General features: G+C 38.0%; 4 protein-coding genes across 11 annotated transcripts in view; 2 read left to right on the top strand and 2 right to left on the bottom strand.

The window, feature by feature from the left end:
- The first annotated feature begins 5418 nt into the window (after positions 1–5418).
- LOC141430083 (choline-phosphate cytidylyltransferase A-like) lies at positions 5419–46500 on the top strand. Of its 5 annotated transcripts, none has more exons than XM_074090636.1 (10): positions 5419–5505; positions 6105–6270; positions 8373–8513; positions 33095–33317; positions 35067–35164; positions 37966–38128; positions 40678–40847; positions 41958–42220; positions 42609–42673; positions 45337–46500. In XM_074090636.1, the coding sequence occupies exons 2-10, from the start codon at positions 6139–6141 to the stop codon at positions 45450–45452; spliced, it is 1371 nt and encodes a 456-aa protein (XP_073946737.1). In that variant the 5' UTR covers positions 5419–5505; positions 6105–6138; the 3' UTR covers positions 45453–46500. The 5 variants fall into 5 exon arrangements, with proteins under 5 accessions (XP_073946737.1, XP_073946729.1, XP_073946742.1 ...); XM_074090628.1 differs by having other exon boundaries at positions 5449–5614; XM_074090641.1 differs by having other exon boundaries at positions 5449–5614; positions 42609–42681.
- Positions 46501–50552: 4052 nt separating this feature from the next.
- LOC141430271 (uncharacterized) overlaps positions 50553–65331 on the top strand; it is a 26315-nt gene continuing 11536 nt past the window's right edge. The window contains exon 1 of the mRNA XM_074090902.1: positions 50553–50766. The gene's annotated coding sequence lies outside the window, so the exon portion shown is untranslated. The remainder of the gene's footprint in view (positions 50767–65331) is intronic.
- On the bottom strand, positions 51124–52646 carry CNPYb (FGF signaling regulator protein canopy b). Its single transcript, XM_074090914.1, has one exon. It carries the CDS (start codon positions 52500–52502, stop codon positions 51843–51845), a length of 660 nt encoding a protein of 219 aa, XP_073947015.1. The 5' UTR covers positions 52503–52646; the 3' UTR covers positions 51124–51842.
- Mnat9 (microtubule-associated Nat9) overlaps positions 61966–65331 on the bottom strand; it is an 8468-nt gene continuing 5102 nt past the window's right edge. For all 4 annotated transcript variants that reach the window (XM_074090946.1, XM_074090925.1, XM_074090930.1 and 1 more), the window contains exons 2-4: positions 63622–63731; positions 63487–63543; positions 61966–62313 (exon numbers count right to left, since the gene is read on the bottom strand). In XM_074090946.1, coding sequence (XP_073947047.1) covers positions 61973–62313; positions 63487–63543; positions 63622–63718 — 495 coding nt within the window. In that variant the 5' untranslated portion in view covers positions 63719–63731 and the 3' untranslated portion in view covers positions 61966–61972. The remainder of the gene's footprint in view (positions 62314–63486; positions 63544–63621; positions 63732–65331) is intronic.

Below are 65331 nucleotides of genomic sequence, written 5' to 3'. Positions count from 1 at the left end.
TTTTGTCAATCCCTGAAAATATTATTTTATGATATTCATTCACAACACGCTTCTAAATTGCGTAATATATCTTTGGCAGCCGTTTAAATTCACTTGAACGCTAATTTCAGTAAACTACTGAGAAATTCGAAAACTTTCCATAATTTCTATGAAACAGAAGTACATAGGTCGAACATTTTTTGATATTTTGTAGATTTTGAGTGTTGAAAGCTAATGTAATCGTAAACATTGCTAAATATTCATGCATTATTGTGTATGACCAGAATTAGGATGTGGGTTGACATTATCCCATGGCCTTATTAGGTTTAACTGTGTGGGAGCTATTTTTCCCATGGCCGGTAAATTGTCTTGTCATGTCATAAAAACTCACGTAAGTAATAAAACAGTTTTTGTGTTCAACCTAGAACGAATTCTGTACCAAAGAGACCCAAAATCTAATCGGGCCATGGGAAGAATAGTTCCCACACAGGAAAATTCTAGCCAGGCAATGTGATAGTCATCCCACATCCTAATTCTAGTCCTATCACAAGGATGCAGGAGTATTTAGCAAAATATATGATTATATTACCTTACACTCATTAAAATCATGAAATAACAAAAAATGGTTCGATATATCTGCTTGTGTTTTTCTTAAATTCAGTAAAGTGTTCGAATTTGTAAACAACCACTAACATCACTGGTCAAGTGGATTTAAACGGCTGCTAAAGATATATTATTGGATTTTAAGCGTGTCATGAATGAGATCATAAAATAATGTTTCCAGTGATTGATATAATGTTTCGTAGGAGATTTGGAGTTAAACCTTGACTATTATAACCGATATAGATGTGGGTGAATATATCCCTTGGCCTGATTCAAGAATATAATAAGACAAAATCTAGTATGACAGTTCATTACTTAGACAGGCGATGGGATAACCGTAACCCACATATTTATTTCTGGTTTAAAGGAAGATCTCCGACTTTCATAAATACATTTTTTACAAGGCATTCAATACGGTTGCAACAGCATATAAAGTACGTATTAAGACACGCTGGTTCTTCGGGCCTGGTAAAGGGTTAAGTGGTATTCCAGATGTCCAGCTATCTACATACCAAATTGAATAACTCTAAGCCCAGCGGTTATTAGTTCCAGATTTTATCCCTATCCTGTGGGAATATTTTAATGAAAAGTATCCTATGTCTTAATCCAGGTTATAAACTAACTTTTTGCCGAATTTCATCCAAATCCGCCCAGCCGTTTTAGCGTGAAGAAGTAACAAACATACTCACTCAAACTTTCACATTTATAATATAAGTAGGATTAGTAGGATGGGATTCGCAGTAGTTCCTTTGGCAGCACAGATTACTAATGTACGAAAAATCGGTCAAGTGCGAGCGACTCGCGCATGATGGGTTCCGCACCTCCGCACCTCCTGTTTCAGTAATAGTTTTTTGTAAAAATTCTTATACAAACATTTTTGCTGGCGGTACTTTTTGCCCCTGGTTACCAAAGTACGTAGTCGTCAAGACGAATCAAATGAGACCAAAATCGATGCAGTCGTTTCGTTTTATTACAGAGTTCCTATGGCCAAGGCCAACATCTAACTTCATCATCAGATCAGCTCTACGTCATAATAATATTGCATTGTCATCGGATTTATACATGCATGCAAAATTTCAGCTCAATCGGTTGAAGATAGCCACTCTTTAAAGTAAAAAATATTAATTCCACCCTAACCAACATAACTAGTTACATTACATTACAAGTTAATGAAAACATATCACCAAAATGTAAGCACTAGGTGCAAGTATTTCGAATAAAAAACAATTTTCCTTCTCGGAGGCTGAATACCGCTTCACTCTTGCCATGCGCAGCAGCAGAAAAAAAAAATTCTTAGCTGTCAGTTTGGTTCATTCGCGGGAAATTCAGTGGACTTCGTATGTTGTGTAATTAATAAAAAAGCTCGAATGGTGTGAATAAATTTTAAACTGTATTATAATCCTTGTAAATAGTGTTACATACTTAGTATGATTTTTTTAGTGTAAAAAACAATAGGTAAACATAGTGATTATACGGTGTGGATTTGGCGAGCGCTTTATCAGTTGCTGGCTTCTTTGAGGTTTGTGATTCATAAATTGCTTTATTAATTTTGCACAAAAACGAATAAACCACACAATCAGACAGTCACTATATTATATTATCGAAGCTTTTATAAAACATCATTAAAATCGCAAACTTAAAAGGTAAATATTCAACCGAAATAGCTAGTCTAAAATCTAAAAGCGTCGTAAAGCTAGGTAGGCTAAAAACGTCTATCATAGCAACAGTTTAATACATCAGATGTCTAGCAACCAAAAAACGGTGAAAAAAAACACGTTTCTTGTATGACGATTGACAACCCCTTTAATTTGTAACTTTACTATTGGACAAGGATTATTGGGACTGGACAACGGAATGTCCTACTAATATTACAAATGCGAAAGTTTGTTTGTTACTTCTTCACGCTAACGGCCTTTCTCACATCTGCGATTTCCGGGCGAGTTGAAAGCGAGGCGAGCGCGTAACGTCCATCGCAAGTGCGCAACGATATCGCTGCGAGAGTGCAGAGAATTAGCTGCGTATAGCGCCAAAAACGTCATATTGTAGTCGCTCGTAATAGTAGATTGTTGCACCAAGCAGAAAGTTATTTATTATTGCACCGAGTGCTGATTTGGAGCCCGACCGCCAGCGAAGGCTCTAAAAAGCACTAGGGCAATATAAATTACTTCATGCTAGGTGCATAATCTGCTTTTTTTTCAACTGTTACAGGAATAGTAGACGAAAAAAAAAACTCACGCTAAACACTTAATAGGAAAGAAATGTCACTAGCACTCGATGATTCTGGTTACACTATTTACCGGACGTACAACACCGACATGATATTTTGTGACACGCCCAAGACACGCCCATAGAAACTCTTGTCAGCTTTTGTCTTGGCTTGTCAGTTTGTACGGGCGTGTGCACGAAATACAGCAACCTAACACTAGATTTTTTTTACACTATGCAGGCTAATTTTTAAATTATAATACTTGTGTGACCTCTTTTGGTGGTGCAATTAAAAAAATCTAAAAACAATGCAATAAAGGATTTTCATACATTTTTTCTGCTCTAGAGCAGAAAAGTCCCGCTTTGTGCTGGGTTTTTAGTGCGGTTATGATGAAATTAAAGCATAGTTGGAAGAAAAGTACATTGTGAAACGTTTCACAATGAAATGTCAAATTTGCGATCACACAACACACAATGCACCTCATTGGATTACCGATACGGTATCGTTATCGTTAGCAGCACATTGTAGTACGCGAGTAGAAAATATACTCAGCGGCACTAATTTTCGCCCACCCTTTATACAAAATTACCGATTCTGCATACATTTGAAGGCCAGATTTTTTGCCGCTCAGTATTAGTACATTGTGTCTTAAGGGCGGTAAATAAGGAATTACGAACGAGAGTCTCGACTTCGGGCTTTAATGAGTCGATGTTCGTAAATCTAGTACCGCCCGTGCGACATACAATGTTTTTCATCACATTTGCAAGTAAAATTTTATATTTGTAAAAGAAAAATATAATTCTTCCAAATATTGGCGATACCTTAGGCGTGCTCTTGGCAACGTCGCCCTCTACCTCCCCCTCCCGCAGCATGCGCCGCAACGTGCGTGTGCATGTGGTCCATGTAGTCTTGCAGCAAGAGCGCGCGCAGCGCCATCAGTACGGGCACAGACTCATTTACCGACCTTGGGCTTCATGGCAAGAAAATGTGTACGCGCAATGACTCATTTACCGACCACGGGTTTCATGACAAGCACATTAAGGTCGAGGGTTTTATTTGGGGGGTTGCAACCAAGGTAGCCTGCATGTTACGACACTGTTTACGAGCAAGTGTGATGAAATAGTATATTGTGTCTTAAGGGCGGTAAATAAGTAATTACGAACGAGAGTCTACTAGAAGCCCGAAGTCGAAGACTGAGAGCTTTAATGAGTCGATGTTCGTAATTCTAGTACCGCCCGTACGACGTACAATGTTTTTCATAACATTTGCAAGTAAAATTTTATATTTGTTGAAGAAAAAATATAATTCTTCCAAATATTGGCGATACCTTAGGCTGTGCTCTTGGCAGCGTCGCCCTCAACCTCCCCTCCCTCGGCATGCGCCGCAACGTGCGTGTGCATGTGGTCCATGTAGTCCTGCAGCAGCGCGCGCCAGCGCCATCAGTACGGGCACTGACTCATTTACCGACCTTGGGCTTCATGACAAGAAAATTTGTACGCGCAATGACTCATTTACCGACCACGGGTTTCATGAGGAGCACATTAAGGTCGAGGGTTTTATTTGGGGGGTTGCAATCAAGGTAGCCTGCATGTTACGACACTGTTTACGAGCAAGTGTGATGAAAAGTATTTTATGCAACAGTTGTATAACAGGGTTAAAAAAGGTGAGCGTGAGTTACGATGTGTTTTAGCGAACATCGTAAGAAAAAGACGCCCCGTGCTTTTTTGACTTAATACGTCAACGTTGCATACAATACTCTTTCTTCGACTGGGTACTTATTAATTACAATAAAATTAATTAGAGAAATAGTAAACTTTAAACGTGTTCATACTTTAGTAAAAACGCAATGAGAAGGTAAACAATAATAAACAAGTGAGAAATATGAAAATGCCAAAATTGATGTTTAATAAAGATTTAAACGTTTAATTGATGGACATTCTTTCTAAATAAGCGTTTATTTTATTCTGAATGAATATTTACATAGCGTTTTGGGTTTTAACTTGTGACGATGCTAAAAATATGCCTTACTTATGTTGGCAGGCTATGATTATGTTCGGACAGACTTTTATTTGTATAAAAACCATATAAAATATGTAACTGGTTGCACCTTAGCCTGTCGGAACGTACGAATCTCGTAAAAAAGTAAGTGGTTGCTGATATATAAACCTCCTTACTAGTGCTGCCCTAGATTATTGTCGATGCCTTTTTATGTCTACTGTCAAGTTGTCATATGTATGTATCTTTCTCAATATCGTATGTCGGATTCAAGCTAATTAAAACCAAATATCTATGGGTTTGTCTTTTACTATGCTACAATTGCAGTATCGTTTTAGTCACCCCTGCCAGAGATCAAATACTTTTCTTATCTGTATTCAATTAAACTCCTCGGATGACACCAAGGTGACACTCTTTTTTTCTTTCTTTTTTTTTGGAATTTTATGGCCTGGTTACTAGACCTTTAATTTAAAGGTGACACTCTTTCCCGGCCCGGATAATACCAGGTTGGAAATACCGATCCTGTTTTTCGTGAACACACCCATAGAAGCTCCTGTCGAGTTTTTATGGGCAACCCTAGCTAGCTACATATTAGTAATCTGTGGCAACCCACAAAAAACAGGGTTCGTATTTCCATGACGGTGTTATCAGGGCCGGGAAAGAGTGTCACCCAACCAACTCCTCAAGACTCAAGTCAGTTGACAGTCACTAGTCACCAGACAGTACGTACAGTTGACGTTTCGACATTTTATTTCAATTGCAAGCAGCTCCATTCAATTCAATTCTTCAAATTCCGACCAGTATCCCTTGATTCCCTTGTTTTGTAACATGGTACGTTCGTTCTAGTTTTTGGTTATTGTAACATGATTGAATTTATATGATTTAATTCCAGAACTCGATTCGTCAATTTACGAAAGTATAAAATTTGATAGCTTTTTCGATTCTTATTTCTATCGAGCATAACCAGCGGTTAAATACCGAATCTATTTTCCTGCTGTTGCTTTGAAATTGGTGTTACCCTGGTTTGTTCATTGTGTTGGATTGGATATGTCATCTTCTTCGACAGGACCGCATGATATTATGGTTGTTCTTTTTTCTCATCTATCAATCCAAGTCCTGTGAATCATACATGAACTTAATAAACTTTGATCTTGCCAGGCCATAAAATGTTAACCAATGCAGGGTAACATATTGTTCTTTATATTGTAAAGGTTTGTTTAGGTCTTTCTTAGATTTACTAAGACATTCTAAGCAATAGTAATAGTTTATCAAACAAAATAGAAAAATAATTTCAATTTCTATAATAAATATTTTGGTTTAGGTGAATATTGACATTCCATGTGCATAAGAATATAATGTCGAGAAAACGGTGTAGAGCCGGTCAGGAGGAATTAAATACAAAGATGGCTGAGACAACAGGTACTGGAGATGGGTACAACGGCAATGAGACCAGCTGCAGCAGCAAGGCTTTACTTGACTTGCCACAGGTCAGTATATCTTCACCTTAATATTAGGTAGTAAAGCTTTCAACCAAGAAGTAAGCTTTGGTAACCTACAATTTTTGGATGATTATTTTTCCATGTTTAAATGTGAAATCTTCAATTTTAAATTAGTGATTAATGTAACCATGTAAGCAGTCTACAGAATCCCCTTTTATTTTACTAATTAGATATGTCAATCCATAGTAAATGTTTACCTTTAGTACTGGTATCCAGTACAAAATATATAGGTATAAGAAGAGGAGGGAAGTCAAAATACTTTCTTGTGTTCCCGAGGACTAGGCTTTTAGCCTTTTTATGGTGGTTAGCTCGTAATTAAGGGGCTTGAAAGGCTAAAAGCCCATAAATACTTTTAGTCCTTTAGGCTAGACCTATTCAAGACTACTTGTTGGAGGTCTAAAGGTCTTAAAGGCCTAAGCTATTTTAAGGCTAGTCTGACAACAGCAACGCCTAACCCTCTGAAATGGCTATGAAGGCTATGAAACAGTCCTCAAGGCTAAGCTTTTATTCAAGATTATCAAGTTTAGAAAATTGGTTAACTCTAGTGATTAATTAATTAATCACGTTAAATTTTAAGACATTCATTAATTACGGAATAGATAAGATATACCTACCTACACAAAATACGAATTACGAAATAATAATTACTTTTTTATTTGCATGAATTTTTAAATTTGCCTTTTCGTCATGGCTGAATTGTTTTGGCAATACTTAAGTAAAACATTTATTTTATTTTTCTTAAATTACATGTTGTTTATTTCATAATTTATTTGATGATGGCTTTCTTAGCCTGAGTTGAGTCTCAAAAATAGCGTTAGCCTTAACATAAGAAAAGACTCCATCAGAAAAAAGAACTGAAGACTTTTATAGGCTCATAGGCTTTTTAAAATGACGAGATTTAAAGCCCTGCTTTATTAGCATAGCCCTAAAATAGAACCAATAGGCTTAAATTTAGGGCTAATTGACTATAGTCCTTGAGAACACTACTACTTTCTATTATAATCAGCCAAGCACAAGCTGGAAACTGAAATGTAATTAACATTTAAGTAAATAAAAATATTTATTTAATGGGGACTTCTTCTAATATTAACTTTATCTAATATTTATTATTTGTTGATATAACAAGCATAGGAATATAGTCAATATGGTTCAAAAGATACTGTCCTTTGACAGATGGATGGATAAACTACTGGTTTACTACCTTAGGAATAGGTTTTCAGTTCAGATCTAACTTACATTTATTCTTATAGAATAGAACAATAATAAAAATATAAGTAAGGTATGTTGATTGACCTGAGTTGCAAGTTTGACATGAGTGACATGACTGACTTAGGTATTATCCCTACTAATATTGTAAATGCGAAAGTAACTGTCTCTCAGTTACTTCTTCATTCTTAAACTGCGGAACCAATTTAGTAAAGACGAAATTGACGGGAAAGACAGGATAGTTTTTATTCTGGATAGCAGTTTAAGAATGTGCATGTGCAGACAAAGTCTTGGGCAAAGGCTAATTAGATTGTACTTTCAGTAGGTAGGTGAAATAGTTTTCTTTGGAATTTGTCAAAGGTAAGGTAATTACTAAATGTAAAATTGGCAGGATTGTATGATTAAATGAATTGATAGCTTAAAGTTTGTTTATTTAAGAAATATAATCTTAAATAATTGATTAATTCAGGCATTAATTTTGAGAAGTCCATATCAAGGAACTAAAAATAGGTAATCAGAATCAGTTCTGCCCTGTAAAAAAATCAAAGTTGTAAAAAACTTATTTTTGATATCTCAGGTGGTAGGACCTTGTGAAAGGTCCGCCCGGATTGCTACCACCACCTTGCTCGCTAATCCTGCCGTGAAGCAGCAGTGCTTGCACTGTTGTGTTTCGGCGTGGAGAGTAAGACAGCCGGTGAAATTACTGGCACTTGAAGTATCCCATCTTAGGCCTCTAGTTTGGCAACGCATCTGCAATACCCCTGGTGTTGCAGATGTTTATGGGCGGTGGTGATATATTTATATCGCATCTTGAGAACCTCTACAGAAGAATATTGCTTAATCCAATTTGCTTTCCAAGCTTTAAGTTACAAAATTTACTACAGGAGGGTGGAGCTAATAACGAGGAAATCAAATCTAAAACGTTGGACGCAATGAGCACGAGCGCAGCGGAGAAGGTCAATGGCAGTGACACCAGCTTCAGCAGCGCCCGCAACTCTGTGCCGCCGGTGCCGCTCGTCTGTCAGGTTAGTACATCTCAATGGCGACATGAACATGGCAGAGGCCGCGTTTTCGCGGGTTTTTATTTTATTTTTAGGGTTCCGTACCCAAAAAGTGCCAACGGGACCCTATTACTGAGACTCCGCTGTCTGTTTGTCTGTCCGTCTGTCACAGGGTTCTATCTCTTAAGCCGTTAAAGTTAGACACTTGAAATTTTCACAGATTGTGTATTACTGTGGCCACTATAACAACAAATACTAAAAATAAAATTAAGTTACAAGGGGGTCGTCATACAAGAAACGTGTTTTTTTCAGCGTTTTTTGGTTACTAGGCGTTAGCTATTCCGTTTGGATATTTACTTTTTAAGTTTGCGATTTTAATGATGTTTTATAAAAGCTTCGATAATATAATATAGTGACTGTGTGATTGTGTGGTTTATTCGTTTTTGTGCAAAATTAATAAAGCAATTTATGAACCACAAACCTCAATGAAGCCAACTTTGATAAAGCGCTCGCCAAATCCACACCATATAATCACTATGTTTACCTATTACCTATATTGTTTTTTACACTAGAAAAATCATACTAAGTATGTAACACTATTTACAAGGTTTATAATACAGTTTAAAATTTATTCACACCAGTCGAGCTTCTTATTAATTACACAACATACGAAGTCCACTGAATTTCCCGCGAATGAACCAAACTGACAGCTAAGAATTTTTTTTTCTGCTGCTGCGCATGGCAAGAGTGAAGCGGTATTCAGCCTCCGAGAGGGAAAATTGTTTTTTATTCGAAATACTTGCACCTAGTGCTTACATTTTGGTGATATGTTCAATGAATCAATGCCGTCTTTACCGTTAGGGCTCACGAGGCCCTTAGACTTGAAATACTTACATAAATTAAAAATATTAATAATAAATAAAACTAAAACAAATTTCTTAAAGTACCTACCCCCCTTAGGCAAGGTCCCTAAGATGCTGGCAGCGTTTCCTCTTTGAATAGCCAAGCTAATTCTTTGTCCGAGGTAGCTGCTAGGTCTTCGGTCCCTATGACGTCTACTAACCTTTTGGAAATGTCTTTGAAAAGTTTTAACGCGCTAGGTTTAATTTAATTTATTTTTTTAATTATCATGCCAAGTGATACCTCGTATATTGATTGACACGGAATTAAATCACATGTTCACAAATATGTTCTTGCCCCTTAATATGAAAACGAAAGCCAAATAAATCAATATTTGGGCTCGCGTCCAAAAATGTGGCGTGATTAGATTTCTGACCATGGTTTTGCACAAACAATTCACTCAACCAGTGGATACAAGGATACACATATTTTGTTAATTTTTAACCGACTTCAAAAAGGGGAGGTTATCAATTCGGTTGTATTTTTTTTTTAGTTTGTTACCTCAGAATTCCGTCATTTATGAACCGATATGAAAAAAAAAAATTCGTTCTTCAAGGAATGCTTTCAATTAGGTCCCATAAGCACCAAATTAGGATCTGATGATTGAATCTTAGGGAAATCGAGGGAACTCTTCAAATATTGTAGGAACGCCTAGGGTAATTTTGATATATTTAGGAGTAACTCGTGCATTTGCTCCTGAAAATCATCGTTTGGTGAAGTGGAACTGATGATGAAGACCAAATAATGAACGTCTCTGCATCGGAAAAAATATTTTTTCGTAAAAGGTGACGAGCAGTTGACATTAAACTATTGTATCTTAGACCTTTTACAGTAAAAAGCGTGAAAAAAATTGTTTTAACAATAAATAGAACCTACTACAAAAAAACCATCAAAATATTTTTTTACCAGTCTGAAGCTGGTGCCTCAGCACGAGCCAACAAAAGTGATTGAAGCATTATACTCGTATAGTTGTAGGTGAGGTAGACGATTATAGCTCACTAGCTCGTGCTGAGGCACCGACTTCAGACTGGTAGAAAAATATTTTCATGGTTTTTTGTAGTCGGTTCTATTTTTTGTTATTTTTTTTTACTTATTATTATTTTTGCCGTTATTTTTTATTTTAGTTATATTTTTCCCGTTATTAGAATTGCGTTTTAAATACAGTAATGGGGTAATTTAGAAGTAATAAGTCGTACACTCTTTAATGGAATATTTATGTTAATTATATTTAATGAACGCAAACTAAAAGAAATACTTGGTGCATGAAGCTAGAGAGCGTCAAGTCCTCAGCAGCCCCCACTCGCCACGGTTAGCTCCTTGAATACGTATCTCTACGAGTAGTTGCGCCCATCGCCACCGGGTCGCCACGTCCGCAGGTATAATTCAACTCTCATATCGTAAAAAAACTTGTGCACAAGGATTTTCTACGAGTATACATAAATTCACAAAGCAAGTTTTTATTGTAATATACCGCTTAGTCGATGACCATGATCATAATTTTGTTAACATCGGATATGTTGCCCTGCTATAATAAGATCCTATTTATATGTGGCACCCATTTACGGAATAACAGTAATTTGATTATTATACCTAATGTTATTGGTTTACTAATGTATCGGCGAAAATTATTTAGCAAATTATTAACTCCCAAACTATTTATCCCATATTTTTATTTAGGTGAAATGTTATTTCCCAACTCAACGTTTCGCACTGATATCATTTCCCAACTAATGATTCGATAAATTATTATTATGCAAATTATGACCTGGTTTTTTTTTAAGATGTCATTTATGTTTTCGTCAAATGTATTGATTGGCATACCTTAATTTAGCAACTTATTGAATGGCATCCAACCTACTTTTCTAGTGTCATTTATCCTGGCTGCTATAAAAAAAACTAACATCGAAGGCTAAGGCGGGAGCTACGCTCCGCTTCGCTCCCGCCTTAGCCTTCTGAACCTAAAGGTAAAGTTCCGAGCCAAGCGACACTGACGCCACTAACGCCGCGTTATTATCGCCGCGACAGAGCGATAGTACAAGGTTCTATACGACGTGCGACGTGCGACGTGCGACGGCGTGTACGAGCACGGCGACGACTTGACGCCGTCATGTATTTATATAGAACCTTGTACTATCGCTCTGTCGCGGCGATAATAACGCGGCGTTAGTGGCGTCAGTGTCGCTTGGCTCGGAACTTTACCTTTAAGTATCCAAGTCGCTTCTGTTCCGAACCGTCTTGCTCGCTCGCTTCGCTCGCTCGCACAAATCAAATTGAAGTATAACTTTGCAATGTAAAAAATTGCCCAAATGTTATTTGACAATTTGTTATTTGCCTAAGCCAATCATTTGCTACATATTTATTTGCCACATAAATGTGTGATGAAGTAAAATTTTGTAATGCAAAAATGTTGCGAAATAAAAAAAATGTGAAGTAAAGTTATGCCAAATATTAGTTTGCCAAATGAAACTTTGGCGAAAGGTTGGTTGCTAAGTGAAATTTGGCGAAACATATTTCGCCGAAAAGGCAGTACACCAATGTTATTATTTGAACTCAAAGAGTTATGTTATGTATGATCTCGAAATGATGTCGGTTGTTTTGTTTCCCCGTGGCGCACACCAAATGCCATAGTATCATGTTACCATTGTGTGTGGTTAAAATCTGAAGGTTCAATATTTTAAATACTATTTTGAGCGTTTTAGATAAATGCCGGTTATAGAAATAATGACAGGTAACTGCGTATAATCGCATTATACAATTAAGCAGTTGCTGAATTCGGGTTTATTAATAAGTGTTCGTTAAAAAACATTCTAATTATAAGCTTTTTTGCTGACGTACCTACTTTTTGTTGACTGTAGTTTCATTGTCATCCAACCTAAATAATGAATACCAAAGTTCAAGTCTATCCGCCCACTAGAAGTGGATCGAAATTAAGTAGCAAGATATGAAACAAACAGTAGTAGATTGATAACCAAGGGTGGAAAGTGACCATTTCACCAGAGATATTTCTGGCGCTCGAACGAAGTGAGAGTGCCAATAGTTGGAGGGGAAATGGGTAATTTCACCCGAGTTAGACACTCTACTTTTCATTTCGACTGTGAGGAAAGTAAAATACTACAAAAAAAAATAGAATAATAATAAATTTTATTTACTTACATCCAACCTCCAACGGTACCTTTTCGATCTGGCCACTCGCCACGACCGACTATAAAAAAAAAACGAGTTGGTTACGACCAAGGACCTTATATACAAAACTGGAGGTTGAACGCCGAGCGAAGAAGTTTTACCTTTACTATTTATTAATATATTCCATCTCTTTCTTTCACATTTCACGAACTTCTAACCTAACTAAAGAAAGAGATGGAATATGTTCGAGACTTAATAAAGATCAAATTTCTTGTTTCAAACGGATGTTCGGCGTTCAACCTCTAGTGTTGTATATAAGCTCCTTGGTCACGACGTGTATCTAGATGGGCATGCCGAAACGTGAAAAAAAGTGTCATTGACGTAACTCAATTATGTTCGACTCCGTGGCTAATCGTAAAATTAAAAAAAAAATACTTTCCACCCTAGAGGAGAAAACGCAATTTTCTACCCGGCTATCTACCCATGAAAATTAAACATTCCGTACAGGAGAGATGAAAATTAATATACGAGGTGAATTTAAATAAAAGCTTGTAAAAATAGCATATTATGGGCACATGCACACGTTCAAGTTGAGTGGCAGTGGGCGTGAGTGCATCTTGGGAATGTGTAACTCTCAGGTGGTACGGCGAGTCATCTGAACGGTAATCTCTATTTGTTGTATCTTCTAAAGCCGTGTCAGTTGGCTGCAAAGTTGGTTTGGGTGAGTCGGCCGGCGCTAGTTTAGATTTGGCGTTCAAATCTCGGTCAGCGGGTCGGTCGTTGCCTCTTTCCTGTTATAGACATCTCGTTTAGCAGCAGATGCAGCTGAGACCGAATTCTGCTAAAGTAGACGATTACGGAAATAATTTGAAGTACATTTAGAGTTTTTTCGTAGATCGGTGATATTTATGTTGATATGTGTGTGATCAAACTGTGTACCAACACGCTAAAAAAATTGTAGTTAAATTACAATTTTACGTACCTAGGCCACCATAAATGCAATGCTTATCGAATGACGTAAAATTTCACAGTCAGATAGTTCGGTGATGGCCTAGCAATCAAATTGGGATGTCCCAATTTTTGGCAACATATAATAAATCGAAAACCATTTGGAGAAATAGGCTTTGTGAAGCGTTTTCAGAAATCAGATTCCATAAATGTGATAAACTGAATTAAATAAACAAAATTTAAGTGATGACCCTCATTCGACCCCTGCAGTGTACCGTCACAAAGGCAGTTATAAAGCATGTCTACACTCTTAAGCAAATTGACAGTTTGAAATGTTGCTGTCCTGCTTATAATAGCAAAGAGTGACAAAGATAGAAATTTAATCACATGATGCGCACCCGGCTTTAAACAATTGTCATTTATCGTAAAGTCCGTAATGTATAGGAGTATTCTCAATGTATTTTTACAAATTAAATTATTAAATTGCTACGTTACAAGTAAATAGAAAAGAATTTAAATATCAGATTTTAATAAAACATATCTATTTACTATCACACCATTAAACAAACATAGAAATAATCGGATCTAAAAGAAGATAAATAAATAAAACTATTTGTCATGGTTCATTTAGGACCCTAAGCCGTGCTTGAATTATTGTCAAATTGTAATGCCACAGATTATGTTATGTACGACCTGAATTTTTCTAGGCAATGGAACGTGGCTGTCTCACTGTGATGTCATCCAGCGTATTTCGGTTTTTTTTTTATAAAAAATTAAATACTCATCCAAATTCAAAATCGATGAAAATGGTATCTTAAAATATGCTATTCTTTCCAAAAATAAAATAAATACTATAGGTTATATTTTTTGGTGCATCCCAATTGGTTAACTACATACGTTTCATTCATACGTACTTATGCCTGTTTGTAAATTATGGCCGTTTGGCATTGTGATACAACGATGGAGCTTCATATACTCGTTCACACCAATGATCTATCATTGGTTTCGTACCTATTCGGCTTAGAAGTAAGATAAATCTTTGTACCTCAAAATTTGTTATTTAATATTTAAACATTATATCATTATAACTTGCTTAAAACAAATTCAAATTCGTGGACTTTCTAAACACCTCGAGTAAATTCTTCGCGCATTCTTCTTGGCAATGATGGTCTTTCCGAAAGCGCCGGTAGTTTAAAAAAAATACGTGTAAAAGTGCCCATTGCGGCCTATTGACTGAATAAATCATTTGAATTTTTTGAAAACTATTAATACATTGGGTTCTATGCTAAAACTATGGTCAAAACAAAGAAAACGGGTCCGATTCTTTAGACTCAAATATAGAAAAGACGACCTGTTTTCATTGCTTTCAAGTGTAGCATACGTACAACTACACTTACAGGGCCATATTCCTAATTAGACACTTTCCTAACTCTTCATATTCTTAACTCGTCATATTCCTGATTCGTCATATTCCTGATTCGTCATATTCCTAACTCGTCATTGTACAGTCAAATGACACCGCGAACACGGGCTTACAAGTGTTAGAACAGACTGTACTTGTATATACTTTGTAAAACAGTTATTAGAATAGTACATTGTGTCTTAGTGGCGGTAAATAAGGAATTACGAACGAGAGTCTATTAGAAGCCCGAAGTCGAAGACTGAGGGCTTTAATGAGTCGATGTTCGTAATTCTAGTGCCGCCCGTGCGACATACAATGTTTTTCATCACATTTGCAAGTAAAATTTATATTTGTAAAAGAAAAAATATAATTCTTCCAAATATTGGCGATACCTTAGGCTGTGCTCTTGGCAGCGTCGCCCCATACCTCCCTCAGCATGCGCCGCAACGTGCGTGTGCATGTGGTCCATGTAGTCCTGCAGCAGCACCGACTCATTTACCGACCTTGGGCTTCATGACAAGAAAATGTGTACGCGCAATGACTCATTTACCGACCACGGGTTTCATGACAAGCACATTAAGGTCGAGGGTTTTATTTGGGGGGGTTGCAACCAAGGTAGCCTGCATGTTACGACACTGTTTACGAGCAAGTGTGATGAAAAATAATTTACTGATAGGTATGACGAATCTGGAACAAATCCTTACAAGTCGATCTTCCTTTGCGTTGCATTTTATTAGCAACAAGGTAAGCTATGCAGTCTTTAAAAACTAATTAGAGCATGATAATGATAACCTATACACGACAGGCTGCTTTCGCACAGCACAGCTCTAGTGGAAACAGCTCAGCGCAGCGAGGATAGGTTTCAATTGGTTCATCAAAAAAAATAATCAAACGCAGCCTTTGACACGTCAAGTTCCTCTAAAATGTCATAGCCATCTAAATAATTTGATATGCCCGCCCCGAGTCTAGGCTCGCCCCTGTTTCAAAACTAAACATTTATTATATATAACACAAGTAATTATTATTTAACTTAACTGTTCCTAGTTCCTACGTAAATGGCTACGAGTATATGCGTCACTAACGAATGCGTCACCTTCAAACTTGCAATGGTTACGTAATGAAAATGTCGAGCGGAGATCATCCTTAAACCATATTGTTATGGTTGATATTATTATACGTCATGCTTCAAGTTTTAAATTGTTTTGGTTAATTTCAATTAATTTCTCCAAGACAATATGTCTAAACTCGATTTTTAACAGACTTCAAAAAAGGAGATTTTGTATTCGACTGTATTTTTTTTGTATTTAACTGATTTCCCGATCTCTGATTGATCTTTAAAGTTCCGTTTTGAAGAGTACACTTCTGAGATTGTCTCATTTTCACTATGTCAGGATTGTGGGAATAAATATGTCTGTATGTTTTTTTGTTACCTCGTTCACGTCTTAACCGGTCAACCAATTTAGATGAAATTCGATATACAGATAAGTAGTACAAGTCCCGTGAACATAGAATAGTTTTTATCCTGGAAAATTGCATAGTTCCCGTGGGTTAGCAATAAACGAATTCTTTGTAAACGGAGTCGCGGGCAACACCTAGCTAATGAATAAATGAAACTCATATTGATGTCTTCGATACTTATTATAATTAGAATTAAGATTGGACCGTACACTAAAAAACTGCAATTTATTAAATGACGTCCTAAAGCGTGTACTATAAAGAGCCTATTTTCCTTCTGTCCATTCCTGTCTATATTGAACAAACTGCAAAAGTTTCGAAGTCGGGACCCGTTCAAATCGTGACCAGCCCAAAAATTCCCAGTAATGAATCCTGGCTGTTGAACTTTTCGTTAATACTTGACAGATTTCTAGACTACTTACCTACTACTACGATTAGACTACTTGTTGTTTCATTTTTAGGGTTTCGTACCCAAAGGGTGCCAACGGAACCCTATTACTGAGACTCCGCTGTCTGTCTGTCTGTCTGTCTGTCTGTCCGTCTGTCACAGGGCTCTATCTCTTGAGCTGTAATAGCTAGGCACTTGTAATTTTCACAGATTATGTATTACAGTGGCCGCGACAACAACAAATACTAAATATAAAATATAGTTACAAACTAAAGGGAGTCGTCATACAAGAAACGTGTTTGATTCAGCGGTTTTTGGTTGCTAGGCTGCCAAGATGACGGCCGTCAGTTGCTAGAGGCAACGCCCGTGACCGTTTTTGATTCGCCCTTGTACGCTCGAAAATTAAAACCCTTCCTCGAGCAGTGGGAAAAAAATATAATTGGTTTGTGTTGCAGAGGCTACACCTTTAGTTAGCTAGCATAGATTAATATAATATCTCACACCCACATCATAACATAATAGTTATTTAATAGGAAAAACGCAAAATAGTTCTTTATGTGCACATTATGGTAATTGTGTATATTGATGGACATGAAGCGGTTTTAGATGTTCGAAATGTTCTTCCTCTATGATTTGTCATATTTCGTATATACATAATAATGAATTTATAAGTGTTAATGGTATTCGTATTAATTAATACCTGCAAAGGTACCTAATATCGTTAAGTCATAACTACATAATATTTATATTACATATTACAGTGAAAAAAAAAGATCCAGGATCCAGCGGGTAGCGCTAGCCATGTCGTGTTTTGTGTACGACTCAGAACTCTCGTTGCTTCTTAGAAATCAGTACACGAGGTAATTTCGAGGACTTCGCAATGTTTTATTTCTGCTATTGCTATAATTTCCTAGTATTGAACATATTTAATGTATTTTTAGAGTCTGTATGGAAGGGTCCAATTGGACTAAATTATTTGTTCTAATTGGTTCGTATATAAATTAGGTTAAAAATGTAAGTTACTTACTGAAACAGCGACTTTTCTGGGAACTCAAAAAAAAACTAACGTTGTCCAAGCTGTCCATGAAAAATTATTTGATCATTGGCTAGGTAACTACTGGGTAGATGCCATCAGCCAAATAAGTGGTCTATCAATTTTTAAACAAGTTCCTATTAAATGAATATGTCGCTAAAGTCGAACTTTCAAGTTGACAGACACGTCTATTGGTAAGGTCTGTTGACTCGCATAAAATCGATCTTCCGATTTTTTTCCTGCTACCGATTTGTAGCCAGAATTATCACTCTTCCGAATTTTTTACTTCATAATTTTATTTGTACTACTATCAACTGAGGTCATAATAGACAGTTATCAGAGAATATCATAATTCATAATGTTGTCACTAAGATATTTTTGTACTCATAATGCTGGTTTTCATATTTCTTTCACTCATAATCATCAATTTCAATAAACTCGTTAATCATAATTTTTACACATAGATACAGTTTTTCACGTTATTTTAACGTTAATGCGATGTTGGAACTGGACGGAAAGTTTTTATATATTATTATCAATATGGAGGAAAAATAAACTAATATAAATATGCTGAGACGATGATATTGATTAAATTATTTACTTAAGCTGTGATTATCCTACTTTAATGGTGGCAGTTTGGTTCTGTAGTGGTCGCAGTTCGGACCTATCCTAACCTACTTTACTGGCAGCCGTGTGGTTTTGGGGAGATCGCAGTTCTAACCTAACCTAACCTACATTACTGGCAGTAGTTTGGTTCTGCAAGGGTAGCAGTTCCAACCTAACCTAACCTACTTTACTGGTAGCCGTGTGGTTCTGGGGAGGTCGCAGTTCTAACCTAACCTAGCCTATATTAATGGCAGTAGTTTGGTTCTGTAGGGGTTGCAGTTCTAACCTAACCTAACCTACTTTACTGGTAGCAGTATGATTCTGAGGGGGTCGCAGTTTTAACTTAACCTAACCTACATTTCTGACATCTACTAAAACTTATAAGACGATTGAGGGTGAAAATTCATTTAAAAATTGATTTGCTGACGAATTGTTTTTTCTTTGTTACTCACATCTATTGTGGTTTAATAATGTCTGCAGTAATAACATCCAACAGATGGTGATTGCTTGGCCCATTGATGGCGTTGTCATCGAAATACTTATTTTATCACATTATTTTTCACCAAACGAAAGCAACGCAGGCCATAAGCTGTATGATAGTGAAGTTTATAGCTACAAATAAGTCTGCTTTAAAAATATATGATAATGGAGTATTATGAGTACAAAACAGTATACTTAAGAAATGTATGACAAAAAAGGAGTATAAGAGATATTTATGGCAATTATGCCATTATGGTTTTAAATGATTCGGAGTTATGATCGGTAGTAATAGTGACTAAGTATTAATAGTGAGTACTATGGCAGAAAATTGTATGACAAACATTTTCGGAGTTCCAATAATCGGGGTTGAAAAATTATATCAACTTTGGCACACCCCTATTGGTATTATTTTTTTATGTCATGCAAACCATTATCAACTTTAGGGTGGTAGACCCCATATTTGGCTGATGGTACGTAAAAACCATCACGGTTAATACTTTAAAGAGCCATATATATTTTTATTCGAAGGAAGTCTGCAGTTGGCCTTACCTATCACCACTGGACTAAACTATCTGTAAACATCAAGTAGCCGTTCTCCAAACAGTAGTTATATATATCAGCAATTAATGATTTAAATGTGATAACTTATAATAAGCTCTAATAGCCCCATATACGGCACGATTCGTCTGTACGATCGATCTGATGAAAATCGTGACGATTGATCGTAAAGAGCCATACACTGTCGATTCATCGTTACGATATTCATGATTGCATGGGATTTTGTTGCGATCACCAACATCGTCTTCAATGGAGTAAATCGTTAACAATCTTGACATACACTATCGATTCGTCGTATCGATTGGTCTGATGCGACGGATCGTACAGACGAATCTTAACGTGTAGGCCCTTAATGTACAGTAGCCATCAGATATTTTGGAGCGGCCAAGGTGAACTAAAATATCGAAACATGAACTCTAATAACTTAATAATAGAGTGCATGTGCCGAAAATTTTGACCGCCTTGGCCGCTCCGAAATATCTGATGGCGACTGTACGCGTGATATGAACGCGGGAGAGTAAATCACGTATATCCAAGGGCGATTTGTACGGCTATCGGCTGTCGGAGTCCGGGCCGAGTCCCCTTCGGGGTGACTCGTGGCGTGTCGCGTGTCTGCCGGGCTTCCACGTCGGCGTCGCGCCACCGGCCTCGCCCCGCGCGTGCCCCTTCTCCCTCCCGCGCACTGTGCGCTAACCTTACAATCTATGTGTATATATTTAACATTCCGCACTTACAGCACCGACCGACGTGACGCCTCTTTAGTTAAGTAATACGCGAGCTCGTTCCGTTGTTATCCCGCTTCAGATAGATATTGCACTAGAGCGTAACAGTGACAGATACTTATTATAACTTCGCGTGAAATAGGTACATTTACCTAAAATATATAAAATAAAATTTCGTTGAAAGTTTCATGTACTAAACGGAAAAGCATGTTTTAATTGAAACTACACACGTCGCAAGGGATGAGAGTGTCGAGAAGAATTTTGTAGCATTAAGTAATAATAGTTAGTAAAGGACAATAAGTGCACAAGAATGTCCTCTGTGACGACCACGACGACGCTAAGCCCGGTGCGGCTCGGCGCGCCGCTCAGCACCGCCGTGCTGCCGCTGGAGCCCGCGGCGCCGCGGCCCAACGGGCTCAAGAGGCCCTCGCCGCCGGAAGCCCCGCCGACTATGGTAAGTCCCGTCATACACACCTGCCTCCTTACATTTCCCGATGCGAACCGTGACTTGCGACCTCATCATAGTTCCCTGACATTTTAGTCACCATGGTAGACTCTTGTAGATGTTATCAATATGTTATGTTATATACAACATACCCACTAGCAGTATAGTCCAGTTAGTTGATTTCAGAACTTCGACTGATGTTGTTTTGGAGGAGTTCTGTCGAGTGAAAGTGTGATCGCTGTCACCCATGAGCATTGCGGCGTTCGTTAGTCGTGCTACTGGTTGGAAAGTTATTTTCTTATAAGTTGGATGGGGGTACCTACCTCGCCGCTCATTTTGGCGTTTGAACATCTGGTGAAAATATTTTCGTTTGAGAAAAAGTAGGGACAGAGACAGTCGTGAACAATAGTTTCCATAGTTAATTATCTGCATGGAATGTCCAATCATATCATGAATAAGGCTTTTGTTTCTACCTCGTTTGTTTTGGTACCTAGGAGTAGGTACTTACATCTCAACGCTTCGTGTACTATGTAGATTCCGTTAATTAGACAGTATTTAACTGTCTAGGTATGTGGTAACATGTCTGATTTAGGTAGTCGAACACTGATGAACTCGTTTCTGTTGTTTGGAAAGGCGCATGAACTAGGTATGCTCTTAAGTAAATTAAAGCTACTGTTGTATGTCAGTTTGCAATGTATATACCTAAATATTACTTCGTTACTAATACTCCGTACATAATTGATTACTTCTATTTACAAATATTAGAATGAGTGAGCAGCAATGTTGTTTGCTGAGTAACGTATAGTTTGCTGATGGCTAGTTGACGTCATGTATTTGAATCATAAACGCGGTATCATTCAATGCCAAAGAAAATACAGAAATGTTTTTGTTCATTATTAGTTAATTTATAGTGGCCTATGGGCGTCATCATTAGCGCTTACCTATCCTGATTGCATTCTGAAAACAACAAATCAATTCGATCTAATGACTAACAGACAACCCTGACAACGCTCAGCAACCTGACCCTTGGATCCAAAAGCCGAAAATTTGATTGTGGATATTTTTCTGACTTAGACAAGCAATTAGGATGGACTTTTTTTTTAATTCTCGCCGAATACGGAGTTTCCCGCGGGGGCGGAGTCGCGGGCGTAACCTAGTGTAAAAGTAAGTAAGTAAGTGTAAAAATATAAACTTATTCAAAGTTTTAAAAATAAGTACCACAGACTCTTATTCCGACGCAATAAGGCCGTAGGAACATATTTTGTAAGTGGTTCGAATAGATACTTATTTTTGCACTTGACTGTACAATGACGCGTGCGTTGTAGCAGGCCTTGTTAACGTTACCAAATTCACACTATAAGTAACGTTACATAACGGTAAAATCATAAAAATACCCAGTACCGGTATTTAAATATAACGTTAATTGATAACTGAACATTTTTTTTTAATTTATTTTTATTGAACTGGATGGCAAACGAGCAAGTGGGTCTCCTGATGATAAGAGATCACCACCGTTCATAGACACCTGCAATACCAGGGGGATTGCAGGTGCGTTGCCAACCTAGAGGCCTAAGATAGGATACCTCAAGTGCCAGTAATTTCACCGGCTGTCTTACTCTCCACGCCGAAACACAACAGTGCAAGCACTGCTGTTTCACGGCAGGATCAGCGAGCAAGATGGTGGTAGCAATCCGGGTGGACCTTGCACAAGGTCCTACCACCAGCGATAGTATCGTTACCCAAATAACGTTACTTTTACCGGTAAATTCTTAGATCATACATTTACTTAGATACACAGTCCCGAAGAAAACTTTCTACCCGTTTTCTAACCGTGTAGATGGCACAATATAACTAATAATAAATCAAATTCATAAAATTGCTCTATATGTACCCAGTATTTCCTAATGAATTAATAGAACTTAAGAAAAATAAGATATCCCATCCTTTTTTCTCATTTTTGAGCCGGTATTCACACATTTTTTTACGCAGCATTTAGCTATTGTTGACAAATGACACGATCTATGGTCAAAACAAGACTAATCTTAAAACTCGGAACACAGTTCAAAGCTTTCGAGTTTTGTAGTACCCATTTTTTCCGTGTGATTGTGTATCTAAGTAATATATAATCTAAGGGTAAATTAAATTTACTTTACATTATGATTTAACGATAACTTTTGTAATTAACGATAATTTTATGAATAGCTGATAAAGTTACCACATTTTATATACTGAGTAAAAAGTTGTTAATTCATTCGGTTAATATTTAGATAAAAGTGGAACATGTTATCCGTTACAATATCATTTAATATGAGTGAGTCTCACGATGTTTAGTGGAAGTTAAAAGCGTGTTTGAGTAAATATTGTTCTATAAAATACAGTAATGATAAAACTAAAAATAGGAGAAGGACGTGTTAGTTACAAACTAGATCCACAGTGCATTGCATGAAAGCAAACATGCGTACGTGGTAGTCATCGATCATAATTGGACGATTTCTCTCAGCTCGATCTCGTCTTCGCTCGCGTAAACCATAGGTTGGCTTGGCAATCGAATTGAAATTCACAGATTTTACGAAATATACCATGGGAATTTCCGAAAGTTATACCTATCAAGGTTTTCATATATGTATTTACTAGCTTTTGCCCGCGACTTCGTCCGCGTGGAATAGTAACTTTGGAAAGTGTTTAAGTTATTTAGGGTACCTATTCTGCCAATAATAGCACATAGAAACCTCTACGGTTTACTGAAAATAAGCTATTTTAATACAAATCTAAACACTGTTCTTCCATTCGTTCTAACACATTACGGGTAGCCATATTTTAGCAATACGACGTGTATTCTACCCTGAAAAAAGGACTAATGCTTCATAGTGAACTCTTGACATCTTATATTTAATAGGATGTAGGTTAAAATTTTACTAAGCATAACACATTTGATAGATATTCCATCATATATTTTCTAGTATAAAATGTGGAACATGTTATCCGTTACAATATCATTTAATATGAGTGAGCTCTCACGGAAGCTGTATCGAACTTTAATAACGCAATCAAAATACAGTTTAACTGAAAAAAAAGCGAATTTTGTATAAAGGTAGGCTTTTTTTTTAACAGATATTCAATATACCTGTTCTTGATAAAATACCAGTTATCGATAAAACTAAAAATAGGAGAAGGACGTGTTGGTTACAAACTAGATCCACAGTGCATGGATTCCTTCACATGCATGAACACGATATCAAACATGTACAACGTACGTCGATTTATTGGTATCCGTCATCTATCATAATTGCGACGATTTATCTCTCACGTGCCTCGATCATCGTCTTCGCTTCGCGTAAACCATAGGGTTGGCAATCGAATTGAAATTCACAGATTTTACGAAATATACCAAGAATTTCCGAAGTTATACCTATCAGAGTTTTTCGCATAATATGTATGGATGTTATGAAGGACAACAGCAACATTCAATGTCTCTAGACTTAGAAGTTGAGATGTTCTAGTGAAACCAATGGGAATATCGGGTTAAATCTTTTCCTTCTTTCTATTTTAAAGGTTGCCTGGAAGAAATTCTAAAGCGATAAAGCTATTGCTTTACTTGGAAATTTGTCTCTATGCACCTCTTTCTGAGGAATACATGTGTCTACTTAACGTACACGAAATTCATGGTTTTCCAATTAACACTGCCGTATACTCGCCACCGAGAAAACGCCTTCAGATCAGACGCTTCTCGTCTAGTCCTAGTTATTTTATCGTCGACTTTGTGATCCTGATACACATAGGTTGCCCCATGTTCATGTCATGTTTGCTTAAAGGACCTTTACGTGGACGGTTGAACGAACATTGATAAAATTAAGTAATAATGGAATATTAATATCCGAAATTTAAATTGATCCTGCACTACACTCATAACACCATGATAATCGTTTTCTACCAGTCTGAAGTCGGTGCCTCAGCAAGAGGCAGCATGAGTGGCCCTATAGTCGTCTACCTCACCTACATATGCTGGCTCGTGCTAAGGAACCGACTTCAGACTGGTAGAGAATTATTTTCATGGTGTTTTGTAGTCGGTTCAATTGTTTTTTTTTTCACGTTTTTTAGTTTAATTAATCTAAGATACAATAGTTTAATATCAACCGCTCGTCACCTTTTACTAAAGATTTTTTTTCCGTTGCAAAGACGTTCATTATCGTGGAGTAAATGGTGCTTTACCAACCATTCAATTTTACCATATGCGTTACGATGACCTAAATTGCTTAGCAACTGCGTTAAAGTAATTAAAATTCAACCCGTGAAGTACTTGTTATTGAGTAGTAGCTCCGTTGGTCAAATGTGGTCTTCATCATCACTTCAACTTCACCAAATGATGATTTTCAAAAGCATGAGTTACTATTAAATATATCCAAATTACCATGGTGTCCCTACAATATTTCAAGAGTTCCCTCGATTTCCTTAAGATCCACCATCACATCCTGATTTCGTGCTTATGAGACCTAATTAAAGGCATTTATATTTGAAGTCGGTTAAATAGAATGAAAGTTCGCAGACGCAGATTCAACAAACCGCCGATGCTAAGTTCTGACCCAATTAATTATTCTTCGTAATAAATGCAATTTTTTTGTAATGTACATAATTACGTAGATATAATGTAATTTTTTAATTAAATTACTACCATCAAATTACATAAACTTGAATGGCAACTAATGCGGAAACATATTTAATTTAATAAAGTAAAATTCTTTAATCAACAAGGCATACATAATTAAACATATATCTTACATACATACATACATATAATCACGCCTCTTTCCCGTAGGGGTAGGCAGAGACCACTTCTTTCCACTTGCTACGATCCTTACATACTTGTTTCGCTTCGTCCACTTTCATTATTCCCTTCATACATGCTCTTCGGTTTAGGGTACTCTTGACCTGGCCTCTTTTCAAGACGTCCCTGATTTGGTCTCGAAACGTCCTCCTAGGTCTACCCCATCCAACACTTTCATTCACACTCGCTTCATACACTTTTTTCGTCAATCGTTCTTCATTCATTCTCTCGACATGGCCAAACCATCTCAGCATACCTTTCCCAATTTTTGTCACTACAGCTCTCATCTCAACTGCATTTATTCTGCTTTCATGTTTCTTCTGCCATACCCAACTTTCACTTCCGTACATGAGTGTCGGAACGAACACCCCCTCATGCACAGCATATATATCTTAATAAAAAAATATCGCTTTCTAAAGTTGCTCATCGTAAGTTATCGTCACTGGTGTGAAGTTAAGGTCGCTGAACATTTAAATATACCCAGATCCGTAGTAGGTCAGGTGTTGCGGACTTACAGAGAAAGATTGACTGTTGAAAGGAAAGTGGGTTCCAGTCGTAAAAAACAATATAACAAAAAATTGAACCAACTACAAAAAACCATGAAAATAATTTTCTACCAGTCTGAAGTCGGTCGGTGCCTCAGCACGAGCCAGCAGGAGTGGAATTAGTCATCTACCTCATCTGTGCACTCCGGCACCGACCGACTTCAGACTGGAAGAAAATTATTTTCATGGTTTTTTTGTAGTCGGTTCATTATTTTTCACGCTTTTTAGTGTAAATAATCTAAGATACAATAGTTTAATATCAACTACTCGTCATCTTTTACGAAAGATCTGCGCCAAGTCGAGCGCGAAGCAAACACTGCCGTACCATCCTTTACTGAAACCATTTCGCCGCATTTTCAGGCCCCTATTTGAGAACCTCTGGATAAGACCAGAACGCAGAAATTTTCGTCATCCAGTAAGCTATAATCACATACTTAAAATCCAAAACTTCAAGTCTGTAGGTCATTTAGTTCCGTAGTTAAGCGAAAGCAAAGTTTCGCATTTTATGACACTCACTCACTCATTCACTCATGATCATCAAAATAGAACTAGTACTTCCCATAAACTCAGCGAGCTGAAATTTGGTACAGAGTTAGGGTTTAATGGCCACATAAAGGGAAAACTATAAAAACTAGGATAATCGAAGATCTGGAGTACATGGTGACCCTGATTAGAAAACAAGAGTTCAACCAAACTATTAGACATCGACATACCGCCTTTACAAAAAATATTCAACTTGGTGGGCCGCTTCGTTTGATAATAAGTAATAAGCCCACGTTGCTACAAAAAGAAGTGAAATCCCACCAAAAACATTCTGTAAAAAACTAGCCAAGTCTCGATGGAGCTGCTTGTTTATCTCTAAAAAGTAATGAAATCTAGACAAAGTCGTGCCAAGTCTATGGTTCCTTACTGCGATTTCTTTATATTGTCCGCGTATTGAGTCTCAACATTTACTGGATAAGACTTAAGACTCAACATTCTTTATACGTGAATGAGTACAAGTCAACGGCCAAGTCACAACATTAACTATAATAATAAAGAAATCGCAGTAAGGAACCTTAGACTTGGCACGACTTTGTCTACATTTCATTACTTTTTAGAGATATACAAGCAGCTCCATCGAGACTTGGCTAGTTTTTTACAGAATTTTTTTAGTGGGATTGCTTTTTCCGATGCAGAGATGTTCATTATTGAGGAGTCCTAGTGCTTCACCACCCGTTATCATATGCATTACGAGGAGCATAAATTGCTGAGCAACTTTGTCAAAGTAATTAAAATTCAACCCGTGAAATACTTGTTATTGAGTAGTAAATCCGATGGTCAACTGTGGTCTTCATCATCAGTTCCACTTCACCAAATGATGATTTTCAAGAGCAAATGCACGAGTTACTACTAAATATATCCAATTTACTATAAGTGTCCCTACAACATTTGAAGAGTTCCCTCGATTACGTTAAGATCCAATTATCAGATCCTGATTTGGTGCCTATGGGACCTAATTGAAGACATTCCTAGACGAACGCAAAAAAAAATGTTTAAAATCGGTTCATAAGTGACGGAGTTCTAAGGTAACAAACATAAAAAAAATACTACCGAATTGATAACCTCCTTTTTTGAATTTAGTTAAAAACCGACGAATAAGATCAAGGCTATGCTTACAGAACTAATACTAACATGTCCGAACGAAAACTAGCCGACAAATTGAACACCAGCAACCAGCAAGTCTACGGTCCAACAGGTTAAGGAGTGTGGAGGGCTGAAATCGTACAAGGCCAGAAAGTACCAGATCAAAATCCCGAAAAACAGAGAACAGCCAGGACAGGACATGGGCCAAAAAATTATATACAAATTCTTCACAAAATGGACGATGAAACATATGTGGTGGCTGATTTTAATCAGATTCCTGGGCAAGAATATTTTGTTGCTATCAATAGGGACAAGGCCAATAGTAGATTATTGTCGTGGCCTGGAAGTAGCCAATTGCTGGCTGAGTATGAGTATTAAACGGACGAGCTTGCGAGTCCCGTTTAACTAATACGAAGCCAGCAATTGTTATTCCAGCCGAGACTATATAAAGCTTTTCTCAAAAACGATGAATAATTCAGAAATAGACTAAACTTTTTCTCAAAATATATCATAACATTTAATTTTATTCCAATTATTTTTCTTATGCTTATGGGTGCACAAGCATAAGAAAAATAATTGGAATTAAAACACCACAAGCTGTTTCAGACCCAATAAAAAAGTCCGAAGTTCCAACAAAATATCTAATACCGCCCATTAAATTTGGCTGTATACGACTTGTGCCAACATTTCCATGGCCTTTTTAACCTAAAAAAAAATTGTAACTGATTGCAGGCGCGCTAATTTATTATTGTCGAGCTAGCGCGCCTGCAATCTTTCTAACTTTTTAATTTTTCGCTGACCATAAGCTATGCACTTCACCTTCTGATAAGTAAAGAATAATGTCAACTTTTACGGACATTTTTGAGAAAAGAAATATACAAACACAAGATGGCCAGCAAATATCCACAAAAATATATATGATTTGGCAGGTTATCTGAACGTATGGACTAAAAAGTGAGAAGGTCATAATAACGGGAACAATAATGTGTACATTGTACCATTATAGCCAAACCTACCCACCCAGCTGTCCTTAACTTCGCCCAAGCTTCGTCCAATTCAACGTTACTGGGCTCACATGAAGAGGCATTTAAAGAACACTAAAACTAAAACCAAAAATAATCAAGACTTAAAAAAAATATTTGAGAAAACAGGCCGAAAAGATGGACAAAGTCTATGTTCAAACTCGCATGAAGAGGACGAAAGCTAAAGTCCGATAATTGTGGCATGGATACGTTTGTCTATTTTTGCGTTGATAATTATTAATTAGATCATTTTTGTTACATTTAAAATAAAAAATATCAAAGCTATTGGGTTGTCTTTCGTATTGGTATTAATATGATCTGTTACATTTTTTGTGGACCAGAAAGAATTGCTTTTAGGTCAAACCTGTTTTTAAGTTATTTCTTAATCGGTAAAGTAGTTTTGAAGTGCTCCGCTCACATCCGCCTAATGGTTACAGTAATCTGCATCGCAAAATTCTACGAAGTGCACATTCTTTGCCGCTGTGCTGGTTGCGCGTGTGTGGTGTATGTCGCGTGGAGCTAATTCCTTATCGGGCAGTTCAATGAGACTGCACACATTTCTGCAAACACATAGCATAGTTAGTAAAAACCTTGGCAGTATACCTATGAATTCTATGTGCTATTTAATCTGATTGGCTAGGCAAAAGCTACAAGACATCAAAATCTATCGAGTGTACAGAAAAATAATACGTGTAAAATCTATATAGGTACCTAGTCCACTTTATGCTTCCATCTTTAGGGCTCCCTCAAAGTTTCGTTATATTGTCTGTTTGCGGTTTAGCGGCCCTCCTCTTCCCAGCTAAATTGCTATTTTTTTTTAATCAATATGATGAATGTGTGATTTACGCAACAATAGCATGTAAATACTTAATAAATATTTTAAAAGAAAAACTATCTCCGCTTCGCAGGCATTTCATGGTAACAAGTAAAGTAAAGATGAAACTATAAAGGCATTAAAAAAGGCTCCATGTAAACATTTTTTTTTGACTCTTAATATTAATTAATATCCAGTAACATGTGTTAAATGGGCTATAATATAATATGAAAAGATGTCGTCTGGCCTGTCGGGTGACGTCACATCGCGCCACTCCATTATCATAATAACAGCCGCGCGGTAATCGCTAAAGGCTTGAACCTTGACACATCGCCTGACAATTCGACTCATTGTAATGAAATGATACACGTTCTTAACTCGTATCGGTAGTTGACTGGACTTTGCTTATCATTGACAGACTTTTGAACTCCTCACTTTATCCTTCTTTTACGTATAGGTATTTGTTTGGCACTTTGCTTTGCACATAAAGTGCATTTGATACAGTTGGTATTTGCATTATATGTTAGGTAGGTCAGCACTACGAATAAATAATAAGTCAGGAAGCTTAACTCAGAACAAATTCCACGCAAAAAGTGGCAATACCTAAAACCAAAACGACTAATTCAAATAAGAATCAATTTCAAGGTTGCAAACAGTCGTGCTTATTGATTGGTTAAAATTCAAAAACAAAGCAGGGATTGGTTGGCTCGCGTGTTGCAATGTCAGATGCACAAACTACATAAACAACTGGCGTTCAGACGGATCACTTCTTACATCTAACGTTTCAATGACGTGTCATATATTATTGATAATGACAGCTTGTTTTTAAGCGAGTTAAAGGAAAAGGTTATCAATTCGGCTGTTGTTTTGAGCTCCGACATTTATGAAACGATTTAAAAAAAAAACTTTCACTTCTCATGCTTGTAAAGTTCGTGTTTATGCTGGGTTTAGGCGATATAAAATGGCTTATTATGCTCCAGTGCATAAAATAAAATCTTCGTCTAAGACCAAGGTAATCAGGTGTCAACAGCCACAAACAAAGAAGTTTCTATATTTTTTAATACATTTTTAATTTAATCAAGATAAATAAAAAAAAACTAAAAATGTATAATTATATACAAATGCATGAAAAATAAAATGTACATAGTAAGTGAACAATTGTTTCCATTGTTGCTATTTCATTTCCTCGCCATCGAAGTGAAAAGCAGTGTAAAAATCTAGAATAATAAAACCTATTTTCCCCTCGACGTGTCTATCCACCCTCGCCGTACCGGCTCGGGTGGCTATATGAACATCTTGGGTGAAATGGGTCGTTTTATGCTCTTGTTGTACAATCTACTATTGTATAGAAATACCTCTAATTAAGACCCATATGCACAAAATTAGGATCTGATGATTGTATTGGATATATTTAGTAGTTCGTGCATTTGCTCTTGAATATCATCATTTGATGAAGTGGACCTAATGATAAACACAAGTAAAGACCACAGTTGACCACCGGAGTTAGGTACTCAGTAACAAGTATTTCACGGGTTTAATTTCAATTATTTTAACACAGCTGCTAAGCAATTTATGCTCCTCGTAATGCATATGGTGAAATGGAACGGGTAATGAAGCACCAGGACTCGTGAATAATGAAGGTCTCTGCATCGGAAAAAGCAATCTTTCTTAAAAGGTGATGAGCAGTTGACATTAAAATGTTGTGTCTTACGAGTATATTATTCACACTAAAAATCGTGAAAAATATAAAGACTGTTTGTTCCTATTGTTTGGGGCGATACAGGAAAGAAGAAATTATGAAGAGGGGTGAGTGAGGAAACTGTCATTTACATTATGTGAGCCATAGACCACAGACTTGATTTTGCATAATACTGACCATCTCCAACTGATAATGTATTTGAACATTTTTGAATATAAATCTAATTTTACGACTACTTATTAGTGGAAAGTGATCCCTGGACATTTTAACTTTGCATTGTTCCTGCACCACTTTATAACACACGTTGACATGATAATTTATAGCTGTTCACAATCAAAAATGCGAAAATTTGACGTGAGCTCACTAAACTGCAAAACTAATGACACGCATAATGCATAATGTCAGTCAAAATTAAATGACGCGCATGCGCACCTTAGCGCAGGACACACTTGGGACACGGTATGCACTTATAGCGCAGTTACAATTCCTGAGTTGTTATTTGTTCGTAGGGTCAGCAGCAGAAATAGATTAATTTCTGAGATCTTTTTGACCTCATAACTAAAGACGTCTTAACAAGACATTAATTAACCTGTAAAATAAACACCTGACTTAATAATCACTTTACTTTTGTGGATAATCGTTTTGCAGAAAAAGAAATTAAAAAAATATTTCACATTATGTTTACAGAAATAGCTTCTCTAACCGCTGTCACTTTACCTACTGTACTGTGTAGGCAGTTACTGAAGGTGTTTTTATGTGTCCTTGACGGAAGGGGCTGAACACTCTTGTTACTGCATAACTAAAAAAAATCTTATTGATCCACTTTAAACTGTCCCAGAGGACCTAGCACACGCTGCCGTCTATCGAGGACATAGAGCAATTACTTCTTTTGTACCTGCGTAATGGTTGCTGGTTAAATTTAGGTACGCGTTTTGCTTGCAACAAAAACATGGCATGCTAGGCTAATGGTGATTTTCCACCGGCGAGGCGAAACGAGAATTGAAATTTGTATGCAATTCGCGGCGGGCGCCGCCATACAAATTTCAATTCTCGTCTCGCCTCGTCTCGTCTCGCCTCGCCGGTGGAAAATCACCTTAAGACCTTGGATTGCAATTACATAAAGAAAAGCTATTTATTTTGTTACTTTACTTATACCGGGTTTCTTTAAAGATCGATAGACCTGGGCTGTGGTGGCCTAGTGGTAAAATTCGTGGTGGCCTAGTGGTTTGACCTATCGCCTCTCAAGCAGAAGGTCGTGGGTTCAAACCCCGGCTCGCACCTCTGAGTTTTTCGAAATTCATGTGCGGAATTACATTTGAAATTTACCACGAGCTTTGCGGTGAAGGAAAACATCGTGAGGAAACCTGCACAAATCTGCGAAGCAATTCAATGGTGTGTGTGAAGTTCCCAATCCGCACTGGGCCCGCGTGGGAACTCTGGCCCAAGCCCTCTTGTTCTGAGAGGAGGCCTGTGCCCAGCAGTGGGACGTATATAGGCTGGGATGATGATGAGACCTGGACGTATCTAAAGCGTAAAGCGAGAGCAAAGTGTGGTATTATTAGGCCTCAACGAGATTAGGAATAGAACTGATAGTTTTTATATGTCCTTATTTTACGTCTAATCTAATTGTATTCTAAATGTAAGGTATTTGTACCCCGTGCTAATCGAGGTCTAATACTAGTATCGTGTACTTCTTCACTGCTATCGTGGACTCGCAGTAATTCTGTTCTCTTTGCCACTCAGATTCACTGCGATTCAGGAATGGCTGTCAAATACGGTTATCGAATCTGTTAAGGTTATAATAACTTATTTCAGAAAAAAATCTGTACTGTAGTTGTTAGGTACCATTTTCATTCATGCATATACCTGCGAAGCAATTCAATGGTGTGCGTGAGTGAAGTTCCTAAACCGCACGTGGGAACTACAGTCTAAGTCCTCCTATTCTGTGAGGAGGCCTTAGTCCACCTGTGTGTTGTTGGAAGGCCGAGATGATGATGCAGGTGTTGTTTGTCAACAGTCGCTGCGGCTGGCGGCGCCGTTCAGCACGGAGCCGGCGGCGCAGGCGGAGCGCGAGCGCTGCGCTTACGGGCGCGTGTCGCGCGCGGCGGCGGCGGCGGGCGAGGCGCCGCGCCGCGTGCGCGTGTACTCCGACGGCATCTACGACATGTTCCACCAGGGCCACGCACGCCAGCTGCAACAAGCCAAGACCGTCTTCCCCAACGTATACCTTATTGTTGGAGGTGAGAAAACGCTTCAAACTTGCACCTTTTGGCTCCGTTTCCACCAGAGGTGTGCGAAGATGTATTGCGAGGAATGTTTATTTCATGAACCAATAGAAACGCTTCATTTACCTACCTCGCCTCGCTCCATTCAGCTGTGTCCACATAGGTAATTGAAGCGTTTCTATTCGTTCATGAAAAACACATTCCTCGCAACACATCCTCTTATATCTCTGGTGGAAACGGAGCCTTACACGGCGCTCTGCTGCTGCTACTTGTTTACAACTTTGCATTCAATACTGGTGTGGACGTGCATAAGCGAACGCGTCTGCAAAATTGCAAAGCGTGATCAGAGGCGGTATGGTCTCGCGATCGCATTGACCACACCATCTCTTTTTTTTTTACCCTCAAACTACACCGTTTGACAGAAACAAGTGGTGAACACGATTGTTATTTCGAGTGCGTTAGATATTTTAGCCCTAGGTGTTATGTTTTTCGACCGCTTTCACGTCTTGTCAAATAATGACGCATAATACATACTCATATCTGGCGAAGATGTAAATTAAATACTTTAATTATTATAGTATAATATATGCATAAATAACGTGGGACAATTTACACCAATGGTTAATTATTCAGTCCCAAACTAAGCAAAGCTAGTTCTATTGATATGGTCATCTTTCATTTGTTCCAATTGTTATGTTCAAATTTAAACAAAATATAAGTCATTAAATATATAATGGTAACATCAAAGACTGCTAAAAATTTACCTATTCATCATACAAGTTATTGCCCTTACCGGATTTCGAACCCGGAACCTCGTCATTTAACGTCATTAAGTACGATACCATTAAATACGAAATTATACTTGGAGTCAAAATGGCGTTGTAATATTCAAAACGTGTTATTAAATTGTTTTTTTAATGTCTAACTAAACTATAGTTACCATTACCATGCTTTATTGCATTGATGTATGCGTTCGTGAACATATAGGCTTCTTGTGCGCCACCTAACAACGAGTGCATATTCAAAGGACTTCCCCACTTAGGGAGACCGCTCTCTTGGTTGTGTCACTACACAAATACGAGCTCTTAAGTTCATGGACATGAATCATGTATTACCTATACTTGTATTTTACCTTTATTTCGACTGTATTTGATCTTAAGTATACGTTTGGACGCAGCGCGAATATATTTAATTTTATTTACATACATGAAACAGGTACATTGCGACACATCACTAATAATAAATTGCCAAACCGATCGAGTCATTGCTATTATCACAACAGGCGACATTATTCACCTGTCCAAATAAATAAAATATCATCCCTCGTACGATTTAGTATCAGACGATAAAAACACGTGTGGTGATAGCACACCCATAATTAGTACGATTTGTACGCAATAAGCTTCATTAAGGTGTTATCACGCAGTTATCGCAGCGCGATAACACTCTTCTTTACCTTGATCCGATGAAGTTGATGAAGCTATGTATTGTATACCTACTCTCGCTGCGAAGGTCACATTTCTTCACTACTTTAAAACAAATTGTGCCAACATTAAAATTTCCATGGCCCTTTAACTATTTAAAAAGTTTGCGACTCGACAATAATGGAATTTGTATGGGACATTATTGTCGAGCTAGCGAGCCTGCAATCTTTTTTAACTTTTTAGTTTTTCACTGACCTAAACTATGCACTACCCCTTTTGATATGTGATGAATAATGTGAATTGGACATTTTTGAGAAAAAAAAATACTTGTACTTTTCAGTATGCAACGACCAACTGACACACAGCCGCAAGGGGAGAACAGTAATGACGGAGGACGAGAGGTACGAAGCCGTCAGACATTGTCGATACGTCGATGAGGTAAAACGCTATACATTCTACTCGACATATACTTACGAGTGCATTCTATTTGTAACTCCATAAGTAGGGTGCTAGTAAGCCTTAGCTTGAAAAATATAATAGATCAGGATCGTTATCTTGGCGCTCATGGCAATTACATTTTTTTTATTAATACATATATAACTTACTAGCGACCCGTCCCGGCTTCGCACGGTCAAAGTAAAAAAAGAAACGGCCAAGTGCGAGTTGGACTCTTGTACGAAGGGTTCCGTACCTATACAACATTAGACATTAGCATAAAACGGCAAAAAACCACGTTTGCTGTATGGGAGCCCACCTTAAATATTTATTTTATTTTAATTCAATTATTTATTTTTAAAGTACATTTATACAAATAAATAAGTTCCGGATGCCGTTATTAATATCGAGAAAAAAAAACCAGCCAAAAGCGTGTCGGACACGCCCAAAATAGGGTTCCGCGGCCATTACGAAAACATTAAGTAATATTTTTCTAAGGATTTCGTATTTTATACGGAGTCTTCCAAGTTTAGGTATATTTTATACTTTAGGCTGTTATTTCCTCTTAAACTACTAATAATTCTCAAACAAACTTAGCCGTTACCTATAGTTTTCCTTGAAAGTTTGATATACTACCATCCTGAATTTTTTTAAAAATTTCCACCCACCGGTTTAGATTTTAGAGGGGGGGGGACGCTCGATTTTCATGAAAATTGGCACTTTAAAGTTGAATATTTCGCAAACATATCACTGAATCGAAAAATCGTCCCCACTTTTAGTCTATGGGAGGCAGCATAAAAAAAAAATTTTTTAGATTTTTTTATTGTACCATTTTGTCGGCGTAGTTTACATATATATCTGTGCAAAATTACAGCTTTCTAGCATTGATAGTCCTCGAGCATAGCCGCGGACGGACAGACAGACAGACAGACATGTCGAAACTTAAAATCACGTTTGTTGTATTTGAGCCCCCCTTTAACATTTATTTTGTTCCGTTTTTAGTATTTGTTGTTATAGCGGCAATAAAAATACATCATCTGTGAAAGTTTCAACTGTCTAGCTATCACGATTCATGAGATACTGCCTAGTGACAGACAGACAGATGCACAGTGGAGTCTTAGTAATAGGATCCCGTTTTTATTACCCATTGGGCAGAGAACTCTAAAAAGGACTCTAATCAAGGCCACTTTACACACATTTTTCAGCTCAATTTCCCAAAAACTACACCCGACACGCACGAAGCCGCCCGTCAACGTAGAGTAAATGCATTTTTTGGTTAGATTGATATTTTTACTTTCGTAATATCTTTTGAATGGAATGTCCGATTTGAATAATTCAAAAAGTAGTCTACAGGTATTGAAACCGTCTTGAATATAAAATTATTTATTTGGATAACGATTAATACAAAGGTATGGATAACAATGGTCTGATTTTAGTCATCATTTCTGTCAACTTTTAAAAAGTAAAAAAGTTGTTATATATAGTATCGCGAAGTTTTTTGTAGATCTTGATGTATTCTTTAATATTGTAAAACATTGTTTTGTTCTATAATTAATAGTTTCTACAGCGCATGCGATGAAAGATGTTTTATGGCAACTTTTTTTTTACACTTTGAGTTACATTATTGTAGTTTTAGTAAGGACCCCTATTTTTTTCTGTTAATAAATGGACATTGTGACGTATTTTGAAATTAATAAGGTTCCGTTTTCAACTCAATGCAAGTGGTCGCTAAATCGCCTCTATAAAACTTTTCGGTAACTTGGGTACGGTGACATTTGCTTTATTCCATTCCACGCCATGAATGTTTCAGGCCAATATTTTATAAAAAATATACTTGAATCTTGAAAGAACAAAAAAATATATATCTCCATGTAGCATAATATTTCGTAATCATCATGTCAGCCGAAAGGCGTCCACTGCTGGACATAGGCCTCCCCCAAGGCTCTCCACTCAAACCGGTCTTGTGCTTTCCGCATCCAACGCGATCCCGCGGTCTTAACCAAGTCGTCGCTCCATCTTGTTGGAGGCCTACCGACAGCTCGTCTCCCGGTCCGCAGACACCATTCGAGAACCTTCTGGCCGTCAGTCCTGCGAGCAATGTGCCCCGCCCATTGCCACTTCAGTTTCGCAAGTCTTTGGGCTATGTTGGTAACCTTAGTTCCACTGCGGATATCATCATTTCTGATTCTGTCCTGCAGAGTAACCCCGAGCACAGACCTCTCCATGGCCCTTTGAGTGACTTTGAGCTTCCTGATGAGGCCCATCGTTAGCGCCCACGTCTCAAATCCGTATGTCATCACTCGCAACACACTTTGGTCAAAGACTTTTGACTTCAAATATTTCGTAATAATAAACACAAATCACTTAAAAATATATTATTTTGTGATAAAAATAATAAGATAAATTTAAATCTCGTCAACTTTCATCGTGTAAAACGGAACTCAATTACAATAGAGCTTGACTTTGCTTATCGACCGAATCGATTCCACAATCTTGTCAAATCGTTTGACTCGCATCATCTGTCAATTAGTACGAGAGCAAACGGCCTTGAATGCGTCTTTGTTTGAGTGTTTCGTATTGTTTCATGTTTTGATTGAACTGTTACTTTGTTATTCAATTTCGATTAGGGTTTTTGTTATTTTTTTACCGTTATTAGTTTTGATATAGTGCCAAAGAAGACCGCATGGTTTGTGAGACCACGATAGACAAGCAAAAACACTTGCTACGCGGGCGAAGCCGCAGGCAAAAACTAGTTGTAAGGCAGAGTGGTAACGGTATTAACGGGTGCGGGGTGGTTGCCGCAGGTGGTGCGGGACGCGCCGTGGGAGTACGACGAGGCTTTCCTCGAGAAGCACAAGATCGACTTTGTGGCGCACGACGACATCCCCTACACGACGGAGGACTGCGACGACACCTACGCTCACATCAAGGCAAAGGACATGTTTGTCGCCACCGAGCGCACGGAAGGTCTGTATTGTTGCACCATGGCACTTACGCCGCAGCGACACTGCGCAATCCCAGAATGGCCTGTATATTGTGGACCACGTACCCAACATTGAGTCATGCACATGCGCAACACAAGGCGTGCACAAGGCGTTTTGTTTCTAACTTAATATAAATACCAGTACGTAACCGGTGAGAATACAAGACATCTTTTAAGTTCTTAATAATCATTGTGTGCCTCGCCTTGGCATTGTTTAGATGTAGAGAGCACTGTCCTTTATTAATTGATCAAATTACAATTACACGAATAGGTACCATAAAATAATGCTACTCATTTCTATTTTTTTGGGTTGTATTATAAATTGTTGTAAATTTCCCACTAATGTTTGGATGTTTGTTTGTTACCTCATCCATCCCATCACGTTTAAACCGCTGAACCGATTTAGTTGAAATTCCATATGCAGATAGTCTCGGGGAAGGACAGCGATAAATGAATTCTACGCGAATGGTCGCGGTCAACAGACTAGTAACTATTAATGGTTCTTGCAGCGATAAGACCTCGGTCTCCGGTTAAACTATAACGCTAGCGTGATATGAAACAGCCCCAGTACAGTACCAAAGCAAGCATTCTCACACCGCGTATGGAATAATAATATAGGCATGAACCGGACACAAGGCAGCCACGGCTGAATTATTCCCACTGTATGGTTTCGAAGAATGTAGATTTCGTAGAAGTGATAATGATGAAAGGATAAGTTTGATACATACTTTATTACAATGGAAGTCTTAATACTTTAATATAAACAGTGGGTTGTATCTGCAATAATATTCGACTAGTGTGGGAGATGGATTATTATTTAATTACTTACACAACATACGAAGTCCGCCGAATTTTCCGCGAATGAACTGCACTGACAACCATTGTTTTTAGAGCCGCGCGCGGCACGTGCAATGGTTTTAGAAGCAAACAGCCAGAACCAAAGAGGATGAGAATTAAAATCATTTTTTATTCGAAATACTTGCACAAGTGCTTACTCGTACATTTCGGCGATAACATTTTAGAAGCATTTCTTTAGTTTGCCCTGTCTGTTTATTTATTGTTTGTTTGTCAAATTTAGCTTCCAAGATTTGACCCACTTCCTGTGGTCCGATCGACTTGAAATTTGACATACTTATGTAAATTTGGTAGCAATACAATAATCTGGTAATGACATCTTGGTGGTCCTGCCAGGATCGTCTCTGCAGGAGGGGACTCCTCAATAGTTAATAGTACCGACTTGAAATTTGGTATAGATATATAGTTCAGATGACAATTCAAGTACAGTCAACAAAAAGTTCATTCGGCAAAAAAAGCTTGTATTAAAAATTAAATTTTTAAAAAACTTATTAGAAGCATTATATTTATTTGCAGTAACTATGTTTGCTCGGGTGGAATCTTTCAACTCAAATTTGAAGTGGATATCTTCAACCGATTGAGCTGAAATTTTACACGCATGTATAAATCCGATGACAATGCAATATTATTATTATGACATGGAGTTGATCTGATGATAAAGCCAGGGTGACCATGTGATAAACGACACGACTGCATCGAGTTTGGACTCATTTGATTCGTCTTGACGAGTACTTTGGTAACCAGGGGCGTAAAGTACAGTCATCAATAAAAACTTATATTAGAAGAATTTAAAGAAAAACTTCTGAACTGTTTACGGAACCCTTCATGTACGAGTCCGACACGCACTTGACCATTTTTTTAGTTATCTGGTAGAAATACAGGAACTCTAACAAATAATCGAAAACGATATCAAAATATACAGCCAATTTGTAAATAATGGGACCAGAAAAATGAGGCGGTTGAATGAAACTCTCGAATACTCGCCCCATGTATGTGATTGCTAAGAATTGTTGAAAATTGACCACATTTACATTCCCCATTCATTTAAACAAGTGTTCGTTGTCATTTCTGTGCCAGGCTAGTCGGTGCTCGTATCGTAACGTCCGTTTAACAACTTTGACATTTGCATCACCTTTGGGATTGGTTTAATAACTCAATGAGCCACGCCAACTAGACTGTAACGTTAAACTCGCCTCTCGATACTAACGCCATCTAGCGATACTTTGCCTATAAAGAAACCTTCATTAAAGGCTGCGATACCACCAGAGATGTGCGAGGATGTGTTTCAAGGAATGCGTTTTTCATAAACCTATAGCAAGGCCTCATTTACCTATCCCCGCACACCGCACAGCACCGCTCTGGGGGAAGCAGCTGAGCGACGTGTGGCTAGAGCTAGATAAATGAAGCGTTCCTATTGGTTGATGGAAAACACATTCCTCGCAACGCAACCCGTCCTCGCACATCCCTGATTGAAACGCAGGCTAATAGTGCTAGATGGGCTCGATCTCACTGTGTCAAATCAAAAGGGAGAAGAACTTGCCACCTACAGGACCACCTGTGACCAACCATTACAGATATAGCAATGGTCAGCGATTGTCGCCACACCCCCCACCCCCAACCCCACAGGGGTCAGAGAGCTGATTACTCGAACGTGCTAACATTTGCTACGTGTCCGCAGGCGTGTCGACGTCGGATATCGTGGCGCGCATTGTGCGTGATTACGATATTTACGTGCGACGCAACTTGGCGCGCGGCTACTCCGCCAAGGAGCTCAACGTGTCTTTCCTCAACGAGAAGAAGTTCCGCCTGCAGAACAAGATGGACGAGCTCAAGGACAAAGGCAAAAAGGTACGCGCTCCTAGCCTGCTACAGTCTAGGTCAAAGATCGTACTTTGTTATTGTATACATACCTTCTGACAATTTTATATAAGAGTTCAAACCAGGGCTCGAACAGATCGCTCGGGCTGATGTGGTAAATAAAATTAGATTTACGAAACTTGTTACCGTAAGGTAGGTACGAAGATGTTATATAATGTTGTCAAATGTGTTGCATTGCAAATTTTCAGTGTTACGTAATAAATAATAATCATAATAAGTAAAAGTAAGATTTGTAAACTGCTGAGTGAAACGAGGCTAGGTAAATGAATCGTTTCCATTGGTTGGTTTCACCGGACTGAACTCATGAACATTACTTTTGCGGGGTTTCATGACAGGCGCGAACGGGTAACCATGATTGGTTCGTGCTACGTCGTGCGCGCGCACTGGAAGCTCATTGGTTAACTTTCGAGTGCGCGCGCTTGACGTCGCACGGTCCGAATTGGGCTCAAGAATTTATTTCCTTTTTTTTTCATAACTTTAGACGGAATTAAAATACGAGTTTACATGAAAAAAAAATTAACGTTCTCTTTTCTGTCGCGTTTAATTTGTATTATCTTATCAGTAAATATTCAGTTGGTTGCAACAAACTTTTTCTTATTTGTTCAAAGCCTAACTATAACGACTCTTTAGACTTATTTTTTTAACAATACTTTGGACATCATTTGGCAATTTAAAAAGTTACTTTACCCGCACAAGTGCGGTAAGTTAAATCCATACAACTTTACTGCACACTTGTGGATGCGTGCAAGAATCACTAATTTTCTATGGATATGTTGACCCACGTCAAGAGGCAGTTTCCGAGCACGTGCATTGTAAACATAATTAATAGGTATGTCGTTACTCAAATGGTACCAGATAGGACCTCCACTGTAGTAGTGTATGACTAATAGTAGGGTGGCTGCGGTAGTAGTAGTTGGGTTTGTGTAAAGTGTGTGTGTTCTTACAGTGTGGAGGTGGAGGAACTGCATGAACCCACATTTATTGCATAGAGTTAGCTATCATGAGGTCGCGGGTAAGAAAAGTATTTTTTTTCAGTTCATTGAAGAGTTTCTAACAAATTCAATCAATTAATTGGATTAGGTTATGACGAACATCGGCGAGAAGCGGGTGGATATACTGACGAAATGGGAAGAGAAATCGCGCGAGCTGATTGACGCGTTCCTGCTGCTATTTGGGCCGGACGGGCGGCTGTCCAGCATCTGGAACGAGAGCAAGGGCCGGCTGATGCAGGCGCTCAGCCAGCCGCCATCGCCGCGCGGCTCGCCGCCGCCCAGCGAGCTCGGCGACTGCGACGCGCTCGCGCGCGACCTGCCCCGCGCGCTCAGGCACGCGCGCGCTCACAGGTACACAATACTGATTTCAATTTTGTTTTGTTGAAATGGGAATTGGAATTCTTGTATAAACACCCGCTGGATCGAATCAATAACACATTCATCTGTTATTCACTAACTTCCTTTAACTAGATGTCTAATCACTTTTTTCACCAAAATTAACTTGAGTTCAATATTTAATTTTCATTTGAAAAATCTTCGTCAAAATCTGGACGTTATTTCTTGAATAAAACACGAGTATAGTCTTTAGTAGCGTAGAGATGGAGGAAAATGTGACATTTTAAAAGTCGATTATTGCTCGATCGAATAAGCGATTTTTATTTATACCGTATAGTTTCGTTCACTCCATTGATTCGTACATATTAAAAGTATTGTCACATGAACGTGTTTGTTTCCGCAGAAGCTCAGTGTCGCCTCCGCCGCCCAAGTCGCGACGCTACGAGACCCTGTGGGAGCCGCAAGCAGGTAACTGGGTAATTATGCATTGCTTGACTTAGCTAGCATAGTATACACACTCGCACGCCGCCGCTAACTGTTTGCTGTAGAAAGCACACCATACTGCTATTTTACTTACTTAGTTGTATACACATAAAGTCAGTAGTACTCGTAATGTTTTTTATCTACACCCATACGTATAGTAAATCCTCAATTATGCGTTCAAAAACCATTGGTAATGACCAGCATTACGACTTTGGATTCTATTATGAACACGGCTGTATCGTAATGGTCATTACGATACAGATTTCTGTGTGATGCAGATTTCATACATCATTACAGCAAAGGGGGGGGGGAGGCTAGGAGGCCCGAAGTCGAAGACTGAGACTCATAGAAAATATAAAAAGAAAAGAGAAAGAAAAAACAAAAAGTTTTTAACATGTCAACAGAATTATTTATAATTTAATTTATTCTTACATGTCTATCGCAACAATGGCGTACATATGGACAATCTACTTTATCAGCCATCATATTTAGGACAACGTTAGTGCTGGCACGCACCCTGCGCACTAGAGCGGCGCCGCGCGCGCGCCTGGTCGCGGGGAAATCCGCCACTCGCGCCTCCGCGAACATGCCCCACGCGCTGCAGCAGCGAGGCAGCCCCAACATTGACCTAAACGCGTTGTTAAACTGGACACGGAGGGCGTTGTATGTTTTTTGAGTGTAATTTACCCATAGGCTGCAAGTGTACAGAGAAGTGCAATAAGCTCTAAAGAGCGTTATTTTCACATCCCTAGAGCACCTCGCAAACCTACGGGCGATCATGTTTGCTCTAACACACAACGCCCTCCGCTCTCTATCTATATCGGCATTGTCATCGAGGCCAGTCGTAACAATATGGCCCAGATATTTAAACTGTTGAACCCTTGTCAGAGGTAAGCCATTGAAGTAAATGGGTGGAACATTCAATACTCGCCTAGAACCCGCCTCGAAGACCATGTATTGGCTTTTGACCACATTATATTGCAGTCCATGGTCATACGCAAAGTCTTCACAACATTTGAGTAATGACCTAAGACCGCATACTGACGCACTCAGCAGGACCATGTCGTCTGCATAGCTTAAGTTATTGACGCAGACTCCATCGACGTGGCAACCGACGTGTCTGCTGCTGAGCTCGACAATAAGCGCGTCCATGTAGAGGTTGAAGAGTGAGGGAGAAGTTAATCCTCCTTGCCTCACCCCGCACTCCAATCTATACTCTTTAGACATCGCCCCCGACCACCTTACGTTGTTGACCTGGTCTCCATACCAGTACTTAAAAATGTTAATAAGTTCATGAGGTAAATTAATACTCTCAAGCTTTCTCCACAAAATCTCGTAGGACACCAAGTCAAATGCCTTCGACAAATCCAAAAAGCAAGCATATACAGGCGTCTTTCGATCCGTATAATACCTAACGACGTGCTTAAGCGACAGTATTGCACTTTCAGTAATGAGTCGATGTTTGTAATTCTAGTACCGCCCGTGCGACATACAATGTTTTTCATCACATTTGCGAGTAAAATTGTATATTTGTAAAAGAAAAACTAATATTTTATCAAAAATTGCTGATACCGCTGACTGCGCTCTTGGCAGCGCCAGCTCAGCATGTGCATGGCGTGCGTGTGCAGCGCGCGCACGGAGCAGCAGCACGCCATGCAGTAACAAACTCATTTACCGACCTTGGGCTTCATGACATGAAAATTAGTACGGGCAATGACTCATTTACCGACCACGGGTTTCATGACAAGAACATTAAGGTCGAGGGTTTTATTTGGGGGGTTGCAATCAAGGTAGCCTGCATGTTACGACATTGTTTACGAGCAAGTGTGATGAAAACAATTTATTGCCGTTTCTTTATAGAACGGTAGTTTACACCATTTTTTTTAGATACACATTTTTCTTCACCACTACGGCCACTATATGACGGCACCGCTATACTACGAAACCAGAGCTTAAATTAGACTTCTTTTTGGATAGCAGTATTTCTCATCTTTCAATCTCGCATCATCATAAAATGTGGTGTTCAGCTAAGGAATATGCACCATCAAAGCAATTGATTCGTAACGTAACGTAACGTAACCCACTAGACGACATACATGACCCCACCACCACCACCACTGTCATCCGTCATGACCACTCATATCAGGGCCCTGTTTCTCAAGGCATATTAGTCTAATAATATTAGTGTATTAGTATTAACTCTAATATTATTAGACTAATATGCTTCGAGAATAGGGCCTCAGATCTCACGATATAATACCAGTAGTATCTGTAATTCTAGACCTCATTGATTCCATGGAATATAATTTCATGTGCTATCCTATATTCTAGTTATTGAGGTGTAATCGAATAAATAGCAGTACTCCCTAGTTCTATAGTATTTTCATTAGCTGAACACCAAAAGTGCATGCTATACAAGTACATCAAATATGCGGGGCATATGCACTGTTGGATATTTATTATTTATAGATAATAAGGAATACCTACACAATAATTAATGGCCAATTCGTCAGGCCCTGTGCAATGAGAGTAGAATAAGTATCATTTGAATTCGATTCGAGATAAAGAACGTTTTTAAATCATATTCATAGTTTACGCAGATGAGCTATCCAGAGTGTACGAGCGCGGTGGTCTGGTGGTTGTTGCAGATGCATCGAGCTCTGAAGGGCTGGAGCGGGCGGAAGCGGCCGCACTCCGCCAGCTGACCGATGACGGCTCCGGCTCTGACAGCGACGAGTACCAGGACACTAGTCCCTACCTCTAGGCCGCCCCGCCCTGCCCCACCCCGACCTGACCCGACCCGATGTACATTGTGTAAAAACTGACTGGTCGCGCACCGACCCGCCCGAGTGCCATTCCAAGCTATCATTCGATATCATCAGCGTATTTACGTCCTCATAGATTGAAGGCCTCACTGCTCCATTTTGTACTGGCGATCAGTTCAGATCTATCAAGTACGAGTGGCTTTAGCGTAACTCGCCAACATTGTCGGCTTACCCGAGGTACGGAAGGCACAAAATAATAGCCTTTTTATACAATATTTTTAAGAATATACCTTTAGTAGCAGATGGTTTTCCTTGTATACAAAATGAACGTAATGTTTTTGTATGTTTCTAGACATATTTATGTATTTTTGAGAAGCGAGTAAAAGAAACGTAATTTTTAAGACTTCAGTTTCATCTGTCTCCATCTTGAATTTATAAAATAACCCTTTGGAATGAGTGCCTTTAGAGGCTTGCAAGCAAAGGCAGGTTTTGTTACGATTTTAAGTATTGTTTAGACATCACGCACGAACCAAAAAGAACTTAGAAAATTAAGTAATAAAACAAAAGAACCACCATATACTCGTAATGCTTGCGCAAAAGTGGTCGTCCACTGGCTGCCTGCAGCGGCTCTTCGCTCATTCGCACTGGCTCCCGCAGCCGCGCACTGCACACAACTTGTCACGTTTGCCTGCAGAGACAATAACTAGAACTACCTTGTATTACAATTTTTAAACAATGTACATCGTTATGATAATGGAATGAAAGTAAGTTAAACCGACGTGTGAATAATGAGACACTACTTTTCGAGCTGTTATTTAAATTATTTTTTAGAATATGTTACATCTCGAAATTTTGTATGAATACTGTTTGAGTACAATTGAGTGAATGTATTTAATCCTAATAGATTTAATAATGTATTATTTATGTTTCTTAAATAAATCTCTTTATAGTCCCCTTAGATATGCACCATGAAAATGTGAGATACTTACCAGGTACAGAATAGTATGTATCTGTTTTTGTCAGTTAATTAAAAGGTGCTTATTATTAAGAAAATGTCGTTTTATTTAACATTTTGAACGCCACGGTCGGCCACAGACGACAAAAAAAGACGGAAAATCGCTCCATATAGGCGCCACGTAATGTCGACATGGCGCCTATGGCACGGTTTTCATCTGTCGCCTTTTGTAAAGTTATTGAAAGATATTATATTACTCTTTGAGTAACATGAAATTTTGCTTTAACGTTGTGTTCTTGTAATCAGCGTAAAATTCTAAATAATGATTAACTACAATGCAAAAATGGTTACTATGATGTTTATAAATTATAATAATTATACACGATGATTTTATGGTGCCTTTCCACCAGAGATGTGCTATGCTGCGAGGATGTAAAAGCTACGCTCAGAAACATGTGGCCGTTTCCACTAATGCTAAGCTATGTAGCCGTTCGAGGAAGATGCGCAGCCGCGAGCTCGCTGTGCGACGGAGATGCGCAGCTCGAGTGCGCACGCATACATAGCACGCATCCAAAGTACGCATCTTTCTATATAAAAAGGTTTACCCTTGAAATGTCGACATACTTTTAATCGAATATCATTTAAAAGTCAATGTTTCATATTTTTGATTACGTCGAATATTCATTACCTGGAATGATTAGAATGAGTATTTTTAAATCACCGATTTTTAATTTCTGGAAATATTATTTATTTGGCAGATATTCATTTCATATTTTATTATTTCATACATTTTTTTAATGTTGTAAATGTTAGAATATTATTTTAATATTTATCATTTCACAACTTCAATTAGCCCCTACAGACTTGCGCGAGAACCGAGAAGGCATCTACACTCATGCGACCTTCTCATTCGCATTCTCGATCGTTATCCGGAATGGACGACAGTGCAGCGGCTTTGGTTTTGTGTGCATTAGCATATTATAATCTTGTGAATACTAAAATTAGAAATCGAATTAAGAAGAAAAGAAGACGCATGAATTACACTTGTAAACACGACAACGTCGACAACACACAATTAAGTCCACGGTCGCACTGAGACCGAACAAGAATGTAATACCGTTCTCGTGTCTCGCCCGAGAAACCCTTTGAAAATACCGACACCGATCGGAGAACAGGCGAGCGCGAGAACGAGACGGCGAGAAAGCGATCACATTCACGCTTCTCGGGTGTTCTCGGGGGTTCTCGGCGTGAGTCTGTATGCGGCAAATTATTTTTTTGACGTCGCACTTGTAATGTACTTTTCTAGTAGCGATTTATTTTTGTTGGGGTCGAAGTTCTAACCTAACCTAACTTACTTTCCTGGTAGCGATTTGTTTTTGTTGGGGTTGTAGTTCTAACCTAACCTAACCTACTTTCCTGGTAGCGATAAATTTTTGTTGGGGTCGCAGTTCTGGCCTAACCTAACCTACTTGTCTGGTACCGATGCATTTTTGTTGAGGTCGCAGTTCTAACCTAACCTACTTTTCTGGCAGCGGTTTTTTGTTGGGGTCGCATTTCTAACCTAACCTAACCTAACCTAAGATTGTTTTTTTGGAATCTTTATGAATTTATTATTTAAATTCCAATTTTTTTTTTACTTTTACGGTCCTCCCGTAAAACCCATATCGAACATACAAAGTGAAATATAGATGCATAGAAAAACCAGAAAAATAATACTAGCGCTGGGAATCGAACCCAGCTCCTCTGCATTCCGTGGCACGTGCTAACCACTACACCACCACTAAACAGTGATACAGGCACGTATTTCTCCTATGCACCACATATCTCGTTAGTCGAGCGTACGTTTTAAAAAAATAATAGATTGATAACCAAGGGTGAACAGTGACACATTTCTACCGAGATATTTCTGGCGGCCGAACGAAGTGAGACCGCCAATAGTTCGAGGGGAAATGGGTAATTTCATCCGAATTAGACACTACTTTTCATTTCGACTGTGAGGAAAGTAAAATAGTACAAAAAAAAATGAGAATAATAATAAATTGAATTTACTTATATCCAACCTCTAACGGTACCTATTCATATAGCCACTTGCCACGGCTGACTATAAAAAAAACGAGTTGGTCACGACCAATGAGCTGAATTATATACAAAACTGGAGGTTGGACACCGAACGAAGAAGTTTGACCTTTATTACTTATTTATATATTCCATCACTTTCTTTCACATTTCACAAATGACTTCCATCTCTTTCGTAACCTAACTAAAGAAAGATATGGAATATGTTCGTGACGTAATAAAGATCAAATTTCTTGTTTCAAACGGATGTTCGGCGCTCAACCTCCAGTGTTGTTTACCTATAAGCTCCTTGGTCACGACGTGCAACTAGATGGGCATGCCGAAACGTGAAAAAAAAATGTGTCGTTAACGTAACTCAATTATCTTCGACTTCGTGGCTAATCGAAAAATTAAAAAAAAAAAAATACTTTCCACCCTAGAGATGAAAACGCAATTTTCCACCCGGCTTTTGCTACCCATGAAAATTAAACTTTCCGAGCAGGAGAGATGAAAAATATATTGTAATTTTGAACACAACATTGTTTTTTGGTCGCACATAAAGTGAAAAGTAGTGTTTAACGCGAGACTAAACAACCATAATGCCACTCGAACTATGGTGGCTAAACATCTCGTGTCATTATGGCTTGTTTTAGTCCCTTGGTGAACAATCTACTATTAATATCTTAAAACAGTACCATAAAAATATCGAGCATGCCACAGTATTGCGTAGTCCCGTTTTGTTCGGATACGTACACAAACACACACACACACGGCACGTCACGTACAGCAGCCGCCGCGTCGTGTTGTTCCTAAGAATAAGGGCTACGGATTAGCCCGAAACATATCGAGCTAAACTTGATTTAAAACTTGAGTTATCCGGATATAATATATCATTTAATACAAATTTGTTGTCCCCGTACAAGCCTCGTACTAATAGTTTAGTCTACGTACTTACAAACTCTTTTAAAAGTTAATTAAGACTTACGGGGAATTCCCCGTAGGTTACTTACTTCAGTTCAATAATTAATGTAGAATGACTATGTGTATGTGTTCTGTTATTTCCATGTGTTTTTGTGTACTTACAATAAAGAGTTTTACGATACAGTATAGTATTGTATTGTAAAACTCTTTATTGTACACAAAAACACATGAAAATAACAGAACACAGGATAATAAGATGTACAAAGGCGAACTCCCTTAAAGGCATCTCTTCCAGTTAACCTTCGAACGATTGAGACTAGAGTACAGACACAAATACAATGAAAAGGTAAAAGAACCGAAATTTAAATTAACTCAAAAATCATTATAAATACACATAGATATACAGGGTGGCCCACTTATATCGGTCAGTATGGGAAAGTCTGAAACTATACGACATACGAAAATTTCTTCTTAGGAACCATGACATCGATTTTAATAACAAGAAAAACTGCATTCATGCATTTAAAAAAAAAACCTGTACTCAGCTCGGGAATCGAACCCGGTTGTTTTGAAAAAAAAAACTTTAAACATCTACTAAAATAAATTAAAGTATGTGAAAACAATGCATTTTATTTATTTTAGACATAATGTTTCATGGACACATTTACTTCTTAAGACGTACACAATCGATATCTAAATAGAAATAGTATAAGTTTTTTTTTTTTTTTCAAAACAACCGGGTTCGATTCCCGAGCTGAGTACAGGTTTATTAAAATCTATGTCATGGTTCCTGAGAAGAAATTTTCGTATGTCGTATAGTTTTAGACTTTCCCGTACTGGCCGATATAAATGGGCCACCCTGTATAGGTACACACTAATATATAATAATAAAGTCAATAAACTAATACATATCAAGGCAAATAAACTATATGCAAAATACATATACACAAAACAGAACATACCTACAACACTGCCTCTTTTATGATTTTTAGGGATTTTAGGGATTTAAATAAATAGGTAAGATTACCGATTACATTGATTTGCACTATCAAAGCCATACCTACATATAAGTACCTTTAAATGTCATTCATAGCACTTATTAGGGTTTTGCGATAGTCAGCCCTGTGCATCTTACGCACACATTGACGCGTGTACAGACTTATAGATTCAAGAGCGCGTATTTTGTACGGCGTGGCAGCCGTCACAGTAAGTATATATATAAGCCGCAGTGTGCTGATGAGTAACCAATAAAAGCGATAACGTGTGACGCTTTTGACTGTAACCAATTAGCAGCGACTACGCCGCCCCATCGTGCTTTACAATTTGTATCAATCAATCAAATCTACCCACATCCAAGGCTAGGTGATCTCCTCTTAGAAAAGGTATGTCTGTATCAAATTACTTTTGCTAGTCGACTTTTTAATCAAATGCTTAGAGGAAGAAATTTGAATGAATATTTAAAGAGAACACATGGTACAATACATTATTTTATTATTAATATTACAATTACCCTATTCTGTCCCACGCTGAGCAAAGGCCTCTCCCAAAAATGTAGTTGCAAGATTAGATTAATCATTAGTTTTTAATCATCAACTTTTTTTTTTTCTGCAATATTATTTTACAACCCTACAAATGAACATATTTTCATTTTAAGATCACTTGAAGGTGTGGGTATTTTTTAAGTGATGATCTGCATGAAATTCTCTGCAAAGAAATTAGGTGAAAAAATAAAATAAAAATAGTTTCACAATTTTTAATAAATCCATAAAAGAATAGTGGAATACAATCCACAGTAAAAAATCTAATTCAATTGAAAGGTAAATTCTTGTAATTAATTTGTTCATATTTTTCTTACTGACTAAGCACTTAGACCCTAATAATTAAAACACCTTTGAAAGCTAGGTATAACAAAATTTTGAATCACACTAATGCTCATTTTTTTACAAATGCCTGGTTAGATGGAATGGTTAAAAAGGAACATCAAAAGAAATAACTACAAATAAGAAAAGCCTTATAAAATGATTTTCCTACTGCATCCTATCTGTCTTGCTTGCAGTGTAGTTAAATCAAATAATTTGTATTATTATAATACAGTGCATGGCTTAACAAATCTTAAGTAATAAGCTGGCTGCTTGCTTAGTTAATGTGACTTATATTTATTACGACTAAATTGAGTTTCATATTCCTGCCTTTTAACTACCATATTCTTGCAGTTCAGTTATTTATGACAAATAACTCTTCTACAATAGTAAAATTGAAGTTTTTTTTTTTACTTATTTATGTAAAGAGATGTGAATATTTTTACAATATTGATATCATCATCAAAGCTTCATGACAGCTACTGGAGATATGAGTTATCTGTGCATAACAAATAACTTTACACTTTGATGACCGAGCAATAACAAAAATAGTAAGAGATGTATGTGGTAGTAAATTTTCACAATAAAAAAAGGTTAAATTAGAGCTCTGTCTTATCCCCTTTGGTTTGGGTCTCCTTATTATTAGGAAGCGTCTCATCTAGACATGAATCATCTGATCCGCGCAAGGCATGCTTAGTGCACAAGTGGCGTAACAAGTCTATGTCTCCTTGGTGGTTCCAATACCAGTCCTCTATGACGCCTTCATTTTCTTCTAAAAGGCTCTCGCATTGAGACTTCATGTGAGTGATTTCAGCTGAGGGTTTATCCCACAATTCTAGGGGAATACCAAGATCAACTTTTACTCCTTTGTCAACTAGTCCATGAAGGGTTTTGAATGTCTGACTCATGCCTTTAGCAAACCTGGTGCTATCTTGGCGCTCTTTGTGAATATTATACTCTAGAATTCGGTCACAAACGCCCTCCAATGATTCAATCAAACGTAACTCAGATTTCTGATACTTGGTTTTCTTTTTTGGTTGTACGTCGTCCAGTGAATATCCGATTTCAATAACATCGTGAACTTTGCCGGTTTCCTCGAGTCTACCCTGTAGTTCGGTAGCAAGTATCTTGCACACTTCGCATCGGTTTGCATATTTTACACCAACATCTTCTTCTGAACGTACTTCAACCTCATTGTGACATTGAATACTAGACGAGAGTAATATTATCATTAAGCAAAGTGATTTCCTCGTAATCATGGCTGAAATAATGCCCTAAAACTTTAATTTTCTTCGGACTTTAAAGCTCAAGCTCTCTTTTGCTTATCGGACCGGACCTACCTGCCTGACACTGACACTCTGCTGTCTCCTCTCATGACAGTCGCCAAAACTGACGTGGTCGTTCGGTGCCTCGTTGGTGGAATAGAAGCGGTTAGGTAAAAGTGTTGCCAACATACGCAGTTACGCTCGCTGTGCCGGCACAGAATAACTAATGAGGGCTATCGTTATTTGTCTCACTAGATGGCGCAGTTGCGTGAGGTTTTTAAGTATGGTTTTGAAAGTCTGTTATTACGGGCGTGGAAACAAAGTTTAGATTAAAATCATATTTAATACACCTTCAAACCGTACCATATAAATATCGAGCATGCCACAGTGTTGCAGTCCCCGTTTTGTTCGGAAAAAAGGGAGGACAAAGATTTCCGAAAGACAAAACTGTCTCAAAACACAGACATTTATTGCTCCGGAACGCATATTTGCCATAATTAATTACAGATATTGCAAAATATTCACAAAATTATTCTAATTCTAAATAAACCCGCGTAGCTCACCCAAAAACTATGAGATTTGACATTTCGGAGACCTCACGCTACACTAGCGCCTCTAGCGGCGAATTCATTCGCGATAGCCCTCATTATGGCTCAGTCCTGTCCGGGAACATATACTGGACAGGATGCCGTTCGCGGCAGCCACGACTCACAAGTTCAGAGAATATTCATATTTAGAATTTTTACGGGCGGTGGTGTGGCCACCCCTGCGTGGTAGTACTGCAGGGCTACTATGAAACTCGAAGTTCGTGTCGTGCGGTCCCTCTGACACATACTTACTGTTTAATATGAGCGAGAGGGACCGCACGACACGAACTTCGAGTTTCGTAGTGGCCCTGCTAACACTTATACTATTTAATACGAGAGCGAGGACGGTACGATACGAACTTCGAGCTTCGTAGTAGTCCTACTGTCACACACACCACCGTCCGCCTCCTTATTCAGTGTAGCAGGGCTACTACGAAACTCGAAGTTCGTATCGTACCGTCCCTCTCGCTCTCGTATTAAATAGTATGTGTCAGAGGAACCGCACGACACGAACTTAAAATTTCTAGTTTCGTAGTAGCGCTGCAGAAGCGCGAAATCATATTTGAATGAGATGAGAAGGGATGGGTAGGGAGGGTTGTTCCCTTCGGACAGCTCTTCACCGTAATTTACAATCGAACATAACAGGTCAAGTTCGTTTGATTGTACAATTATGGCTCAGAGTCCTGTCTGAAGGGATTATATATTGGATCGATGTACAGAGCAAAATGATTAAAATTTTGTACATCTTAAAATCCAACAAAACATCACTTTATTAATCTGATATTAATTAATTGCAGGTAGGTAGGTACATCAGTATAGGTATACATCGCGCAGGATGATAATTATAACCATGGGATAATTATAAACATAATATAAATTGAAATATAAATAGTATTGTAACGGTACAATTATATCTATTTTAGGCTATTGCCGGTTAATAAGGCAAGCCTATCGTGGCGGGAGGGAACTAGGTACCAGCACCAATATCTGACACAACAAGTGTGCACAAATATCTTTCTAGGGCCAGAAGGACGTGTCAGATATTTTTGCACGCTCCACTGTGGCAGAGATATTAATGCTGGTGACTGTACATAAAAGAATCGTTAGGTGAGGGCTACTACGAAATTCGTATCGTACCGTCCATCTTACTCTCGTATTAAACAATATGTGTCAACAGTGTCCCGACAGTGCCAAACGAACTTCGATTTTCGAATTTCGTAGTAGCCCTGTTAGAGACAGTGCGGGCCAAGGTATTGGACCGCTTCTGCCTATCCACGAGTTATCCAGGTGCCCTCGAACTTCTCTTTAAATATATCTTTGAAAATGTGTGCTGGAAAACAATCGGGACGTACCGTCTTCATTAATTACGGGTACTTCAATTAACAGCTCTGACAACGCAGTTTGTAAGACAATAAGTAGAATTTCGAAAGCACATGACTTATACTCCTTTCCTAACTTGCGGATAGGCAGAAGCGGCCCAATACCTTGGTTGGCCCGCACAGTCTCCAGACCTAACGCCCTTAGACTATTATGGCTGGGGACGGGCGAAAGAGTTAGTTTATGTTACGGAAGTCAAACTACGGAGGTACCCTCGGATGAAAGGAGAGACCCAGCGCGAGCGTTATGACAATGAAAACCAAAACGCGGCTAGCTAACGTAACTGTTCAAGTATGAAAAAGATGGCGGGCGTGCATTAGGAACAAGAGAGAAAAGTTCGAACAATACTTGTAAACTTGAACACAGTTCAATTTGTCTAACCATTAAAAACAAACGATTTGTAATGTGGGGCGTTGGGAGACGAGTAATAAATACTAAGGAGCTCTGAGTTAATACTGCCTCTGTTGTATACCTATGCTTAGTACTCTTATCTTATATAGATAAGTACATAATGGCGCAGTGTGTGTGGCGCGGGGGCGGCTCACACCACAGATCATAATAACCTAACCAACAAAAAGTTGGAAAACCCCCGACATTGTCACTTCAAAGTTCAATATCTCAAAAAATGCTGAACCGATTTTGATAAAACATGTCTGAGAACCATCGCTAGAAACCCTGCATTAAAATAAAAAAACTGCATTCAAATAGGTTCACCCGTTGATTAGCTACGGTGCCACAGACAGATAGACAGACACACATAGCGGTCAAACTTCTAACACCCCTCTTTTTGCGTCGGGGGCTAAAAATAAAGTTGTTTTACTCGCAGATTCCGAACAATTTCCGCCACTGACGGAATATCTCCGTAACTTGACGTACATTTATTTTTTAACCCCCGACGCAAAAAGAGGGGTGTTATTAGTTTGCCCGCTATGTGTGTCTGTGTATCTGTCTGTGGCACCGTAATTTTTTTATTTGAAAGCAGGTTTTCTAGCGATGGTTCATAGACATGTTTTATCATAATCGGTTCAGCCGTTTCAAGATCATCAGCTATTTTGTTCGCTGCGGTAGGAATCTTGGACGCATAATGGGTATTTACTTTACTTTCAAACATATTTGGAACCTAAAATTTGAAACTCCCATGTGTATGCTATATAACTATGCAAGATTATGGAATTCTCGGCCTGATGCTGCAGCCACCAGCCAGGATATTCGGAACACTAGTAGGTACACTCTTGATAAAACCATACAGATATATCGTGTTTGGATTCGTTTCGATCTGTATTTGATTCTACATACAATGCAATGCAATGGTGGCAACAGGGTGAGCTGATGCTGCAGCCAGGATTTCCAGCACATTAGTAGGTAGGTACACTATAAAAACATATATGTTTGGATTCGTTTTGATCAGTAATGCAGTGGTGGCAACACGGCGGGCTGATGCTGCAGCCAGGATATCCAGCACGCCAGTATACTCTTGAAAAAATAATAGCAGATATGTCGTGTTTGATTCCTATTGATCAGTATTTGATTCTACATACAATGCAATGGTGGCAACACGATGAGCTGATGCTGCAGCCAGAATATCCAACACACTAGTACACTTTAAAAAATATATACATCAAAGTTTAAAAAACATTAAATTTAAAATTTAAAAAACCCCCGACAAAATAAAGCCAGCAAAAATAAAAATAAAACCCGAAAAAAACCGCCAAAAAATCGCCGCCAAAAAAAGAAAAAAAATAATTATGCACTACCTAGCTGTTGCCCGCGACTTCATCTGCGAAGAATTCGTTTATCCCTATCCCGCGGGGACTATGCTGATTTCCCGAAAAATTAGCCTAAGTTAATTTAGTGTAAGTACTTAGTAATATTATAAAATTGTTAATGGATTCATTGACTCGCCATACCTTCTTTGTAAGATTTGGCTTCGTTGCTCAGAGCGACGAACTCGCTCCTCGCAAATTATTCGCCATTCCCTTTAGCCGAACTATATAATAATAATAATAAGGCCATAAACAGACTCCTCGTTCGAGCATGCAAGAATCATAACAATCATTTTCCCGATATACCTAGATGTTTTCAATATGAGCTTGCAACAATATGCTACTGCTCTGAAGGAGCAGGGCAATGTTAGCAATTGAACCGCTGTCGATAAATCTCTATTAATTCATTTGAATTAGTAAAAGTGTATTTAATCTTTAATATCTTGTTCATGTGCCTTAATACAATAAGATGATGTTGTGCTTCTAAATTTAGTTTTTTTTTTGTCTTGCCTGAGCAGCATGTCACGTTTCTTGTTAATAGTGGAAACTGTTGTAGCTACCGTAATATTTTTATGTGTTTTATACTTTGTAGTATTTCAAGCTGATTGTTTTCCTAAAATAAATAAATATATATATTTATTTTATATAAGCGTCGTCGGTGTCGGGGGACCGCTAAGGTTAATACTTTATTATCCATGTGTAGCATATCGTTGGAAAGGTCATAAGCTAGAGAAGTATTTTTAAAAAGTGCACTTCTGTGTCTTTAGTTTTTTAATAATTGAATTACGAAGTTGCATTTTATTCACACAATATAGGATTACGTTACACCATCCTACCAAATTTCAGTCCAGTAGATTCGGAGCAAATTGGCTGTGACAAGCGGACAGACAGACAGACAGACGCACGAGTGATCCTATAAGGGTTCCTTTTTTGTACGCCTCAAAACTATTATTATTTGAACAAGCATGTATTACCAAGTATTAATTACAAAAAATTGTTAATTTTACATAGATAGATGAATAAAAAAGTTAAGAACCCTTAGAGGCGGGATTTCGGGAAATGGATTTTTTTTGTTTTTGTATTTAATGCTTACTTGGAATGGTAATACATGCTTGTTCAAATAATAATAGTTTTTACTATTATTATTTGAAATATTTAAAAAAAATTACAAAGTTACGAACCTTTAAACGCTGGATTTCGGGAAATGGAGAAAAAAAACGTATCTCCAAAACCGTGACCCAAGCTCCAAAGTTGAAAAGATATCAAATAAACCCAACTAAATCCCAAAAAAATTTGACGGTCCATGTGCCGAACAACCTGTATAATATATATACTTTTAGAGCACGATGAGCGGGCGGGGTCTTGTCCTTCATGTATTTTACTCTTATGCTCAGTTGTATCGAAAGTGAAAGAAATTCCCACAATAAAGAGTCGAATCGAAATTATGTGAAAGTACTTGTACTATTACTTATTCTGTGGTGAAAGTAAAAATACTTACTTACCTATTTATTTTATTTATTCCTATTAATGGCAGCCATAAGGCTTGGGCCAATGTCAGTTAAATTAAAGATAAATATATTCTTCTTATGCATGTTGTACGGTGATTGTAGTTTTTGCACCTTGATAGCAAAATTCCAGAAACCACGCGGAGACCACTTGCGCATTAAAAAATGTCAGACACGAGAGCAATATAGAATTTTGTGATCCCTTTACTGTTAAGGTTAATCGCCGCATAAAACACTATCAAAATTATACTTCAACTAGCCAAAGAAGCAGAAATACCAAAATTAGATATCGTCTACATCCGCCATGTTCGAATGCTACAAACCGAATCCCTTACTTACCTATGAATTAAGCCACCTCACGGTATGCCACAATCTTGACACCTTAAAATTCAAAAGTTGCTGCTGTTTGAGAGAATACTGTCCGCGGGTAAGCTCAGAGACCGTCGAGTACCTCCCATAGACGTAATATGGGGGTGATTTTTTTTTCTCATCCAATCTTGTAGTGTGGGATATCGTTGGATAGATCTCTTAAAACCATTAGGGGGTTGCTAAAACGAATTTTCGATTCAGTGATTAATTTGCAGATTATTCAACTTTAAAGTGCAAATTTTCATTAAGATCGAGCGTCCCCCCCCCCCTCTAAAATCTAAACCGGTGGATAGAAAAAATTTGGAAAAATTCAGGATGATAGTATTAAACTTTCAAGGAAAACTATAAAGGTAATGTTTTCTTGAGAATTATTAGTAGTTTAAGAGTAAATAGCAGCCTAAGGTATAAAATATACCTAAACTTGGAATATTCCGTACAAAATACGAAATCATTAGAAAAATATTAAGTACTTAATTTTTTCGTAACGGCTACGGAACCCTATTTCGGGCGTGTTCGACACGCTCTTGGCCGGTTTTAGTATGTAAGAGTATGTAATAAGACTAATAAGGTTGTCTTATTTTTAATTGTGATTTTTTTTTTGCTGTGCCGAATTTTGTCAAATAAATTATTATTTATTTCTTTCTTTCTTTCAAACCGGCCATTAAATTATCGAAATAGTATGCAACCTCGCTAAATTATTTAACTGGCGCCTGTTGCAGTCGTAACTTTTAGACTGGGCGCGCGGCACACACAGTACATAAGGGATTTACAAAACACAAACACAACCTAATTTAAAACATAGTGTAATCGATTCTACTCTCGATTCTGAGCAAACTACTTTCTGGTTTTCAGTTATTTAATTAAAACCTTATAGATAAAGAAATATATATTTAAATACATACAAACATTCAAGACTGAAGTAATTACAAATACATTTTTAATCATCATATAAATATTTGCCGGTCACGGGGTTCGAACCCATAACCGCTAGCTTCGTAGTCAGGGTGACTAGTAACAACTTAGCTATCCGGTCCGGTCGTCAACTTTAGTTTACCCCCAGTTTTACCATCTATTGATTAAATTTATCCGTCGAATTCAATTAATCAATGGGTGGTGTTGGTTTGAAGTTTTTGATATAATGGCCAAAAATATATATATATATATATATGATGTACTAGCGGCTTCTATAAGTCCCGCAGTTAAATTGAATTTTACTAAATCATAATGAAAGTTTCCGAGAATTACATTGTGGTCCTAAAAAAATTATGTAAGTAGTACTAGACTTCATGGTTGTGATCAGCGGCGGCCTTAGAGGGGTGGCGAACAGGGCAACCGCCCGGGGCCTCGCTCTTGCAGGGGCCTCTCGCAACAACCCCCGCCAATTTAAAAAAATATAGATTTTTAACTATATTTTCCGCATCACATACTTTTCACGGAGGACAAAGGGCCGCCCGGAGCCTCGCAACGGGTAAGGCCGCCGCTGGTTGTGATTTGGGGTTTTTACATGAGTTTATCTCAATCCTGCAGGAATATCATTTATGGCTCTAGACTAAGCAGTTGAAAATACGGGTTTTTTTAAGCGTTTATTCCGATCCCGTGCAAATATTGGAATAAAATGGACCCAACCTATGTTATTCGCGAGCTCTAGCTGTCCGTTCAGCTATTAGCGTGAAAGAGTAACCAGAACACAAACTTACGCATTTTTTATATGAGTAGGATAAGTAGTGACTGGAGTCATAAGTTTCGAAGAAATTAAGTTTGCTAAAACTGAATTCAGCAGAACATAGCATATGAAATATTTTTATTTGCACTTGATTCAAAATTAAAATAAGACATTCAAAGATAGCGCTGCGCCGCATATTGCTTTCAACTTTTGGGCCATGAACCATACTTCATAATTGAATCTAAATCGGTACAACAGTTATGATGAGATCGTAAAAAGGAAGTGTTTGCCTAGTTCAGCATTCTTCTTTTTACTATAGTCGTCTTTTATATCGTCAACCAAAAATGTAGCTTTACTAAGACATCAAGAATAGGCTGTTGACCCAAGTGCGTCGGAAAATTGATCCTTCTAACTCTTGTTTAGTTAGTACGATAGGTAGGTACAATACCAGTTGCAGTTGCTGTTGTAGGCTTTATACCACTCGATTTCCACCGGGGTGCCTAATTTTTTATGTATTATCATTATCACATTGATCACCCTCGTTTCACCACTAGTACCAACTCATTCATTTCATGTATAAAATTACGATCGACAGGATGAGATAGATCCTTAGATAGAATAACAAAAACGTAAGCAAATAAATAAACTTTCTTTTACAGTTTTGGTATCGAAGATAGGTTACGTAGTATTAAATTCGCTAGAATTTTAGCTCATTATTAGTAGATGAATATCTTAACAGTCATGATCAAGTAACAAAAAATTTGCTGTTTAGCCGATTCGCTATTCGCTGCGCAGACATTTCGCCAAGTATGTGTAATTGACCACGAATATACCTTTCATAATGTTTACAATCCACAAACCCAATAAAGTTGGTAGTTCTACTAGTGTTTCAACTGCTACCAGTATCCTTGGCACACACCTAGATCAAAAGCGTATCAACTCATAATAATACACCATTTTAAATTAAATCTTTCAGAAAGTTAATAAAGCCTAAATTGACCCACCCAGCTTCTGGCCCAGGGGGCAGGGGGCAACTATACACTACAGACTACACGGTCTGCCTGATTTTTTCAAAAGTTAACGCATAATACATTGTAAAGCATACAAATTACAGGGAGGAGGCAGCGATGCCCCCCCCCCTCACCCCGCTCCGGTACGCTCATGACCACACCCGTGTAAAGTTTTTAAAAATGTGATACGGTGTGCTTTCGGTACAATTTCAATTTGTTAACTAACGGTCAGTCGCATTGTTCTCGGAATTACAACCAGACGTAAAACATAGGCAGCCAGCAATTTGCATAGAAAAAAATGTGACAGCTTAGCGGATCATCGTGAGGAAACCTGGAGACATCTGTAAAGTTTTAATTCGCACTGGGCCCACTAGTTTCTATTTTTTGATCAAATCGGCTCAGTAGTTCCTATCCTAAGATGCTTAGAACAGCCGTTTACAACACTTTTTTGCCAAACGAGTATGTGGATCACCTGATAGTAGGCATTGCCAGCCCTGTGGAGCTAAGATAGAGATAGCCATCCGTCACAATTACGGTTTTACCATTACGAACCGCTATTTTAATTAAAATAGAAATACTTGTCATTACTTGTTGTTAATTCATCATGTTATGTTGTGTGTTATATTATCGTTGTGTTATGTCATGTCTGCTTACAAATATGGGAATTTATGTATTTCGCTTATACACACTATATTAAATAAATCGCAATGCAAGATTACTTACACCTAGGCATACTTTGCGGCATAGCTTATTTGGATGGGCATCTAAAGATATTAAATCATAACATTGACCATATTTAATTACAATAATTTATATAATTTGATTTTAAATCTTCGCAAGTATAAAGCAAAACAACAAAAAAAAACATTGCAAAATATAGTAATATTTACATGTAAAACTTAAAGACTTTGCAAGCATGTAGCCATATTGTAGACAAAAACTACGTAGTTTTAAACTTTACGTAATAACAATTCGCAAAGCATATGCAGGAATATTCCACCATTCCTCCAGTATCCTACATACTCGTACATAATCCAACATATATAATCCATATAACTTAAGAAAAAATAACCTGCAAAACCATCAGATAAAAGGTCATAGTCGAAACCAAATTGTCATGATATTTTTGAATGCCACTGAACACCAATATATTAGAGGTTTTGTGACAAATAAAACCACAAGGTATTTGGTTAATGTGGCTGTATTTGATATTTATATTGTGTTTCTAACCAATTTGCCCATTCGTCATCAACAGCCTTAGCAAGTGTTATTTCTTGAAACGCTTCACTTCTCGATGTTTCTTTGAAAAGTAATTTTTGGAACATTGTGATGCTTATCACATTCTTCATTGAAATTTTAGCTTCAAAGTTCTTAATAGCTATTTGATTGATTCCATACAGTATCATTAAGATGACAGCCTCCCATCCTAATTTTCTGCCCCTAGCATACTTCTCTGCAATCATTATTTCTATTTCTCCAGTAGAAGACTCTTTATCTGTTATAAATATGTTGGTATCACCAATCATTGCATCTGAAATAAAGTATTTTATATTAAATTTAAGAAATAAGCTGATACTTAAATATAAGTACAATAGTCAGGGCCGTCTTTCACCTATTAGAGGCCCTGGCGGGCACAACATGCGGCATTCGGACATTCCGCATTTTCAGACGAGAGTGGTGTAGCCATCGGTTATCGTCTGGTAATGGAGTCGGGACTAGGGGTGCCCAATGCATCGCGGGGCCACAAACACACAGATACTTCAGAAAATACAAGTGCGCTCGAGCAACGTACACATAGACACTGCTCACGGACACGATATCTCGGACCGGTTGGGACCAGTGCGAGCGCGAGTGCCATCCGCTTGAGACACGAGTCGTGAACTTTTTTGTGCAATAATGGAGCAACAAAAAAAAGTTATTATAACTGTTCAGTGGACGGTTGTTTAAATTAAATTCGTGAATTTCGCAAATAGCGAAATCGTCGCATGATATTTTCTGTGACAAATTTATAATAAGTATAACAATGACATTATAATTAAATATTTTAGTTATTAATTTATATTTTCATTCTTCCCTTTTCATTCTCAACAATACATCAAACAACTAGATACGAGTGCCACTACCACGATAGTTTTTTGTGCATAAGCCATTTTGACAACCTTAGAGCGACCGCCGAGCATAGGTATCATGTAGGTATGAAAAGTGAAGTACATACAGGAGATTGACTTTTGAGCTATCTGTGTTTTGTGGCGGGGCCTTGAGCACGTGCCAGTGGGGAAGAGGGGCCTGGCAATGGCACTAGATTTCAAAAATCAAATAGGCTTGAGAATCAAGACTGTAATATATATACTTGTTATATGGAAACCACCAAAATCACCTTTTCAAGTTCTTGTGAGACATGATTTATAAACTTGCAGCATTAAAAGGTTCAAACTCACGATTATAAGTCAGAAACGGTTCAACTACCCACCCACTTGCTCGTTTGCCATCCAGTCGAATAACAATAAAAAAAAACTAGTGTCTAACTTTTAGGAAGATTTTTTCAAGCGTATAGCGATTCCGTACCACATACAGTTATTTCAACAGCACTGACGCAGACGCAGTACCTCAGTTTTTTTTTAAATATATTCAATGAAAAGATTGAAACTAGTTTAGAGTCTGTAATATAACTGTATGCAATATGCATAGTCACAAGTAAACATACCAACTTCCTCACTACAATCTTCAAACTTGACTTTATCTAATACAATGAATGTACATTCTGTGGATAAAAATCAGTATGTTAGTAGTGTTCTAGTTCTAGCTGAGCACCTCTAGCCACAATCGTCAATGTTCATACTGTCTTCATCTTCTCTCCAGGATTTCTGCATCTCATATTCTTGCTCCAGTGTTAATGGCTCTGATGCTGTTAGCATTTGAAGTTCTTCAGATTTCATCCACTCGTGATATCTGTAAATTAAATAAGCAACATACATAATATGTACCTATCATCTAAAGGACCACTCGGCTGCCCCAACTTAGGGATGAAATGTTATATTCAGTTTTGGAGAAACTACAATACAATTTCATAACATGATTGATTACCTAGCTAGTCCAATAACCATTCTACAACCAATGAATTTATAAAGATTTTAAAAATCAATGCTGAGTCCATACAAGGAAAATTGAAAATAATAAGTGCAGTGACTAAAGTTTTATTTAGCATCAGCAATGGAACATCTGTTTTTGTATATAAGCGACGGGTTAATAGAAACAGCTTCTTTAAACTAATATGCCATCTTTACAATGGCACGAGTTGTTACTCCTTTAAATCGTATGGCTGTTGTGTTGTTTTTATGGTTGAGGGCTTTGGGAACTGACATGTTCATTATCGTTTGATCAAAGTTCCATAATAAATAAAGATTAAAAAAAAAAAACTTTACAATACCAGCAAATTATGCCCCCAATAAAGAGCATCGTAAATAATGACTTAGCAACTAAATTAATAATTAGTCTTCTTTTTTAATGATAATTAGCAACACACCTCGTGGTGCGCTGTGCGGAAACGAGAGCGCGCACGCGCCGTAACCGGCCGGCTCGCCAATGAGCGTGGTGCATTCAAAATACCTCAACGTGTTGCATGTATTTGTTTACAATTAGACACGATTTAGAAGAGCTTGTATTCTTTAATAAAATATCACTCATTTCATAACAGGTTCGCTTGTTACCTTTTGTACCTCAAAGCAGAAAATAGAAGTCCCGCCGTGGCAGTGACTTTCTAGCGAGCCGCTTTTGCCTTAATACACAACAAAGAAGAAATTATGAGTTCATTCCTTGCCTATTGTACCTCAGAGCATAAAATAGAAGTCCCGCTATGGCGGGGCTTTGTCGACTTTCTGGCGGGCCACTTGCCTTGATACACAACACAGAAGAAATGGTAGTATGTGATATGATATCGACTCTTTGCTGATTCAAAGAGTCCTTATGCTCATCGTTGAACTCTATGTACTTTATATTATTACTACTATGAATTGTCAAACTGTCAAGTTGTGTCATGTATAATTTCTAATTGAATAAAGCCTAGCTTTATGTAAAAGGTTTATTTCCGTATTATTACAATTTATTCAATTAGTAAAATGGATAGATTCTTACGACCCGAACGTTTTGATGGTGACCCATCATTAAATACCACCGCGCCTGAGTGGGAACACTGGAAGCGGACCTTCGTAAACTTTTTGACCGCTCGTGAAGCCGCGTCCGCCCCCGCTGCAACGGATGCTGGCGCACCTGCTGCTCCTGCTCGTCTTCTTGACGCCGTCAAGCTACAACTGCTAGTGAACTATGTTTCGCCGCGAGTTTTTGCATACATCAGTGATTGCACAACGTATGCTGATGCCATCGCCATCCTGGATGCCTTGTATGTAAAACCTAAGAATATAATATACGCTAGACATGTACTCGCGACGAGGCGCCAGCAGTCAGGAGAATCTATCGACACATATCTTCAGGCACTCAGACAACTATCTAAAGAATGCCAATTCAATTCCGTGGACGCTGAAACGAATAGAAG

The sequence above is a fragment of the Choristoneura fumiferana genome, chromosome Z (assembly GCF_025370935.1).
Source record: "Choristoneura fumiferana chromosome Z, NRCan_CFum_1, whole genome shotgun sequence".
NCBI lineage: Eukaryota > Metazoa > Arthropoda > Insecta > Lepidoptera > Tortricidae > Choristoneura > Choristoneura fumiferana.
Note: the sequence above shows the minus strand (reverse complement) of the source record. Positions and strands in the feature narration are given on the sequence as shown.

Excerpts from the sequence above, each read along its gene's own strand:
- LOC141430083 (XM_074090636.1), top strand. The coding sequence starts at position 6,139 with ATGTCGAGAAAACGGTGTAGAGCCGGTCAGGAGGAATTAAATACAAAG. Across the intron at positions 40,848-41,957 it reads TCAAGGACAAAGGCAAAAAG|GTTATGACGAACATCGGCGA; the intron begins GTACGCGCTCCT and ends TAATTGGATTAG. Across the intron at positions 42,674-45,336 it reads CCTGTGGGAGCCGCAAGCAG|ATGCATCGAGCTCTGAAGGG; the intron begins GTAACTGGGTAA and ends TGGTTGTTGCAG.
- CNPYb (XM_074090914.1), bottom strand. The coding sequence starts at position 52,502 with ATGATTACGAGGAAATCACTTTGCTTAATGATAATATTACTCTCGTCT.